The sequence below is a fragment of the Antechinus flavipes genome, chromosome 6 (assembly GCF_016432865.1).
Source record: "Antechinus flavipes isolate AdamAnt ecotype Samford, QLD, Australia chromosome 6, AdamAnt_v2, whole genome shotgun sequence".
Taxonomy (NCBI): Eukaryota; Metazoa; Chordata; class Mammalia; order Dasyuromorphia; family Dasyuridae; genus Antechinus; species Antechinus flavipes.
This window is the reverse complement of record NC_067403.1, coordinates 40,019,676-40,083,143: the sequence shown is the minus strand read 5'-3', so window position 1 is coordinate 40,083,143 and position 63,468 is coordinate 40,019,676. Positions and strand designations below refer to the sequence as shown.

The 63,468-nt window shown below is 34.9% G+C and overlaps 1 long non-coding RNA gene across 1 annotated transcript; it reads left to right on the top strand.

Moving 5' to 3' along the window:
- Positions 1-20,000: 20,000 nt before the first annotated feature.
- LOC127541748 (uncharacterized) lies at positions 20,001-53,685 on the top strand. Its single transcript, XR_007948463.1, has 3 exons — positions 20,001-20,094; positions 45,049-45,113; positions 53,536-53,685. It is a non-coding gene; the product is annotated as an uncharacterized LOC127541748 (long non-coding RNA).
- Positions 53,686-63,468: the final 9,783 nt, after the last annotated feature.

Sequence of the window (63,468 nt, the reverse complement as noted above, 5' to 3'; positions counted from 1 at the left end):
CCAATTCCCTTGTCTTTCCCCACTGAGGCCCTAGGGCAGGCCCGAGGGGCCGGGGACCGCTTCCGTAAGATGGCCAGGATCGTAGCGCACGTCTGCGGTCTGACCCTGACGCTGAAAAGGTAACAGGTCCGCACTCCTGCGTCACCCAGTCCCAGAGTCTGGGACCCGAGAGGCTGCACCTTTCCCCACCTCTTCACTCCTTCGGATTGAGCCCCAGGGGCACAAGTGTAATAGTGCGGTCCACTGCCCTCAGCGCTGATCTTCCAGAGCTCACATGTCCGGAGATCGAGCTAGGAAAGAGATAAGAACCCTTGGATGGTGCAAAGGGCTGCTAGCAAATGCATAGCTTGCAGATAACAGTTGGACAACTGCCTCACACAGAAAGCATGAACCTCTGGGCCATTTATCACTACCCCTTGCCACCGATCCTTCTCACTACGTGTGGAGTCAGACATTGGAACAATCCAACAACCCTCTCTTTTTCCCCCGTCTCCCCCAGCCCTTTTAGTTTCCTTAAAACTACTGACTGGTTTTTGATGTTTATTATGTCTAGAAATGCTCGAGAATCAGATTAAAGCGTGCTGCACGGTCCAAAATAAGTGATTCTAACGATCGGGTCCTGTATCCACTATAACTTAAAGATGTTTATCAGATTGTCTCAGCGAAGAATCCAGTGTCTTCTAAGGAAGTTGTGGGTCCATAGGGGTCACAGAGTAGAGTCAAGATAGAAAAAAATATTCAAGGCCACTAATCCACAGGCGAAAGAAAAACCAAATGAGGGCCAAAAAAATTTTTAAGTAACATTATTAATATTATTTCATCTAGACTTATGATTTTATCAATGAGGAAACTCCCTGGAGTATCTGTAGTGCATGAAGAGTTGACCTAAATCACTAAGAGGTTAAGCAACTGGTCCTCTTCACACAGCTAGAATGTACAACTTAGAAACAGGACTTGTCACCAGGTGTTTTCATCAAGGCTACATTTTTGTTTTTTTTCAATCTAGTCCATACTACTTTCTAACTTAATTTAGTTTTCTTTTTTCTTGCCAAGCAAAATTTAAAGAACAAAGCTAACATTTACGTAGTGCTTTAATGCTTGAAAAACATTTCACAAATATTATCTTTTGTCGACAGGTTTGGAGATACCCTGTTTTTCAGAGATAAGGTCCAGCAAGCAGGTTTTCCCTTGTGTTTGACATTACACCCTGAGTTTGACTTGGTACCCTGGAATGACTTTATTCTCTGGCAAAGTGTCACTACAGAATATAGCTCTCTTTATTCCCTAAGGCTATCCATCAAATGTTCACAGTTCTTGTTCCTTGTCACTGACAGGTACTGCGCTCCTGTTCCCATCACAGACTCTGGTTCTGTGCCTCCTAGGGTAGATATGACTCTTCAGAGTGGAGACAATGGATTTTCCTTTGGGACACAAGAACATCTGCATCATCCCAGGAAATGCTAACTATGAGAATTATCTCAAGATCTAAAAATGATTGTATTGTGAGCCAGCCCCTTTCATGTATACTAGTGAACAGTATACATTTTTGCAAATGTCATCTTCCCCACTCTGAAATTAATTAAACTTGTATTCGTGTCCTGACTCTCCTATTTCTGGCCTGTTTTGTGTGGCTCTGGCCACCCACAGGTTAGAGTCTGGTTCTGGTCCAGTTGATAGTTTCATTTGACAGGTTCTAGTCCATTTTACAGATGAGAAAATTGAGGCATAGAATAGTAAAGTGACTTGCCTAGGATCACATAGCTAGAAGTGTCTGAAGATGGTTTAAGTTCAGGAAGATCAGTCTATCACATAACTACTTCATAAGAATAATAATGTAAACAGAAATTTCTATGGCACTTCTATGTTTTACAAAGCACTTGACCTATAATATCATTTTTAAAAAATTTTATTAATAGTTATTTTATTTTTAATAGCTTTTTATTTACAAGTTATATGTATGGGTAATTTTACAGCATTGACAATTGCCAAACCTTTTGTTCCAATTTTTCCCCTCCTTCCCCCTACTCCCCTCCCCTTGATGGCAGGATGACCAGTAGATGTTAAATATATTAAAGTATAAATTAGATACACAATAAGTATATATGACCAATCCATTATTTTGCTGTACAAAAAGAATCAGACTCTGAAATATTGTACAATTACCTGTGAAGGAAATCCAAAATGCAGGCAGGCAAAAATATAGGGATTGGGAATTCAATGTAATGGTTCTTAGTCATCTCCCAGAGTTCTTTCACTGGGTGTAGCTGGTTCAGTTCATTACTGCTCCATTGGAACTGATTTGGTTCATCTCATTGCTGAAGATGACCAGGTCCATCAGAATTGGTCATCATATAGTATTGTTGTTGAAGTATATAATGATCTCCTGGCCCTGGTCGTTTCACTCAGCATCAGTTCGTGTAAGTCTCTCCAGGCCTTTCTGAAATCATCCTGTTGATCATTTCTTACCAAACAATAATATTCCATAATATTCACATACCACAATTTATCCAGCCATTCTCCAATTGATGGGCATCCACTCAGTTTCCAGTTTCTGGCCACTACAAACAGGGCTGCACAAACATTTTGACACATACAGGTCCCTTTCCCTTCTTTAGTATCTCTTTGGGATATAAGCCCAATAGAAACACGGCTGGATCAAAGGGTATGCACAGTTTGATAACTTTTTGAGCATAGTTCCAGATTGCTCTCCATAATGGCTGGATGTATTCACAATTCCACCAACAATGTATTAGAGTGTCCCGATTTTCCCACATCCCCTCCAATATTCCACATTATCTTTCCCTGTCATTCTAGCCAATCTGACAGGTGTGTAGTGGTATCTCAGAGTTGTCTTAATTTGCATTTCTCTGATAATGACTTGGAACATCTTTTTATATGGCTAGAAATAGTTTCAATTTCTTCATCTGAGAATTGTCTGTTCATATCCTTTGACCATTTATCAATTGGAGAATGTCATGATTTCTTATAAATTAGAGTCAATTCTTTATATATTTTGGAAATGAGGCCTTTATCAGAACCTTTGACTGTATAATACCATCTTTCAAAACCCTGTGAGATAGGCACATCAGGTATTATTAGCCCTATTTTACAGATGGGAAAAATGGAGCTGAGGAGATACATAGCCCGAGTAATACAGGCAATAACAGCCAGATGAATTCTTCATACCTAGATTTCATTGATTCTCAAATCCAGAACTCTTTTTTTCATTATATCACAGACATGGGGGGAAAGGAAAGAGAAGTAGCCAACTAATTTGAACAAGGTCTTCTCCACTTTAAGGTTATCCTATACACCAGGGGTCCTCAAACTACAACCCATGGGCCAGATGCAGCAGCTGAGGATGTTTATTCCCCTCACCCAGGGCTATGGAGTTTATTTAAAGGCCCACAAAACAAAGTTTTGTTTTTACTATAGTTCAGCCCTCCAACAGTCTGAAGGACAATGAACTGGCCCCCTATTTAAAAAAGTCTGAAGACCCCTGCCGAATATACACTATCCCTAGTTGACTCTCTAGCCTTTAGAAAGCTTAAATATAGTTAGGAGCATTTCCTCTTGCGCTTGTGAAAGAATACATGCATCTCCAGGGAGAAAGAATTTATCATGTACCCTCCAGCCTTCTGGTAATAAGTCTTTCAGTAGACTTGAGATAGATTGTCTCCATTGCAATTTGTGCAACTTTTCTAGCTTGATGAAGTTTGTGCTGTGCTTTGATAATCTTGGATAACCCAGAGTCATTTCAACACCACAATGAATTATGGTCACAATTCCAGGATTAGAAAGAATACATTCGCTCACAAGCCAGTACATAGTTCAGGAGAGTAGTAAACACACCTCTCCCTGGATTATACCACCTAAGAAGAGTTGAAAACTTACAGACCCCCGGAATGACCTTTGAAAACAGTTGCACAGAAAACCTGAAGCTTGGGACAGTGCTTCGCTCCAACTTGGGAAGCAGAGACCCACTTTAGCATAGAGTTAAAAGACAAAAAATAGGCTGGGAAATGAGCAAAGGACAGAAAAAAATTCTAACCATAGAAAGTTGCTATAGTGAAAATATCAGAATATAAACTCCAAAGAAAACAAAAAGGCAAAATTCCTATATCCAAAGCCTCAAAAAATATGAAGTGATTTTAGGCCATGAAAGAGTGCAGAAAGAATTTTGAAAATGAAGCAAGAGAGGTAGAGGAAAAATTGGGAAGAAAAATGAAAGTGATGTAGAAACATGAAAAACAAATTACCAGCTTAGTAAAAGAGGCATAAAAAATACTGAAGACCTGGGTCTGCACTATATATTAGGGTCCTTATAGGTAGGTTTTCTAGCTCTTTTTTTTAACCTATGGAACTATTTCTTTTTTTACCTTGATCTTAACTTTCAGCTCATAAAATGTCTTGCATATTGTTCAGCAAATTTTTTTTTGAGTTAAACTGGGTACCAGTGTAACATGGACTTGTCCCCTTGTTATTCCTTAATGTTACTATATGGCCTTACCTCCTTTTCTAGTTAGCTCTTAGATGAAAACTTTAAAATTACATATTTGTACAGGTCTATATTGGTAATATGCCACAACCCACTCATACACAACTGGAATCTCTCCATTTCTCCTTGGAAAATCTAAACTTTTCTTCTTTGGGGTTTATATTATTCTATTATTCAAAATCATATAGTATCATTGGAAGTAGATGTTAATGTGTTAGGATTTTGTTTCAGGAAAAAGTTTAGGAATCATTAAATCCACTGTGCAATTTCCCACTTGCAGTCAATCTCTCTTTGTTCCATTAAGTTTGGGCCAGGTTCTTCCATCTAAAGTATTTTTTCAAGATATCTGTGTGTGCATATATACATTCGTTATTATAGCTAGCTAGCTATCATTTATCTGTCTGTCTATTTACCTATCTACCAATGGGCCATCAACCTCTATAAGTCATCCATGCAACTACACATTATTGTTTGGCTCAGACGTTCTTTATCTACTTGTTTTTTTCCTACATGAATAAGTCTGAATGCTAATTCTCATTTGAGAGGCTTTGTAACATCCCAGGATTTTAAATAAATACTGAATTTTATGTTAACTTTTGCAGATATTATTAAATTCTCATATTTTTTTCACCTTGTTTTTCTCAATGGATATTGGCACATAAATTGTTTCTTTATAATAGTCCTTTATCTGTGTTTATTACGATTACTGGAGATGAGCAATTTCCCTTGAAAAAAATTATTCTTATTGCATAATGAAATTCACCTCTCTGAGGAGAAATTGTGAGCCAACCTTTCCATTTAACTGTACTTTCTTTATGTCTTTTGGCTTCATAGTTAAATTAAACATATCAAATCAGTTCTATAAAATTTTTGCATGGTATGGGAAGAGATATATTTACAAAACTAGATGATATAAAAACAAAAAAATCAATAAAAATTTAAAGCATAATTAATGTTTATAGATGGGCTAAAATTATATGATTTTAATGTTCTTTGTTACATTTACTTTTACTTATTTTGTTTTTCTTCTTTAGATATATTGGGAAAAGCCCAGCAGTACAGTGGGTGGTCTTCCATTTGAAGATGCAAAATAGAATTAAAAATGGAATGTTACTAAACATCTTAAGTGAAACTAAAATGAACATGGTTTGTACTTTTTTATGTTTGTATTATAATTAATATTATCTGATTTTAGAAGTAGCAGTCTTTAACTTTTTTTGGTGGAGGGATCTTTTTAAAGTCATAGAATGTTTTAATATTGTCAATTTTGTTGAAGATATTTTTACATAAGTTTCTTATATTGTGAATCATTTCAAAGTAATTATATCAATATATACCAGAATAAAACACAATTCAGAAAATTACAACTGAATCTGCTTAATATTAAGTAGTAGAAAAATTCTAGCTTTTGTTTTTTATATTGTTTTTTAGTGAATGTGTAGACATAAGAAAAAATTTCACATTGCTATGTTTTTCATGTAATGCAGTTTTATTTTCAATTTATATTTCTGGATCTTAGTGGTTCATTGGGCAGACCAATGGCATCAAACTCAAAGAGAAAGTGGGACATTAAACTATACATAAATGTTTTTATAGGCCACATATTTTACTTAGAAAATATTGTTTATTATATTTATATTTTTATTTATTTTGTTAGATACTTCTCAATTGTATTTTTATGTGGTTTCCACTTGATAATGTTATAGATAGCATAATTCATCTATAAAAAGAGGGCTGTTGACACACATTCCAATCTTCTTAATATTTGAAAGAGCATCCCTCAACCATTCATAATATCCTGGGTTATGTATTTGATATCTCTGATATAGAACACAATTGGAAAGAATTGGATTTTTCTTTAGCACATATGAAAAATGAATGAACACCATCAAACCATTTTAAACCAATTCAGACATTAATTTATTGACTTTATTGTGATCTAGCAAATTCCTAGTGTCTGTCAAGACAACTAGGTTTCATCTATGGGAAAACAGGTATCTTAAGGATTTTCCCTCCAAAAAGGTTTTAAAGAAATATTTTTAAAAATCAGAACATCTGTTCTACTATTGGCTATGATTTCTTTCTGGTTTAGAGCAAAGCTAGCGTTCGCAAATACAAATTAGTTGCAGTCTGTACAAACATACAACTTACATTTTTTGTATTACAGACCAAAGAGTCGGATATACTTAAGAGTCTGCTCTCTATTTGCCCACATCAAAGATGTACAGAAGATCTCAGACAGGCAAGAAAACTTTTTTTGAAAAAATATAATTTTAATAATATCAAGTCATACTTCTATTATTCTAAAACATAGTCTAAAATTGTATTTATTTATATTTAAAACGATATTTATACAGTACCTAATATGTTTACTTTGCTTGTTTTTTTTTAAAGAGATAATTAATGAAAATAAAATTATAGCACCTATATGAAAATATTTTTTAGAAAAATTTAGGTCACATATTGAAATAATGTCAGTCCTATTTTATAAACATGGAATTTTTTTCCCTAAGAGTTCAGATATATCTTTTCTACCCTTGTTTAAACTTGAATATACTTAGACAAATTAGCTTTATTTTTCTAATATGTTTTAATCTTATAAAAGCTTCAACTTATTTTATTTTATAATGAGCTATAAAGTAAAAAGGATCATTGATTTTTAGGCATTTTAGAGTATACTAAGAATATGCTCTATTGCTGAATATCTTTATCCTTTTCCTGATCCTACTTTTCAGATCCTACTTTTCAGTTTGACTGACCCCATTAGAATGTAAGCATCTTGAAGGTGGAGACTCTTCTGCTTGTTATTTTAATCCCAGCAGTTGGCATAGTTTCTGGCACATAGTAAGAATTTAAAAGAGATTCATTGACTTGACTGGCATACTTCCACCTCTTTTTTGTCCAATCTTGGTGCTACAGAATCACACTAGTAGCCTAACAAAAATCAACTCCTTCCCCTAATACTATTAGCCTTTCCCTCTTAACTTTGAACCTCAAACCTTCCCCTCCCACATCCCTGTAGAAGAGGACTACTCTCTTTTACATTTACTCAGAGTTCCTTCTCTGAAAGGCATGTTCTATCCTTAACAAATTTCCTTTTTCTCCGTTTCCTCCTGAATTTCCTCCTTTTTCCATCTTATGGCACTCATAAAGTTCTACCTCCCCTCAGAATCTGGCTGTATCCCCCAGTATCAGATGTATCTTCTCTCATGCCTATGGATACCAGGAGGAGGAAAAGATATATTCCTTTTCTCCAAATGGTAATTCCAGACATTTCCCCTGCCACTGTCACTCAGCAATTCTTCCTCTCCTGAAATATACTCCTACTCCATCCAGATCCTGATGGGAATTATCTACTAGCTCCTAAGACATTCTCCTTTGAGATACCCATAAAGCCCCAAGTTGTGTGCCTGACACATAGGAAGTACTATATAAATGCTTCTTTCTTTCCTTTCCTCCTTTCCTTGGACTTCAGGTTCTTCATCTGTAAAATAAGTAGATTGTTCTTGCTGACCTTTACAATCCTTCCCAGCTCTGAATCTGTGGTCCAGTATCTCACTTCTATTAAAACTATGACTTATCTTTTTGAAGTCTTATTTTCTCCAGCTCATCAACTTAGTTATGGCTTCAATCCCCTCCTCAGGCTTGAAAGTATAGTAATCAACATTGTTGTTTTCTGTTTAGGGCAATTTTTTGTCTTCTCTTTGTGGCAATTAAAGCTATATTGGTACCCCTGAGATATTAAAACACTCATAAGAACTTATTGAATCCTCTCTTGAGTACTTATGCATAAGAATTACTGTCTGCAAAAAAGGAGGGAGCAATTGTAATTACAGTAATAAAATACTGTAACCATCAAAATATTAAAATAATCACTGTGATGTCATAGAGTTCTGAAGAGATTCTGTATTATCAAAGAAAGATTAAATTGTGCTAAATATAATTTTAGTGTTGTATTTTTTCAGCTTTTATTTTTCTTTTAAAAATTCATTATCTATTTTTGATGTATGTTAACTATTAATGAGAATGTTTAATTAGCTAGAACAGTCCCTTCCCTTAACAGGCTGAAGTGTAGAGAGTTTGATGAAGTTATTAGATATGGAAGTTTTAATTATTTAATTTATCAGAAAAAATTAACTTTGAATGACACTTTTTTTGGTTTTAACTCACATTTTAAAATTAACTATCACTTTGCACTTTTAAAAATCCTTGGATAAGAGATTATGATATCATAAATAACTTTTAAGTGCTTGATAAAGTAGCAAGTACTCAGGTTGATATAATGGAAACAGTTAATTTGATGGGGTTAGAAAGAAGCATTATCACCTTGTCATTGTAAATGTATTAGAGACCTCCATTGATTCAGCTTTGATATTAGAATATTTCTTTATTTACAGAACTGGACCTATAACTTGAACCAATTAAACCATTACTAGGCTTATAACACAAAGTGACCAAAGAAAGAAGGGAAAGGACAACTATGTACAAAATATTTATAGTAATTCTTTTGTAAGGACAGACAACCATAAACTAAGAGGGTACTCATTAAATGGGGAATGACTGTATTATAATATACAAATATAATGCAATTGTGCTCTAAGAAATTATAAAAGAGACCATTTAGAAAAATCTGGGAAGACTTTTATGAACTGATACAAAGGGAAGTGGGTGGAACCAAAGAGCAATTTATACAGTTACAAATATATTGTTGAGTCAAACTATTTCAAAAAACTTAAGAATTCTGATCAAAATAATGGCTAATCACAATCGCAAAGGATCAGTAACAAAAAAAGTTGCCCATGACCTGACAGAGGTGATAGATTCAGCATGTAGAATATTGAAAACATATATTTTTGGGACACAGCCAATATGTGAGTTTGTTTAGTTTGACTGCATATCTAATACGAGGTGCTTTTTTTTTCTTTTTTTTCCTTTTTTCTTTTTTAGTGAGAGAATAGGTGGAAGGAAGGGAAAACAGATTTTTATTAGTTGAAAAATTAAATTAAAACAGACCATTTCTGCTTGTATTTCATATTTCTTCTTCTTCTATAACTCGGAATAATGCTTGTGAGACTTCTTTCTGAATTTTACATATTTTCATATCTTATGAGTCACATAGAGAAAAGAAAAATCCCTGGCTTCTCAGTTAGAACTAAGTTCCTATCTCATTTGTTTCTCTTACTAGCTCTGTTATCTTATTTTTCTAAATTAACAAGCATTTATTAAACCCTTCTATTTGTCAGACATCGTACTAAGTGCCAGGAATACAAAGAAGGGTAAGAGACAGTCCCTGCTCTCAAGGAGTTTACAATTGAATGGAGATAGCATATAAATAACTATACACGAGTAAGATTTGTACAAGATACATTAGAGGTAAACAACAGAGGGAAGGCACTGGCATTAAAGGAAGACTGGGATTTTGGCTGAGATTTGAAAGACTCCAGGATGTTAAGAGGCAGAGATGAGGAAGGAGGGAGTTCCAAGAATGAGAGACAGCGAGTAAAAATGCCTGGAGTTGGAAGATAGTGTGTCTGGTGCAATGGACAGCGAGGATGCTAATATCTCACTAGATCTCAGAGTATGTGTCTATTGGGTTTGGACATGAGGGAGATATAAGGAATAAGAAGACTGGAAAGGTCAGAAAGGGAGAAAAGAGTGGTCGACAAGATCGAAAATTGCAAAAAGATCACTGAGGATTGAGAAAAGACCATTAGAATTATAGGTAACTTTGAAGAGAACAATTTCATTTGAGTCATTAAATGGGGAGCCATTTCTAAGTCCTTTCTAAGAGTTTAGCCAGGAAAAGGATGATATATAGGATAATAACTTGCAGAGATAGATGAATCAGGTGAAAATTTTTTAGAATAGGGGGGAGATATCTAGTAATAGAGAACAACCAATAAAGGAAAAACTTGCAGATAAGTGACAATAAGAATAGATGATGTAGTTGCTAGAGGAGGTACAGGATGGAATTGGGATGACATGTACATGAAGAGGGAGTTTACCTTGGCAAGGAGAAGGGCCATCTTTTCACATCAAAAAGGAGTGAAGGAAAAAAGTGACAAAAGGCATCTTAGTGCCTTGAAGATAATGGGGAAGAGAGAACAAGAGCTCTCAGAAAATTCTATTTATTTTTAGTGAAATATGAAGCATTTTCTTTCTTATTCTGTTAAAATGGGGTCAAAATACTTGTATTTTATATTTCACAAGATTCCTGTTAATAACAAATAAAGCAATATGTGAATGTGTATTATTGCATTATTAATTGTAAAACACTTTGTAATAAGGTAAGCTATAATATCAATCCAGATATTGGCTTGTACTTTTTAAAAACATCCACCAAAGGACAGGAGGGCTCAACAAGTGCTGAATTTAGATTTTAGAGGTACCTTTGCCAAAACAGTAGGGCAAAGATTGAAACTGACTGCTAATAGTCCTTGTTTAAATTATATATATATATATATAACATATATTTTTTTTAAAGATTCAAGAACATCTACAGAAGAATAGCTCATTTGAGCATTTGCCAAATGAAGTCCAACTCCAGCTTTGCCAAATTGTAATCTATCAAGAGTAAGTAACACATGGGGCTTTTCCATTTGGGTTTCAGCTATTTATTTCCTATGAAAGAGGTTGCAGATGTTGGATACGGTTTAATAAAAATAGAACATTTTTCATGTGGCAAAGATAAAGAACATATTAAAAATAGAATAGATCAGAAGAATTGGATATTTTTCTGAGTATGCTTTGAACTCACTCCAGACCACCGAGAGGTAATAAAAGCTACAATTATATCTTAGGATAATTTCAGACAAAATAAAAAATCCATTGAAGTACCACAACATGTTGTACATGTCAAAAGTGCAGAAATGATTCATTTATTTTTCATTTCAAGGTCATGATATGCCATATTTAGATCAGAATTCCTGAATTTTTAAATAAAGATTGATAGTATAGAAGAGATTTCCATTTGAAAAAGTTCAAATAATAATAGACTTCAAACATGGAATGTGTTGGAGCACCTAGATGGTGCACTGAATAGAGTATTGGCTCTGGAGTCAGGAGGATCTGAGTTGAGATCCCACCTCAGACACTTAACACTTACCAGCTGTGTGATTCTGGACAAGTCACTTAACCCCAACTGACTTGTAAAAACCCCCAAACAAAAACATAATTCACATTTCTGGTTCTGGAAGGTTTGCAAAGAACTTTCCTTACAACTCAGTGAGATAAAAATCACAATTAAAAAATATTGATTTTTAGATTGGATAGAAACTAAAACTATATTAAAACCCAATTTAATTTAATGCAGAGCAACACTTATATTTATTATAAAATTGACCTTCTCCTAGGAAAACAGCACAAATTGAAAGTAAGCCCATCAACCAGAAAGCCTTACAGCCACATAGGTATTATTAGCTGTCAGAGCCAAGATTCAAGCCCAAATTCTCAATTCAGTCCACTATACTTTCAACTCTCCCCTTCTTCTTTTTATAATCAGACCTATGATTTTACTGATAGTAGAAGTTTCCCTGTGTATCAATGATGGAACTTCAACCTGAATAGTCCTGGCTCTATCTGCTATCCTATACTCCATGCTTCTAAGAGACCTTTATATATAATATACATTTATATATGTATAAGATAAATATAATCTACTATTAGGATACATTTTTATCTTTAACTGTAACATTTTCTGTTCCTGACAAAAGGGACAATAGTTTCTCCTGGCTTTATGTCAGAGTAGTTGAGTTCATGGTTGAGAAGAACAAAATTTTCAAATAAAAAGGAAGTCCCTATCAAAATGAATAAAGCAGATAGAGGGCCTACAGGAAGTCAGAAAGATCCCACTTAAGACATTTATGGCTTTTCTGCCAAGGGCTAGTCACTTAACCTCTCAGTGTCCCAATCAGATCCAAGACTCTTAAGATGATAGGGTCTGGAGCCTCATGTTCCTCTCTACAAAAATATATGTGAAAAATTCTGAAAATCTAAAATTAAAAATCTAGGCATGAAAAGTAGAATACTTAATATGTACATTCTTTCACATTACTTAAAGGGCTTCTGAAAAATAATCCTTGAGTTGCAACTCCAGGATAATATATAATTATTGCACATGAATATTTTAAGTATTCAATTCATAGATAGTATTTTCAATTTTAATGCTTTCAGAGAAATGGGTTGCTTTGGAAATATTGTGCCAAGAGGAGAAGTAGGCTATTGAGCAAGTGATGATGAACTTAGGGATGTGTAGAAACCATAATGGGCATCTGGCAGTCAACATGATGAGCTGGCTTAGAATGGCTGGCCCAGATTTATGATTAGCTGTGTAGAAGAGAGAAAATAGGATAACAGATCACTTGTGACCTTTCTGAGATGATAGATGTCTCTGTTATCAGAACATCAGACTTTCTCTCAGAGCACTTACCATCCATCTTCTTTGCTATCCATATGTGTGCAACTTAATGAAACACAGGAATCTTTTATTTGGATTTCTCAGTAAGCTGCTGCTTGAGGTGATTTCCAAGATAATTTATAGGCAATAACAAAATTAAGTCTTGTTTGTCCTGCTTTTGTCTGACGTTAGTACCTAGCACATAACCTATTCTGATGATGAGGTTGGGATGCAGTTAAAATCAAACCTTTATTTGCAGTTTGTTTACTGATTTCCAAAGTGTAAGTTAATAGTGAAAATTTAATAATTGGCTCTAGGGACCTGTTTGAGGCATTTCCAGCACACCCTGCCACAAATAGCATAACTCCACCCTCAAGACACCATCAAACTGATGAGGATAATTTTCACCAGGACCCAGACAGAATGCTGCTTTGGATGATGGCTTACTTTGTAGCAGAAAGTTTGATATTGGTCAGACAATTAACTCTGATACTCATTTTTACTCTGTGCCTTCATAACCCTTCCACCTTATCCTACTCCAAGTTATAAATGCTTACTCCCTTCTGAAATTACTTTTATTTATCTACTCTCTCTCTCTTTCTGTCTCTGTCTGTGTCTCTGTCTCTTTCTCTCTCTCTCTCTCTCTCTCTCTCTCTCTCTCTCTCTCTCTCTCTCTCTCCTCTCTCTGTTTATCTCTGTCTCTGTCTCTGTCTCTGTTTCTGTCTCTCTGTGTGTCTCTATGTCTTTCTCTCTTTCTTTCTCTCTCACTCTCTCCTCTCTCTGTTTCTCTCTGTCTCTCTGTGTGTCTCTACATCTTTCTCTTTTTCTTTCTCACTCTCTGTCTCTCTATCTATCTGTTATATTGCCTGAGGAAAATGTAAATTCCTCAAGACTAAGGACTGTGCTGTTTTTGATTTGCATCCAGATGCAGTAATAGTTGTGGTAGGAGTAGTAGTAGCAGCAGAATGTCTTGCAATAGCAAGTACTTAATGTTTGTTGAATTTTTACACAAAATTTGCTTCTCTCTTGAGGCAAACAACAGGAAGGTCTCTGGCTATAATGCTACTGGTTGTCCATGGGTCCTAAATTAAGACATCTTTCATTACTCCTTCCTTTACCAAAGACTAAAGAATTGGCTAAACTGAACTCCGTAGACTTGGGAGATGTTGCTGCCAGCAGAACTGCCAGCTACCAGCTGAGGTGTAACAGGAGTATTCCTAGGACCATACCCCCAAGGAGCCCCAGGCTACCAGCCTTGTCTACCAGCCATTGTCCAAGGAAACATCCCAGCGGGGACATTCCCCACTCCTTAGCAGTCACAGTACTGAAGATTTACACATGAGAGCTCTCCCACTGAAGTCCTTGGCACTGTTAAATGGTTCTGTATATAGTCTCATCAGTCACATTCTTAAAGTAAAGAATGATGTATACAGGACAGCCATCAAGACAAATAATCCATGGAAATATCTACATGGTTTAGATGAGGAGAAATTGCAAAGTTTGAGGTGATTGAATGAAAGAGGGCTATAAAAGGAGTTAATGTGACTATCCCAGTTAGAGTTCTAGTAGAAGACAGTTGCTATGCTATAAACTGGGTATTATCTCCAATATGGCCATTATAGCTAAGGGGTGGACCTTGTAATTTAACCATGGGTCTAGGGGAAAGAGGAAACGAGGAGGAAGAAGGGATTGAAAGCCATGAAGAATTCTATTCCCCACCTTGCTCAAGCTCATATTCTGCATACTTGCTTACCTCTTTGCCTCTTCTTTTAGAGAGAGGAGGAAACTTTTTAAATTTAAATTTTTATTTATTTATTTTGCTGAGGCAATTAGAGTTAAGTGAGTTGCCCAGGGTCACACAGCCAGGAAGTGTTAAGTGTCTGAGGTCAGATTTGAACTCAGGTCCTCCTGACTTCAGGGCTGGTGCTCTATCCACTGTGCCACCTAGCTGCCCCAGGAGACTTATTTTTAGACACATTATAACCTTCTATTCTTGTGTCTGAATAAAGCAAAGATTTTTTGGTTCATCCTATAAACATTCATCCCAACTGCATTTTAGTGTGTTGAATAAAATAGGTTTCCAGTTGTGTGCAGGCAATCCTGAGTTCTTCAAAGCTGTGGAAGGGAGCATGGACCCTGCAGAGTCCCATCTGCTCCAAAGATTTTGAGTATAGATCTGGTAATGACCTATAGATAAAAAAAAATGTCCAGACAGAGAGGTCTTGCCAATAAGTTCAGTGAGGGTCAGGAAATGCAGAGTTTACAATACATATAGATCAAATCAGACATACAAGCTTAGTTACATCACTGCTCTGGTTTCTGATTTAAGTCTGTCAAAGAGATCATGCAAAAAAGGCCATCTTATGGGAATATGCTATCCCATAGCCATCAAAATGAAGACCAGAAACTATCACAGTTATCTGGTTCCAGATGATCTTAATTATTCACATGACAGTAAAGTTCCAGGGTTTTAATATATACAGAGGAAAAAAAAAACAAGAAATTTTAGGATACCATAGTAACCCAACCATTCCAATAAACAGTTGCAGGTGCACAGTGAAAATTGTTCTGTTCCTCTGTGGAGGATAAATATTCAATACAGTCAGCTGTCATATTTTCCCACAAGGACCATTGCCATATTTGATGTCATTAAAACAACAATGATTATCTAGTGATCTTTCCAGAAGGTCTGAGATCTAAATGATAGAAAACCTTTGTTTGCATTTCAGTGCTATAGAGCAGCACAAAAGTCTCTTAGGAAAGACTGCATTATACTACTAGGAAAACACTTCCAAGGCATTCATAGAATTAACAGAGCTCAGCTACAGAGACTTGCCAGCAGATTTCTCAGTGGATTTCATAATTCATAAGCTCACAAATAGGTAGCAGTAATAGGAAAAAGCAGTAAGGCTGAAGCAATGAAGTTGTGATAAAAGAATACCATACAGGTGCAGCTTTAGAAAGTACTGTCCAGTGATCCTATGATTATGGGGCAGTAATAAAGAAAAGAGGGAAGGAGAGAAAGAAGGACACTAAGTAAGGGCCATGGTGCTAAGTGTTTTACAGATCTTGTCTCATTGATCCTTACCAGTCCTGGGAGGTAGGTGCTATTATTATTCCCATTTTATAGTTGAAAAAACTGAGGCAAACAGAAGTGACTTGTTTAGGGTCACCCAGCTAGTAAATTTCATAGACCAAATTTAAATTCAGATATTCCTGACTCCAGGCCCGGTGCTTTATCTACTCTGTATATGTACTTCTGTATATTCAATAACAGGAATCAATTTGGGGAATTGCAATGAAGGCATTTCTGAAGGTTCATCTCAAATTTCTGTATCCAGACTTTTAGGAAAACTTGAAACAAAAACTAGAAAATGTTGCACATGCTATTTTGTGTCTTAGCCCCCCCTTTTTATTGTGAATCATTCTGTGTGAGGTGCTAAGAAGCTGAAAGCTGTGGTCTTGAATTATGATTAAGTCATGGGAGGGGGACAATCTAATAAGGTCCTTAATGCACATGACCCACAAATCATTGCCATATTGATCAACTCTGAAAGCATTCATCCTAGCTTTATTTGATGACATCAAAACCATTAGAAGCATCCCCTGCAGAGCCATCCAAAGTTGATCTTTGGCTATTTTTCATAATGATTCATCAGCCACAAAATAGTTCAGAGGATCATAAGATTTAGACCCAGAGAAAATCAGATCTTCTGGTTAAATCCTCACAATATACAGATAAGGAGACCCAGAGAAAGTAACTTGTCCATTAGGTAGTCAAGTAGCCAAGGCAGGAAGAAGGAAGCAACATAAGTCTCCTCTGACCTTTGGAAACTGCTGAAGTAGGAACACCTACACTCAAAAAGGGTACTTGTTGGTTAAAACAACCGAAGGATATCATTTCCTCTGAATTCCTTAGTATTTTTTATAATTTTAAAATTTGTTTACTTGATAGTGCAGTGCTTCTTGAAATAAAGTTGTTCCACAGTGACGAGAATCTACCATGTGGACAAGGTTCTGATCATTCTGTGACTGATCTTTAAAAAAAATTAACAAAAATCATACTCTCTTCCTTGCTTTTTTAGCATCTCCTCCACCTGCCACTCAGGCCTGTATTTCATGCTCATATTTCCAAAGCAGAATCTATACCCTTTTCCCATTGCAGACAGACAATCTGCAACCATGATCATGGGATATTATTCTGAATTAGAAGAACTAATTAATCAATATTGTTTTGATGATAAGAATGAGTTAGATGATATTTAAGACTAAGTATTCCCATGGTTGTCTTGAAAATTGCTGTCTATTAATATAGATGATGAAAATTCCAGAATCATCACATTTTGATCCTGTGGTCTTTGTGGTCCATTCCCACAAAAGATAGTGAAAGTAAGATTGTAAAGGTTTCTTTCATCTTACATTGGCAAAGAGAATGACTGTACCTTGATAAACTACTTGAGGGCAGGAGCTGTTTTTATTTTGTCCTTTCATTTTGGGTGTCTGGCACATAGTAGGCTCTTAATAAATGTGTATTAATTTGTAGTCATATTATTTAGGATAAGGCATTCTTTGATCTATCAGTTTATCTTGTATAATACTTTCTATTTATATTTACTTAATGCAAATTCTGGGATTTCTTTCCCAACCCCTAGTAATGGAAGGCAGAGCAGGTCACCAGCTGTAGTTTTTATTGAACACTTCTCTTTGCCATCAACCATGGCAGCTAAAGAAGCATCTTTTGATTAGCTTGATTTTACTTGATTGTGACCAATCAAGACCACTCTTGAGGAGGTATTTGTAGCTTTATTACCACAAATCTGATAGACAAGATAATCATTAAGAGTTGCGTCTCAAGAGAATCCCCATCGATCACGATTTAGAGCTGTCAAAAAGATCTGTCAAGGAGCTTACTGAAGTACAGTCATTTTATTTGCCAGGTTAAAAGTAGAAAAATTTTTTGATAATATAATTTTGATCATCATCTGTAAAAATGATTCTGCCACTTGCTATCTCTTTGACTTTGGGCAAATTTCTCTGGGTCTGAGTTTCTCATTTGTCACATAGGATCTTTTATATCAATAAACCTATGAATCTGTGGTTTACAACTAGCTTCTAACTCTATCTGCTGTCTGTGTTCAATAGTGTGCTTGTGGCTCAGTTTCTGTATCTTCCTTCTCCTGTGCCTGTTGTGTAAGCATGTCATATGTGACATATGAGCTCTAGGATTGTCAGATCCAGGGACTGGAATATCTCATCACCTCTGGGTCTGTTTGTTGATTCTTCACAGCTCCTTCCTAATAGATCTGCCCTCCCCGCCAATTCATCATCTTGGACAAGATGATGACTACTACTGTCCTCTGTGTAAAATCTTCAAGGAAGGAAATATTTTTCATTTTGTCTCTGTATCATCAACACCTAGCATGATACTTCATACATAGAAAAGATTTAATAAATGATTTTTGGATTGAATAATAACAGCTTTTGCATTCTAACTTGAAATTTGCGATTTTACTATGGGATTCACTTTGATGTTTTTCTTCTTTTGGGAGACAGGTATGAAGCTAAAAGTGTAATTATAAAGAAAGGACACTGGCCAATGGAATGCTACTTAGTACTTTCTGGAAAATTAGCAGCTATATCAAGTTTAACAGCTGAAAATTCCAAGTCAGAAATTTTAAGTGAATTTGAAGAAGGAGATTTTGTAGGGGTAAATATATACCAAAAAATTTTTAAATTTAATTAATTTTAAGAATATTTTTGTGCTTATATTGAAATGATTAATAAGGAGAATTGTGGCATATTTTCCAAATATTGGAAAACTTTAAAACTGAAATGCTTTTTATTTTTAAATTTTATTATTTATTTTTCATGTATTTTTTAAAAATTTGAGTTCCAAATTCTCTCTCCTTTTAGCCCCTCTTTCATCTACTGAGAAGGCTAGAAATTGAAATGATGTTAAAAAACAACTAAAAGAGCTCTAAAATTTTAGGGGAGGATGTCAGAATAAAATGTATTTAATTATCTTTTTTATTATCAGTTGTCTGATCTTACTTTTTAAATTATCAAGCATTCATTTTTTTTCTCTTCCAAAACCTCCCCTCCCACTCATTGAAAAAATATCAAGAAATAGAGAAATAGAGTATAGTAAGCAAAACATTATTATATTGGCTAGATTTAAAAATTAATTTCTTGGTCAACATATCTCTGTCATGAAATGGGTTGCACTCTTTTTATTCATTATTTAGTTGATCAGAGTTCTTGAGTATTTTAATAATGTTCATTTTTATAATAATGTCATATATAATCATTCTGGTTTTACTCACTTCGCTCTGCATCAGTTCACACAATGTCTTTGAAATCATTTTTTCCTCATTTCTTACAGCACAATAGTATTTTATATATTACAGTTTTTTCAACTATTCTCCAATTGATGTGAATTTTCTGGGTCTTAGGTCTACTCCCACCCTCTTCAAATGAATCTGCCTCTGAAAATTGCTTGCCCCATGATGTACTCTGTAATGTTTGCCCTAGGTTATTTTTTGGTGCTTACTTACCCCAGACTCCAGAATTGTTAGTTATGTTTCTGGCTGCTCTGATTTTTAAATCCATAGGATATTGAAAGACCTCAGAGATTTATAGGAAAACATGAACAAGTGAACAGGATGAAAAAGCATGGTGGATTGCATTGTTTAAGTGTATACTCACATCACTAAGATAATGGAGTCTATGAATTGTGAAAACATACTCCAGTCTAAAGATTCCTAAAAATTAATACTTCTGTTTCTATAAAATAAGTTAATGCTAATCAGGACATTTGATGGATTGACAAAGGGAACTGGGCCCGTGACATAAATCACTTGCTTCATCAATTGTTTAACTTCATAATTCTATTAAAATTACTTAAAAATTAGTTCCCCAGATGAGAGTGATTTAAGTTTTATGTCCAATAGAATCATGGGATTTTGGAGCTAGATAAAACCTAAGAGACCATCTTTGCCAATTCTTTTATTTTGTAGATGAGAAAATCAAGATTCAAAGCTTCCATTGTAAAAGTAAAATAATAACTGGAAAATAGGTTCTAAAAGAATGTGTGGTGTTTTTTTTTTTTTTTTTTTAGGAAACTTGTCTATTGACTAACACCCATCGACCTACTACAATTGTATGCAAATCAGATGTAGAACTTCTCATGATAAGCAAGAAGGTAAGTACAGTGAGAAAATTGAAGTTCATAAATATTTTTTTAAAATACTGTCCATTTACTCTTTAAATTAAAGATTGTAGAAAGTCAAATGGAGAACAAACCTTAATTAAAATATCCCCCACCAGGGTCACTACATTATCAATCTTGAGGATGGGGTCAGATAATATCAATAAGGAGTCAATTAAGAGTGAAGCAACAAGCCATTGATTTTGGCTGGCCTAAATGACCAATCCTGATGAGCTCTTGCCAATTAGTGGCACTCAAATTTTTATTTTCTGGGGGTATAAAGATAGCATATATAGGCTGACTCTTCATTGCTCCAGCTCACTATTACTTCTGGTATCCTGTGGAGTGGAAGGTATCCCAAGTAAGGACAGCATTCTCCTTAAACTCTTAACACCATAGCTTGTCATGAAAATTACCATGCACTCCTAATAGGATACAAACAATAATTTAAGAATAAAGCATTTGGCCAAGTTCTAATAAAAAAAAGAAGTAAAATGGCAAAAAAAGTTTTGAAAAGTATTTTGAAATAATTTTTCAAATTACTAACAAATCAAAGGATATGAGATTTAAAAAGTATACCTGCTAGCTGATTTTGATACATTCATATTACAACTAGGTGTTTCTCAAACTCTGCATCTCCTACATCCCTCATTCACAGTAAGCCTGAGCAAACTTTCTCATCATCTGTTTCAAAACCCTTAGTATCCTTTAAGATTGTGCTCAGATATAACACTAGCTTCCCAGAAGCCTTCAGTCTTTCCATTTCCTCTTTCTGTTGTCCAATTTCCTTGAATTTACTTATCTGTGTTTATTTTGTATTCTCTAGCACACTGCAAGATCCTCAAATGCTGTGCTAGCACAGTGTCTTGCATCTACAGCAAATGGCTAATAAATGTTGAGTTAAATGGAATCTGTCCACATCAATCCACTCCACTTTCCCCTCTCTCAAGATTGCAAGCTCTTTGAGAGCAGGGACTATTTTCAATTTGCATTCTCAGTGTTTGCACAGTTTGCATGGAGTAAAATGCTTAATGAATATCTGTTGACTTAAATTTAGTTGAATTAAGCTAAACTTTAAATATACAAAACATTGTCTTAATTACTGGTTTTTGTCTACTCCCAACTGAAAATAATTGTTGGTGGTCAGTAAAAGAGTAAGAGATTTTGGAACAAATTCAAGAAAAGGGAAATTTGCTTTAAAACTTGTCTCTCTCTCTCTCTCTCTCTCTCTCTCTCTCTCTCTCTCTCTCTCTCTCTCTCTCTGTCTCTCTCTTTCTCTCTGTCTCTGTCTGTTTCTCTCTCTCTGTCTCCCAGCCTCTCTTTGTCTCTCTGTCTCTGTCTCTTTCTCTGTCTCTGTCTCTTTCTCTCTCTGTCTCTGTCTCTGTCTCTCTCTTTATTGTGGTTATCAGCCTATTCAAAATGGCAGCAGTTATGATAGTGCTAATTTTGATAAGTTTTCAGGTACACATATCTAAGGATTAATGTAGACAGATTCAATTTAACTCAGAATTTATTAGGCATTTACTGTAGATGCAAGGCAGTGTGCTAATACAGCTCTTGAAGATCTTATAGTCTGCTAGAAAATACAAAATGTGCACAGATAAGTAAGTACAAGGTAATTTGACAACAGAAAGAGTAAATGGAAAGACTAAAGGCTTCTTGGAAGATAGTGATAATATTAGAACTTTGACAAAGTTATTGTATATATTGACTAGAAAACTAAGACTGTGGAAAGATGCCATAATAATCATCCTTGGATATCAACTTTAATTGGTTAATATGATCTTTTGGGTGCAGCAGCAAGTCGGATTGTGTTTTTAATGTTTTCATTAATAAAACCATATGAGTTTCATTTGTTGAATCATTTGACAACGCCAAAGATGCCCCCCAGGTCTTCAGTCCTGCAAAAAAAAATTGTCACATCTCCTTCCCAGGATTGCCTATCTGGACTGTGGCTGTGGAGGACCAGGCTAACCCTATGCATTTAATAGCCAGATCTGTGGTCAATCAGATGATGGTGCTGTTTCCCTTAAGTCAAGAGATTAGTATGGTCTCAGGGGAGTCCTGTCCCCAAATTCACAAGAGTACTGTTCAGTTCCTTATCCTAATTCCAATTATTCATCCCAGAATATTATTCAATTTGGCCCCTCAAAGCCTTCGCGAAGGCCAGATCTACCCATAAATCATGACTTCCCATAAATCATCAGCTGAATGCACCAGGCCATCAATCTGTTTACCACAATGTTTCCTTTTATGCCTGACAAGACACTTCAACCTATCCATCTCCATCCCAGCAATATTAGAGTTGCTTTTTCTTAGCCTCTCTCCAGCAAATTTCATGCCAGCATAGCAATTTTCTTAAGAAACTTCTACTTAATTTACAACTGTGTGACCTGTTCCAACTTTCATTACACCAAAAAGGTAAGCATAAAATCAGGATTTGAATCAGATTTAGCCTTTCACTATCATTTTCTTTATATGTTCCACTCACAAATGTTAAGATACATCAATTGCTTTTCTCATCAACTATCCAACAATATCTATAGGTTATTTCTGTAGACTGCTCACCAGTATTTTATTAACTATTTAGATGAACATACAATTTTATTTTTGGTGTCCTTGGAGCAGAGTATAAATTTTATTATGTCTTTCCAGATCATATGCAATCTGACCCATATCATTCCATAAATGTATCATCAAGCATCCATCCAATGTTCTGGATGCCTTTTTTCTGCTTCTTTTTATATCTCGGGGTTATCAGCATTTTTTGGGTTGTCCACATATTTTCTCTCATTCTTAGTACATAACTGGTTGATCTTACTTCCCGGCTATCATCTTTATGTTATCAACTTTGGTTTTATATACATAAGAGCAGACATTTTTCTAGTGCTTTAAGATTTGCCAAATGTTGCATGGATTATCACCAAGAATATCCTTCTCTCTCTTCTTCTCCTCCCATATCTCTTATTTTTTTGTCTCTGTCTTTCTATCTCCAATATAACTATATCTGGGCCTGATGTTTTAAGCTTAATCTTTTTTAAAAATCGTTTTTCTGAGAAAACAGTCGTCATAATTTTCCATCATTCTCCATAATATTTTGAAATTGAACCTGTGTTTAAAATACATCTTAACTTCTATGTCTCTCTTTATAACCAAGCTGATGCAGAAACTTTCTGGGCTCTTTGAGGTTTTTCATTATGACAAACATTGGTTGAACTTCTCTAAGAAAGATGAAATGGTAAATCTTTACTTTTGTCCATTTCCCACTTTTTATAGACAACAGCTTATTTTAAAAGGTCAGATTAATACTATTATAATTTTAAACATTATAGACTTTAAGAGTCAGAAAAATATGTATTTTCAAATCCTGCTTCTGACACTTGCTAACTCTGAGATTGGAGGCAAGTCACATGGTCTCTCTTTATCTCAGTTTCTTGATCTATAAAACAAGAATAATAATATAATACCTATAGGACTTAGCTCTTAAGGTTGTTGTGAGGCATAAATGAAATAATAAATGTAAAGCACTTTGCAAAATTTAAAGCACTGTATGTCAGTTATTATTATTTATTTATACTAATCTGATATTTATTTAACCAGGACATTTATGCCTATCTATAGTTGTTTCCTGCCTGTTAGATACATATTTTAGCATCATTCAGTATTCATTCTGCCCAGAACCTTCTGATTTTCTTCCTGAAGAAAGTATGTTGTTAAGATTTTTGTTTTCCAAACCATTTTTTAAATCTTTGGCTTCCTTCCTTTCTTGATTCCAAACCATATTTTCCAATGTAATTTTCACCAGTTTTCTTGTGCCCACTTTCATACCAAAGGCACTAAAATAGCAAGATATATATTGATTTCTTTTGAATGATCTTGTTATTCCTCATAGAATTTCTCTATTCTTCATCCTCTATAAAGGATGTTAGTACCAAACCTGCACTAATTTTGTGGTTTGGTTATATTCATTGTGAGTTCCCAAAGTCAAGTTTACCCCCAAAATATTTCTTACCATCTTTAAGTACATGAGGAAATTAGTTTCAATTTCTTTATCCCCTTTTCCAATGAGAACTCCTTTGCTGCTATTCCTCCCCATCTTCCTAATTTAACTGACACCTTCTGTCTTCAGGTTTCATTTATAGCAAGAATTTTTATGTTCTTCAGTTCTTCCAATAATATGTCACCATTGATGCTGGATGAAGGTGACATATTAGTCAATCATTAACTATTAAGTTATGGTTCATGGACAATATGTCTCTCCATCATAACCATTGCATTAATAGGAAAGGGGCTGCACAGGTTTGGAGCTGTTTGGTTCATTTCATGTCACCATAGTCCAAATTACTCACCATACAATGGCCTACCTTCAGTTGTAGTATTTTCTATATTTAGCTAAGGTGATTCTTGGACAATAGGTAGAATTTGTCCCCAGGATCACATTTGAAGCTTGATATAAGTTGCCATATTTTATATTCTCATGGCCTTTAAGACCTCAGGGTCAGCTCCATATTATGATAAGGTATTGAAATAAGATTTTTATAAATAAACATTTTGTTATTGGAATTTAAAAAAATTAAAGTGGTACAAACCAAACAACCTATTTATAGTACTTGTAGAGATTTAGCAGCTGTTTTGTAATTATATATGTATCATTTTAAATTGAGAATTATGTATATTTAACATATTTAACATCTAATGGTCATCCTGCCATCTAGGGGAGGGGGTGGGGGGAAGGAGGGGAAAAACTGGAACAAAAGGTTTGGCAATTGTCAATGCTGTAAAATTACCCATACATATAACTTGTAAATAAAAGGCTATTTAAAAAAAATTATGTATAGATAGAATCATAGAATTTCGAACTCAATGGAATTTTAGAGATCTCAGTAAGTACATCATCCTTATATATCTCTGGGCTAACTGAGACCCGGAAAGATAAATTGTGAAGTCACAAGATCACATAAAGAATAAATTTCTTTATTTTTATCAATATAAGCTGAGATTCCAACTGATGCTGCTGATAAATACGATTCTTTATATTTTTGTTAAGGCATTTGCATCATGTCTGACTTTTCCTGACCCCATTTTGGGGTTTTCTTGGCAAAGATACCAGTGGTTCTTCATTTTGTTCTCCGATTCATTTTCCAGATGAGAAAACTGAGGTAAACACGGTTAAGTGACTTGCCCAGGATCACAGGTAGTAAGGGTCTGGGGTCGGATTTGAACTCAGGAAGATGAGTTTTCCATTCTATGCACTATGGCCCCACCTAGCTGCCCTCTTATACTACCCTCATTAAATTAAAATTGTTCATGCTAAGGAAGATTGGATTATACTCCATCTGGCAGTCAGCGGTACGCACTTAGGCTATGGGCAAAGTTTTTCCTTGCTTTTAAGAAGTGATGATAAGTGCCTTCGGTTAAGTCCCAGTCAGTCAACTAATTGTTGTGGGACAAACGTGACTCTGCGATCCTGAAGGCTGCCCTAGTCAAGTTTGGGCTCTGGCGCATCTTGCCATGTTGGAATGTCTCAGAGCGCTGATCCACCGCACATTTGTCCAATTTGTTACAGCCACTTAGACAATTTAAGCAGGAGCTCTTAGCTTTTTTGTGCCATGGATGCTTTATGGAGTCTGGTGTAGACCCTTCTTCAGAAGAATGTTTTAATTACATAAAATAAAATAATAGGATTACACAAGAAAGCAAGTCATTGATCTACTGTAACCAAACTTTAAAAAAATTAATGGTCCCCAGGGTAAGAACTGCCATCTAAGGTGTGGAGGAGTTGCAGTCTCCATTGAGTACCCGTCTTGATGAAACCATAGATTTTCTGGATCACTGAAGAAGATTATAGATGCACGAGAATTTTTGTATTAGTTCTAAAGAGAATACTATAATCTCCTTTTTATTTCAAAAAATATTTGTCAGCTAAATCTCACGAGACTGCAAGCCTTAGATTAAGGGTGACAGAACAGTAAGTAATCTAAGTTGGCTTTTTTCATTAACTCAAGATAAATGGCCTTCCCAAGCTATTTAGGCCATGCATTCCTACTTGAGACTTATAAATCTTGATGTGCCAGGTCCTAGAGCTATTGCTTAGTTGATCCCTTGGGAAGACTGAAGTGAAAGCATCACTTAGTCTCTTTTGAGCTGGCAGTCCTAGCCAGTGCCTGAGCTGGCAGGACGACTGTGTCTACATATCGATATATCTACATCTATATCTCTCTATATACATACATCTATATATATATATATATATAGATATATATATATATACACATAGATATATATATACTGGCTATGGAAGCTTATCTAGAGGTACTTATACTTGATGTAATTACAATTATATGTTAGAAAATAGACAAAAAAAGACATTTTGTCAGCCACTTTGAAGGAAAGGTTTGTATTTATCCATCTATCTATATATCCATCTTCCTTCCTTTATTCATTTTTTCTTCTTTCTATGCTTCTAAATATCATCTATCTGATGTATGTATCTAGATAGATAGATAGAATTAGATAAATAGATAGAAAGATAGATCAATATAGACATATCTTTAAACAGTTTTTTGAGGACATCTTGTCAGTATTTATCAGATGAAAATCATGAGAATGATGTTTATTTCTTAAGATATTTCATTCTGTGACTTTCCCTCCCTATTCAGAAAAATTATTGGGTAATTTGGTTTGAAAAACGTCATGGGACATTTCTTGAATGTTTTAACATTGATGTATGTCAACTTAATAGGCTAATGTTGTCTCTTCTTCTTCTTCTTCTTCTTTTTTTTTAAACTGAAACAATGCTCCAGGAGTTGGATTGATTGCAATAATTGTGGGCATTGTAAGCACCATATAATCATATATCCTATGAAAAAAGCATTATAAATACAATCATGTGCAGGATGTGGTTTTCTTTTTAAATATTATATTTGATTTATTATTGATGGTATAAAAAAGGGAAGGTGAGCTCCATTAACCTGGTGACCTTTATTTTTTCCCAGGCAAGATAATTGCATTCTAATGGAAGTATATGAACTATAGGTATTGTAAATATAACTCTCTAAAGAGTGTGACTACTTGCTTCTGTCATTGAAATCCTCTAGTGAGTTTTAAGCAGCAATTTACAGGCACATTGAATATACTTCCCAAACAAAATAACAGATCTACTGGCCCATATTTTTGCAACTGGAAATTTTTTATGGTATTCTTATTGTTAATATTTTATTTTCTTTATGTATATCAGTTTCTTTTACTAGAATGTTTTATTACATTCATGAATGAAATTGCAGCATCATAGGAAATGATATTGTTATTTCTTCAGTAGAATAATTCATCAATTAAAGTAATGTCGTTATCATGTAAGGTACTTTTAGCCTCTTGCCTGAAAAATACCAAATGATATGTTGCCCCTAATGGATAAGGTTCAAGCCACTTGTGTTTCCTCACACACTAGAACTTTCCTTTTCCAATGGGATCATGCCATCCTATAGCTGTGTACAAGGTTGGGTCCAGCCTACATTCTCAGTTCTGGCAAAGAGTGCTTTGAAAGCCCTGCTTTCATAGTGAAGCAAAATAAAGTAGAGAATGTCATAACATAATCCTCCTTTCCATCTGGCTAAATCCTATACATCCCAGATAAATCCATGAATCTTACAGGTATTTCACTACTTTAGAGTAAATTTCAATAAAATTTAATCCAACCATTAAGATCCAAGATTTTAAACAACAAAAAATGCTTGTAGGCTATTTAAATTAAATTAAATTTAAATTTATAGTTTAATTTCCATTACATTAAAGATTTAATTTAAATTAATTTAATTTAATTTAAAAATAATTTTTCCTAATTAGGAATTAAAAGAACATACTTTTAAAGAATATACAACTAATATAGCTAAGTAGTATAGTGTAAATTGAGGATAATAATAGCATCTACCTTCCAGGATTATTATGAGGATCAAATGAGATGACCTTTATGAAGTGCTTAACTCTTTGCCTAGCTCATGGTAATGGATATAATTTTGTTGTTGTTGAATCATTTTTCAGTCATAACTTGAGTTTTCTTGATCCCATTTGGGGCTTTCTTGGCAGAGAGAATGGAGTGGTTTGCCATTTCCTTCTCCAGCTCATTTAACAGATGAAGAACAGAGGCAAACAGGGTTATGTGACTTGCCCAATATCACACAGCCAGTAAGTGTCTGAGTAAGAGTCAAATTTGAACTCCGGACAATGAGTCTTTCATCTGTGCTCTGTACTCCGTGCACTATGGCGCCAGCTTGCTGCCCAAGTGCTATATAATTGTTAACTATTGCATTTTTATTATTATAGCAATTCTTAGCTCCTTCTGTATTGTTAACACAACAAATAAGGAGGAAAACACTGCTAGGAAGGCAGAAGAGGCGAGGGGAATCAAACACACCCTGCATTCGCCTTTTCTACCTGAGTTAGTAAGGAGTCAAAATACTCCTTTGCCCTCTAAAATGATTAGCCTGGTCTGCATAAATACACTCTTCCTACCACACTCATCTTCTGAACTGATCTATACCATTGATTGGCAATTAATTAGTTCCGTGCTACATTATGACATCACATATGTTGCTGTCCTCTTACTATTGGACTTGTCAGGAGTTTATATTTTATTTATCTGATTAGATTATAAATCCTATGTTGTCAGTCTGCAGTAGAATAGCATAAATATGATGATGATGACTCAGTTTTATGTAGCGTTTTTCACACATCCCTCCTAGTCCATTCTCTCTTTCCTGCAATTTTAGCTTCGTGCACATGGAAGCGTTCAATGACTGTTTGATTGATTTTTGGAAGGAATGCATCTGTACATTAGTGTGCTTCATCGCATACAAGTGTGGTGAGCAAGAGCCAAAATAAAATATCCCCAAAGAAACAGCTTTGTGTAAGCTCTGTGTAAGACCTGCACCTAAAACTCTCTCCCTCCTTCCATCCTTGGTTGTGCTGATCATCTCACATCTCTCTTTTGACTCAGCCCTCTGCAGCCTACATGAACGTGGCCAGTTTGGATATTTCATGCTCTTGGATTTTTTGGTTGTTAGTGGTCACCATTCAGACTTTGAGATATATGAATTAACTTTTCAGATGAATTTGTTTCCACATATAACAGATCATTTGCCAGTTTCATTCTTTTTCTTTCAATTTTCTAGCCTTTCACACCACTGTCATGTCTTTTGTGCTTTCTTCCTGACCAGCATCATCCTAGCACTTAGAGATTAAAGATCACTTGTGCTTGACCTTTCTATGACATGTAAAGGAGTAAAATCTAACTTTTCCCTGATACCTCATCTACCTCGATGTTAGCCATTACCTGTTCTAATGCTAAGTATAAATATTATTATTGTCACTTAGCTCTGTCAAGAATATTTTTCTTTATTTAGTATTTTCCTCCAGTTATATGTAGAAATGACTTTTAACTGTTGTTTTAAAAACTTTTGAGTTCCAGATTCTGTCCTTTCCTCCTTCCCTAACCCTCATTATTGAGAATGCAATCAATTTGCTATAGCTTATATATGTGTAGTCAGGCAAAACATTTTCATAATTGTCATGGTTCAAAAGAAAACATGGGCCAAAAAAAAAACCTCAAGAAAAATACAGTTTAAAAAGTATGCTTTAATCTATATTCAGATATCATCAATTCTTTCTTTGGAGATGGATAGCATTTTTCATCACAAATCTTTCAGAGTTGATTTAGATCACTGTACTGCTGAGAACAGTTATGTCATTCACAGATGATCACCTTATAATGTTGCTTTTATTTTTGTATACAGTACATGTCTCTCTGTGTCAGCTCATGGAAGTCTTTCCAAGTTGTTCCGAGAGCATCATGTTCATCATAAGAATATTTTTTTTTTCTGACTCCAACTTAGGAAACACTAGAGACTTGATTTCACAAGAGAAAAATAAAAGTGTTTTTGAAAGTAATTTTTTTTGCTTCTGTCCCTATCACCTAGCATGGTGACTTTTTTTTTCTTGTTTTACCTGTTTATTTTAGAGATATTAATGCTGAGGTCTAGTATATTAAGTGATTTATCAAGGTCACACAGGTAAAAAGGATTCTATTAACATGTAAATTTAGCAATACAGTTTATAGCTATACATCCCCAATTTTTTTTCACTTTTTTGTTGCTTTTTAAAAAATTTTATAATAACTTTTTATTGACAGAACCCATGTCAGGGTAATTTTTTACCACATAATCACTTGTACTCACTTCTGTTCTGATTTTTCCCCTCCCTCCTTCCACTCCCTCCCTAGATGGCAAGCAGTCCTATATATGTTAGATATGTTGCAGTATATCCTAGATACATATATGTGTGCAGAACTGAACAGTTTTCTTGTTGCACAGGGAGAATTGGATTCAGAAGGTAAAAATAACCCAGGAAGAAAAACAAAAATGCAAATAGTTTACATTCATTTCCCAGTGTTCTTTTTTTGGGTGTAGCTGCTTCTGTCCATCATTTAGCAATTGAAACTGAGTTAGATCTTCTCTTTGTTGAAGAAATCCACTTCCATCAGAATACATCCTCATACAATATCATTGTTGAAGTGTATAATGATCTCCTGGTTCTGCTCATTTCACTTAGCATCAGTTCATGTAAGTCACTCCAGGCCTCTCTGTATTCATCCTGCTGGTCATTTCTTACAGAAAAATAATATTCCATAACATTCACGTACCACAATTTACCTAGCCATTCTCCAATTGATAGGCATCCATTCATTTTCCAGTTTCTAGTCACTACAAACAGGACCTTAGCATGGTGACTTAATGCTTGTTGATTAGTTGATTGAAAGCAGGTAGAATGACTTTCCAGAGCAGAGCTGAGTAACCCTATACATTTAAAATACAGATTGACATTTGCGTCTGTTTTCTTTGACACGCTGGTTGGCTGCTGCCAAACCATGATAACTGTCTGGATATACAAGTATGGCTGAAGAGATGAGAATATGACCAACAGTCTTTGCTCTATAGCTTATACGTTCATGTCCATTTTCTGTGTCTTTCTCTCTTCCCTCTTTCCAAACCTTCCCCTTTCTCCTTTACCATAGTTATCAACCCTTTCATTATAATTCATTTTATCTTTTCTCCTTCTGGTTGAAACAAAAGAAATGTGTTATGATCGTAGTCATCTCAATGGAATGGAAATTCTGGCAAATGTTGGCACAGGGTGGGGTCAAATTTGGACGTAAGTATGATGTGGTTGGCCTTTAATCAAAGGACCTGGAAAGTCATGGGATGGGCAAATTTATATTACTGGTATGATGGGATTTGTACAACCATGCAATATTAAAGCTAAGAAGTGCCTTTTATCTACTGCAGGGATTCTTAATGTGGAATCCACGATCTTATTTTTTAAATTTTTTTCCAATAAATTTGGTTTCCATTGTAATTTTATGTTAAAAAACATTACTCTTAGAAGGAGTCCATGGGTTTCATCAGATGGATTCATGATATAAAATAAGATTAAGAAACCCTCACTTAGCCCAACTACAGTATACTGGGAAAAACACTTGGAAAGGAGTCAGGGTGTGGTATTCCAATTTATGGTACTTATTATCCATGTGATTTTAGTCAGATCACTTTTTCAGTTTGCGCCTTGGTTTCCCCATATCTAAACTGAGGTAGTTATACTAGGTGAGTTCTAAAGTCCCTTTTTTCTATAAAAATCTAATATTCTCTTTTGAAAGATGGAAAAAAAAATCAACAAAACCCACAAAGGACTTGTCCATGCTTATGTAACTAGTTGGTGGCGGAGCTTCTGGGAATGTTCTAAATACAACAGACATGGAAAAAATTACCACATTGCATCAGCAACTTTAAAGCTAAAAGCTTAAACCTAAAGATTAATTATTGATTCATATAATCTACCAGTACTTACCCCTCTAAGTGTAGTGATTATGGTATTAAATCATCATATCACATCCCCTTAGTCACATCCCCTTAGTTTTAAAATCAATTTATTCTTCACCTATCCGGAAAGAGGGACCTTTCTAGTTCTCTTTAACACAGGCAAAAAATTCACTAGATAATTCTATTTTAATTATTAGTTCTAGTTTGCCTCATCAATTTTTTTTCCATTCTTGAGAAAATTAGGCATTAGACCATTAAATGTTTACTTTTTAGATATCACTAACAACTCCTCTCACCAATTCTACTCTTCTTTCTGATTAATTCCACAGTTGAATTCTGTTTCCCTGGATTTTGACCATTTGACTCTGCTGTAAGACACTATTGCTGGGGCACTTAGGTGGTATAGTATATAGAGTACCAGCCCTGAAGTCAAATCTGGCCTAAAACACTTAACACTTCCTGGCTGAGTGACCCTGGGCAAGTCACTTAACCCCAATTGCCTCAGGGGGGGAAAAAGACACTATTGCTGTTGGATTAGGAAGTGGAGTTTCTCCATCACTATATTTTATTATATTAGAATATAATTACTGTATTCCATCAGACACATTTTTGGCCCGACTCTACAACTTGATTGCTCTACTTTTAGTCTTTCACAGAAACTATCCTCAATCAAGCATAAATCCATTGCCTTTCCCAGTCTGCAGCCAGCTTGCTGCATCCTTCACATGTTAATTAATCAAGCAAAGTTTGAAAAGCGCACACCTTTTACAAATTAAATTTGGTGAATTTTTATATCTCATTGTCTCTGTTACCTTCTCCTTATGTATTGTCATTTCCATCACAAATCCTGGATTTGTGAGGATGGTGGGGAAGAAGGAAGGATTTCATTCACCGAGAGACCACTGATCAATCAGTCCTTAGTTACACTTTGAAATCACCACCAGCGTCTTTCTCTTTGATTTCTATGGCACTACCATTTGTAACCATTTTCCCTCACCCCCATTCATCTTGCTAAATGAAGCAGGACCAGATTTCAGGAAAAATTTGAAATAGAAAATCATGTACCCAAGATCACCTTTCTAAGCCATTTGATTATCTTCATTCTTCACAGTGTTCTATTTTTTTCATCCTCTCCCTGCCCTAAGTCAGAACTTGCTGTTAAGAACAGATTTGACACTGGATATTTATACCTGAGAGTTAAGTTCAGTCAATAGTCTATCTTTCCCTGGAGATATTTTTATTTCAAGTTTATTTTTAACTGGGTAATGAACAGTTTTGTTATCTGTCAAAAGGATTTCAGATAGCCGGATCATTTGAGATAAGTATTTTGGAAGGAGGAAGAGGAATAAGAACTCTTGATGCCCCTCCCAGAATTCTTCCTTCTGCTCAGGTTAATCCTATGCAGAAATAGTGCTCTTATCTTCGCTCCATACTTTGAAGTTTTAGATCAATGATATATGTATAGAATTTTATTTCTTTTATTCAGTAACTAGAATTCTCTAGAAGGGCTCTATCATCACTTCCTAAGTTAGCAAGTTCACTAAAGTCCTATGCAAAGTAGTTACACAAACTATTTCCTTCCTAGAAATACAGAGCCTTGGCACTAACAAAATTCTACTTGTTATGATTCTAGTCATTGTCATAATACGACAGATCATGAAATCACTTATTTTTTAATATGATATTTTATTTTCCCCCAACATATTAAAACAATTTTTAAACACTTAGTTTTTTTTAAGTTTTGAGCTCTAAATTCAGTCTTATTCTCCCTCTCTTCCCTTCCCTCTCCCTGAGAAAGTAAGTAATCAGAAGTAGGTTATATATGTGCAATCAAATAAAAGATTTTCATATTAGCCGTTTTGTACAAGAAGACTTGAATTTTTAAAAAAAGAATGAAAGAAAGAATGTGAAACATAGAATGCTTCAGTCTGTATTCAGTCAATATCAGTTCTTTCTCTGGAGGCAGGTAACACACTTCACCTTGGATCATTGTATTGCTGAGAATAGCTAAGCCATCCACAATTTTTCATCGGACAACATTGCTGTTACTGTATGCGACATTCTTCTGGTTCTGCTCATTTCATTTTGCATCAGTTCATATAATTTCTCCAGGTTTTTCTGAAACCATTTTGCTTGTCATTATAGAATCATTTATTCAGAATTGGATCTCAGAGGTCACCAACTCTAATATTCTCATTTTACATATGAGAAAACATGCTCAGTTGTACATCTAAGTGTCTGATGCAAGACTGAACGATGATCATCCTCACTCCAAATCTGTGTCCTAGCCACCATATTATACTACTTCTCTACAACTCAGATATTCCAATGAGTTCTCTCAGCAAAGGAGACTATAACTCATCCATGCTTACTCAATTGGTATAACTCTTACACATCTTTCTGCAAAAGTTCACTCTGGGGGTCCACTCAGTTCCAGTGAAGCCCTCTAATTACCTCATTCTGGCCATGTAACCAGTCTATATTCTCTTATTCAATTTTATAGTCTCTTATTCAATTTCTTTATTATATCCTCGCCTTCTATTTTTTAGACTGCTCACACTCATTATTTACTTTTCCATGATTAACTTCCATTATTCCCTAGGGGATACACATCTTTAATAACTCCAAGGAAGTGGTGTTACAGATCTCACTGCCATATAGCAATATGGGTAAAATATTTTTATTTAAAATATGGGCCTTTACTTTCATGGAAGCTTGAGGTTAGTGGAGAAGCTTTACCATTTCCCCAAAGCAGTCCAGAATGTTGTTGTTCTTTATTATTCTGGACCAAGCTAATTGTCCATTTGTGCTTTTTGTTCCAGACAGGGCAAGCTCTACAGAGTTTCCATTCAGATGCATGTTGAAGTTTGGGCTATGGACATTCTTCAGTTTTTGTTCACTTGGTCTTTTCCATGTAGATCCATGAACCAAACTCTTTGAATGTTTACAGCTCTTTTCTAGGTCTTTTCTGAAATGTCTTGAGGCTTGATTGACAAACTAGAGCATTTGTAGGGCTGTGCCATCCATGGGGAATCCTTTCAGACTTAGACTCTGCACTGCATTTACTCCATCAAAATGGGGACTACCTGTTCTGTTTTATGCCTGCCCTGATGTTTATTATCAGAGAGTCATTGAGTAAGATGTTATTTCCATTATTGCATCTTCCAAGGAATATTGAACAATTTTACACCTTGATATAAAAGCTTATAAAGCATGAATTAAATGCATGATCATAATCAAAAGAAAAGTACAGTGGAAACCCAATTGCTAGATCATTTAGTAAATTGTCAGATTGTAAAGATGTAGTATTTTGTTGAATAACTCTTGGGAAAGTTTGTTTTTTTTCCTACCAGTACCTTCATTAAAGTGTCAACCTGCTGATTCTCATAAATTGATTTTTTAAATTTAAGCCTAATCATATAGGTCTATAATTACTAGTATCCTACTGTTACAGGTGTTTTATCATCTAAAAGGGACTGATCTACAAGCTATCTGAAGGAGCAGAATATACCAAAGGCATGGAGAAAATAATGAATCTCATTAATTTTGAAAAAGACAACTAAGAAAACATTGACATATTTGGACTCAATGCTATATGAGCTTATTTTAGGGAAATTAATGTGCTTGTTATCACCTCAATCCACTGTTTTAGAGCTTTGGGATGTGACTTCTTTTTAAACTATCTACCATATCAATAATGAACAAGAGATGATGACATCAAGTACACTGAATCTTTAAGACGGAAGTCTTTGGGGATTCAGAAAAGCAAATATTATGGTGAGTGCATTTTATACCTTGGAAAAAGAACAACCCCTATAATGAATTTTTAAGATAGCAATTTGTTTAGTCTCCCGAGGATCCAGGCAGCAGCGTGCTGAGGGCATGAGGGCAAAAGGTACCTTCAAAAAAGAATCTCAGTCCACCGTCACCTCAGGCAGAATGAACATTTAAAGTAGCAGTGTGTTAATACTTAAAAAGGAATTTTCCATGCATTTTTAATAACTTCTAGCTTTTGCAGATGAATTTAATGAATGATGTTACAAGAGGCCGAGTCAGCTTGCCATTTTCCAGGCACCAGCTTTCATTATTTATGCTTCTTCTAATAGCTGCTGTGGCACATTCTTTCAATTAAAGACTTAGTCTGGCTAAAAGCATGTTTCAAGGCTAATAAAAGTCATGTTGTGGATGTTAGCAAGTCTCCAGGTCACTTCCCCTTTGCTCCCAACCCTTATACAAGAATATGCAAGGGCTTCTTTTAGAAGTTCATCAAGGGCTCTTTGCACATGGACTCATTTTTTTTTTGGGGGGGGGCGGCTTAAAAGAAGTAGGATTTGTTTAAATCCTCATGGAACACATACTTCTGCTCTTCTATTTAAGAGTTGCTTTAATTTTTATTTCTGTAAATATTAAAGAATTTTGTAGAATTTTTCATATGGCTATTGAGAGCTTGGAGTTCTCCAATTGCTTGTTCCTCTGCTTTGACCATTTATTCAGATGTTTGCATGCAAGACACTATGCTGGGAGCTTGAGATTCAGAGAAGGAATCAACTCCCTTCCTACTAGGTTCTTACAGTCTGATAGTGGGCAGGGGAATTAGATGGCTCAGTAGATAGAACTGGGCTGGGAAGCAGAAGACTCATCTCCATGAGTCTAAATCCAGCCCCAGACACTTATTAGCTGAGTGATGTTCGGCAAGTCCCATAACTCTGTTTGCCTCGGTTCCTCATCTATGAAATGAGCTGGAGAAGGAAATGGCAAACTGTTCCAGTATCTTTGCTAAGGAAATCCTAAATAGGCTCACAAAGAGTTGGGTACCGCTGAAACAATTCAACAATGAAAAGTGGCCGTGGGTTAAAGCGTTCACACAGATAACTGTGAGCAAAAGTAGACGTAGAAGTGGAAAGGGGAAGACTGAACAAAGAGGAATTTGGGGAGGAAGCGAATCTTTTTCATTTGGAAAATTTAGGAAAGAGACTTGATTTGAGCCTTGAAGGAAAGAAGCAGAGATGAAAGTTCATTTAAGAAATGGGGAACAGCATGGACAAAGTCATGGGCTCAGAATTGGGTAGAAAAAGAACCTAGCAGGCAGTGAATGGTATGATTTGGCTGAAATACAGACAGCTAAAGTGAAGTGGGTACAGATAAAGATGGAAACAGAGGCTGGCGCCAGATGTGGAAGCTCTTAAATACTAGAACAAGAAGTAAAAAGTTAATTTTTTAAATTAAATATTTTTTTCAGTGAAGAATTCATTTTCTTTTTCTCTACCCTTCATTCAAAGGATTTGTATAATTAAAACAAATTCCCGTGCTGTCTATGTAAAATGTATATTAATCCATCACCTATCTGTCAAGAGAAGCACTGTGCTCTTCATCATTGGTCTCCTAGAATAGTCCTAGAATAGTCTCCTGGAATTAGTTTTTAAATTAAGTCTTCCCAAATAATTTGTCTTTCTATTATTGTATAACTTATATTCCTGGTTCTGCTCACTTCACTATACATCAGTTTATACACATCTTGTCAAGTTTCTCTGACACCATTCCTCTCGATATTTTCTTATTATGGTATAATGATGTTCCATTACATTTATACAAAATAATTTGTTCAGCCAATCCCCAACCTTCTTAGTTTCTTGTCATTGCAAAAAATGTTGCTACTAATATTTTTGCATAAATGGGGTCCTTTTCTTCTTTCTTTGATCTTTTGGGGTCTAGGCCTAATAGTGGTATTGCTGAGCTCAATGGACCTGTACAATATAGTAATTTTTTAGGCATATTTCCAAAATGTTTTCCAAAATATCTGAACTAATTCATAATTCTTCCAATATAGTAGCAATGGGTCTGTTTTTCAGCATGTCCTTAATATCTGTTATTTTAATTTTTTGCTAACTTTATCAGGCTGGGAAGTGAAAAGTGGAATCTCAGAGTTACTTTAATTTTTATTTCTATAAATATTAAAGAATTTGTAGAATTTTTCATATGGCTGTTGAGAGCTTGAATTTCTCCAACTGCTTGTTCCTCTGCTTTGACCTTTTATCATCTGGGAATGGCTATTGGTCTTAAAATTTTGAATCACTTCCATATATAAACTAGAAATAAGACCTTTATCAGAGCATCGTGTTGCACAGATTTTTCCCAGTCAACAGCTTTCCCTCTAATTTTAGCTGCATCTATTCCTGCTCCTTCAAAAGTCAAGCCCTCTTGCTCTGGATCCACAATCTCTTCTTTTCCTCTTCTACCACAAGCCAGCTTTCACAAGCTACTCTGCTTTAGGATCAGATAACCAATAACCAAAAGGTTATTGGTTGGGGCTTAGAAGGCTACTCTATCTCCTACTAAGCAAAAGTTAGGGAGAGAATGGAAGGCTTCCCTTAAGATTACTCACCTATGGCAAAGCAACTTGACTCTAACACAGTGATCTCATTTTGGTCACCTTCAAGAATGAAGAACAGCAACCAACCAACATGAACAAACTATCTCTTTGAACCTGCCTTAGCACTTGAGTTAGCTCTTGATCTCAACCCAGACTTCCAGCACGTTTAGCCTCTTAGCCACTGTTCTAAGTTATTCATATGTTTAAATTTTGAGTTCCAAGCTGAATTTTACATGGAGCTAGATGCTTCCTGTATGTTATCTTACCCCTTTAAAATAGTATTTCAAAATAGATGGACATCAGACTCCAAAGATTAAAAATGGACTCATTTAAGGAAAAATATGGGAAGCTATAGATGAAATTATTTGTATAATCCTTATTTGTATAAGAAATTATAGAGAAGAACATGGCATATTGTGACCTGAATAAGAGAAACCTGGACTCCTAATTCTACCTCTTCCCTCTCCCTAGCCATTATTTGTGTGACTCCAAGCAAATCATTTAGGTTTTCTCAACCTCATCTGTAAAAAGAAAAGGTTAGACTAGATAGCCTATGAGGTTTCTTCCAGTACTAAATATGATCTATTATTGTATGATCCAGAAACACATCCAATATCTGTATGACCCTGGACAAGTCAATTTAGCCTGAGTATCCTGGACCCTCTCTCAGATTATATTTTATAGAACAGCTGATCATCTACATTGGAAGAAACAGTTTCTTCATTGGGAGATCACAATATCCTTTTCTTTTTTCTTTCTGCACTCAGCCTCCAAAACCAAACTCTTAAATTTCCCATTTATCCTTGCTTTGCCTGTATTTGTTTCATGTTGTCTTTCCCATTAGATTGTGAAATCCTTGAGGGTGGGGATTGCCTTTCGCCTCTTTTTGATGACCCATTATCATAGTACCTTACAAATAAACACCTTTTTAATAAATGCTTATTGATTTAAAAGTATCCTGAGTTTGATCCTAATGCACTTTTGGTTGACTTCATTTCTAGCTGCACCACATACTATATTCCTTCATATACTTGGCTCCAGCTAAATTGAATTGTTCATTTTCCTCTGTTCACTTTATACCTTCTCCAATGCCCATGCCTTTATGCCATCCAAGCAACCTAAAATGAACCCTGTTCTCAACCCCAGCATCACTTAAAAAATTATTCCTATCCTTCAAGGACTTTCTCCATCATCCTTCTCTTAACACTCATCCTATCTTCCCACCTGAAAGTGATTCCCTCCCTGCTCAGATATACCCCACTTATCACTTATCTCAGTCTCTCTGGTATCAGTCACTGTGAAGATGACTTCTAACTCGTAATGAAGTGTAAGCTCCGTTAGAACTGGAGTGGGTCATAATAGATTTAGTGGTTGATTGGTCAGTTAACATACTCATTTAGCACTTACTTTTAAAAATATCTTATTGGGTTCTTTTGGGGGGGGGGCAAGGAGGGATGTAGTGTTTTATTTTGTTTTAGTCTGAACCAGTGATACAGGAATTCCTGACACAGTAACTCTTTTCAGAAAAGCAGATCAATTTATTTCTAACACAAAGTCTTTGCAAATTATTCGCCATTCGGCCACTTAGCAGCCCACAAAGGAACTAGTTATAGTTGTTCCTTGGTTCTAGTCCTGTGTTCAGAGAGGTAGGCAAGCAAATTTTCTAACAGTTCTTGTAGTCCTTTGTAGATTGTTGTGAGATCCAAAATGTGGTGATTTAAATTGCTCTGTATATTAGTTATTAGTCTATGGAAGGGAAGCTGAGGAAAGACTCATATACATGAAAATTATTTCAAAGACTTTGTCTCTTGTATACCCTTTAGAAAGAATCAGTTGTGGACATGGGTATAAAATCTGTTTCACTTCATTTGTCCATTATCCTTATATGATTATGACTAAAAGTGCTAGAGAATGAAGGGAAATAGATTTTAAAAGTATTAAGGAAGAAAAAAAGTTTAAATGACCTAATTTGGAATTTTTAACCACCCAAACATAGTACTTAGAATCAATTTAAGATTTATTTTATTTTTAAAGTAAGTAGTATTCATTAAAAATTTTAATTAGTAAAATTTTAAAAATAATTTAAACTAAAATAAAATCTAAATGATAATTTAATAGTATGAGCACTAATGTTTATTTTGCAGGAGTATACGTTTATTAATTTTGTTATATGGAAGCAACTTTTCTCATTGGGTTATTTTTCAGCCCTTTCGTTTTACTTCGTTTGACAATCTGTAGCCATAGAACCTTCATTGACTTGAGAATACATCTAAAAGCTTTTCAGACTTACAATCTAATCAATAAAACACTTTTATTTTCCTTAGTGCTTTGAAACTTGATGGAAGATTTAAAAAAAACAAATTAATTTGTTCTTTATTTTGTTCAATGGGAATTGAACATACCAAATAGAAGAATATTATGATGAAAAACAAATTTAATGAGAGCTTAAAAATAACTATTAAAATGATTAGAGTTCTTTGGGTATTTAAGTTTATTTTTTTCTTTTTAAAAATGACCCCCAAGGGTTTTTAAATCTCTCTCTCTCTCTCTCTCTCTCTCTCTCTCTCTCTCTCTCTCTCTCTCTCTCTCTCTTTCTTTCTCTCTCTCTCTCACACACATACACATACACACATATTATTTATTTATTTTTAACTTAAAAAGATTCTTGAGTTCCAAATTCTCTCCCTCTATCTTGCTCTTCTTCCACTCACTGAGTAGGTAAATAATGTGATATCAATTACACATGTGAAATCATGCTAAACATATTTCCACATTAGCCAAATAATGCCAATAAAAATACCATTTCTACTCAAGAGTTCATCAATTCTTTCTCTAGAGATAGATAACATTTTCCAGCATGAGTCCTTTGGGATTTTCTTTGATCGTGTATTGATCAGAGTAGCTAAGTCTTTCACAGTTGATCTTCATTACAATATTGTTGTTTCTGTGTACCATAATCTCCTTGGACTGTTTACTTCATACGGTCATCTTGTATTTTTATAAAAGCACTCTCCTCTTGTCATTTCTTATAGCACAATAGTGCTCCATCAAAATCATATATCAAACTTGTTTGGCCACTTCGCAAGTGATGGGCATTCCCTCAATTTCCAATCCAAAAACTCCAATTTTTCCCTCCACAAAAAGTACATATAGGTCCTGTTCCTTTTTCTTCGATCTCTTTGGGGGTAAAGATTTAATAAGGTTTTTTCTGGGTCAAAGAGTATACATAGTTTTATAATCCTTTAGGTTTAGTTCCAAATTGTTCTCTAGAATAGTTGGACCAGTTCACAGCTTCACCAACAAATGTTAGTACCTTTTCCCCCCTCACCCTTTCCAGCATTTGTCATTTCTGATAGGTACAAAATGGTACTTAGAGTTTTTTTTTAATTTGCATTTTACTAATCAATAGTGATTGAGAGCATTTTTTCATAAATCTAGATAGCCTATTCTGATTTTTAAGGAATTCTTTTCCTCAATGAATTTTGTTGCCTCTTCTATCAGTAGACCAATTCTGTTTTTTAGTGTTAATTTCTTCAATATTTTTGTGCCTCTTTTTACCAAGCTGTTAATTTTCTTTTCATAATTTTCTTGAATCCTTTTCATTTATTTTCCCATTTTTTCCTGTACCATTCTTATTTCTTTTTTTAAACATTTCCAGAAATTCTTGTTGGGCTTGTGTCTAATTAGCATTTTGATTTGAGGCTTTGCTTTTAGTTGTTTTGATATTATTTTTTCCTTCTGAATTTATGTTTTTGTCTTTTGTACTCACAAGTGTTAGGTTCTTCTTGGAGCTGGGACTGTGACCAGGGTCTCTGATCTACTGCAAGCACAAGTACTAGCAGTCTTGTTGCTCATGGAATTATGACCACATCCTCTCTTCTCTTACATCAGCAAATACTAGTGCTCCTTTCTACCTGGGAACGTTCACCAGGATTCCTGTGATCCACCAGTAGCACTAGGATTTCCGTCTGGGAACCGCATGAGTGCCAGTTATACCCAGTGCCAGCGAAAGATCCCCTGTAATCTCTTTCTGATTAGTTGTCTGATTCCCTTAGCAAATCTGGCCTGAAAGCTCCTTAAGATACTGCCATTCTGCTGCTTTGGCTGCCTCCAAAGTTATATCACAGATTTCTCTTGCTGACCTCCTAGGTTGTCTGAAATTTTAAAAAAAAGTATCATCCTATTTTTCTTTTACTTTTGTTGTTGACTTTGCCAGTCCAAAATTCAACTTGAGTAGCTATTTTAAAGTTGTTTGAAGGGAACATTGGGGGAGTTTGGTTGGGTTACCACCTCTGATCTGCCATCTTGGTTCCACCTAGAGTAGTTTTCTAATCCTTAACAACCAATTGCATTTTATTTCATCCAAATTATTGACTTCATCAACTATCAGATATATCTTCAATTCAAAATTCCATAAAGTATTGTATATCTCAACATATTAAAAGTCACACATACTATTTAAACCAAGAACCATGCTTTTTGATGGTTAAGGTGTTAGGAAAAAAGCAGTTACAATACTTGACATATTTATTCTCAGATTAAGTTGTAGCTAAACACTTTGAGATGTGGAGGGAGCAATGGGTGGGAGCAGTTTTTTCATAATGTATACGATTAGCAATCTTATATTGCTTAATATATAAATTCTGAAAAAAGTATGTAAATATCAGGGTTTTGTAAACCAAGTGATAATTGTAACTATAGGAGCTTGCTTTCTAAAAGGTATTTCTATAATATAAATAATTTCCTAATTATTTATGTTTTACAAATTTAGGTTGCCCGCATTTTCCCTCAAAGTAGCATAAAATAGCAAATTCAATTCCATGAATACTTATTAAATTCCTGCCCTCTGTCATAAATTGCGAAATGAAATTGTCCAGGCCCCAGTTTTCCTATCATAGCAGTTAAGAAAGGTTATGAATAATTTAGAGAGGCTTATTATCTAAAGTCACAACAACTCATGGCCATCTATCTACTGAGGCAAGGAAGAGTGATAAACTGGAAGAATCAAAGCGTCATGCCAAATTGATTTGTCCTTTGGTAGAATTGTAAGATTGGTCCTATTTCATAAGATGAAGTCCTAATTAATTAGCTTAAAATTATGACTTTAATTTCCTATTCAAGGAAACATAAAAATAAGGTCTGCTAATCCTTGAATCATTGTTGTAATCGAGGTGTTTGTGGAGTAATGAAAAGATCATTGAACTTACAGATAGAAATCATGTGCTTTCCATCTAAAGCTATGTGATCTTGAGAGAAGTTGACTTCTCTCAACCTCAGATGGTACATCTGTTAAAAAAAAAAAGAAAGATTTAAAGAAATGTATTCCCTGCCTACTAACAGAATTACTGTGATGACCAAATGAGATTGAATTAATCAGATTGAGTCTGTCTTCTTTAAATTGATTCAGCTTACATTTAATTGATTTTTTTTCTTATAACTGTCTAATTCATGATTCTTTGATTATGAACTTAGTTCAAAACCCAACAATGAATTAGCTTAGAAATATAGTTCCATTAATCACTGTTCTACTCCTGAGTCAAGAAAATCTGCTGCCTTTGAAGGATGCAGGGGGACATAGGGAATCTGGTCTAGCATCTTCACCCCCATTATTCTTCTTATATGTCTGGCTTGTTATTCAAAGATGTCTGATTTGCTAACTCTGTCCTCGCAGCTGCAACTATGAATATTTCTTAGTCACAAGGAGGAAGGAGAGTATTATTGCTAGTCCTTATTCCCAATTTCCACCCAATCAATTTTTTCCATCTAAGATGCTAGAATTCCTATTTTCTGTACTCCCCAAAACTATAAAGGAGAACTGAGCCCCTCATGCAGGGTCTTACCTTTGTTGAGGAAGATGAGATCCTATTTATGGTAAATTCATACTTTACCAACAAATTGAATGTGCTTGGGCCTTTATGCCTCAATTTACCTCATTAAATTTTATGACAAGATAATTCAAATAAAGTACTTTATAAACTCTAAAGTGGCACCTAAATATTACTTGGCAAAGTGGAAAGGGCATAAGGAATCTGGGTTTGAATCTGTGGTTAGTGACTTATTATCTGTTACCTTCAGAAACTCATTTAGTCTCTATGAAGATTAATTTCTTCATCTGTAAAATGAGGCAATTGAACTAGTTCAATAGTTCCCAACATTGTTTTATTCTCCTTTCAATGACAACAAAAAGATTGTGAAGCTCATTAATATACTATGCATAATATTATGTGTAATTGGTCTCAAACCACTAAAGGTAAGCCACTGGGAATAAATAATGTTCAAAGTCCTTTTAAGCTCTAAATCTGTGATCCTATAATTCTTACTCTTGGATCTACTCTGGCAGCCCACAATTCCTCAGGAGATGGCTTCTGAGACTTGCTGTGACCAAAATCTTCATTATCCTAAGGCTGGTCTGATGATGAGTTTATCTGAATTTATCTAGGCTTGGTCCTTTGACAATAGATACACAGACTATCAGGCTGTACTTGAAGACTTGTCAGGAAGCAGGACTTAGCTCTGCTAGAATTATTCTTATTCTTAAATAGATGCAATATATTCGTTGAATCACTGAAGTGTTCTGTGTCTAGACCATCCTGTCCCCAAGAGATATCATTATTTTTCCTGCTTGTATAACATAAATTTGGGTAAGTGATTGCTTTCAAAATGATCATGCTTATAATATTATCTTTGTATGTTCTCTGCTTTGTCTTTCAGGATTTTGATTGTATACTCTCAGATACGATACAAGACCAATTTCAAGGAACACGCAACTTTTTAAGGTATAGTCTAAGGGTAGCATTTCAAAACTTCAAAAATATACATTATTTTGATGGAATAAGCCCCCTTTCCCAATGCTCTCTGCTTCAGCAGATTATCTGCAAAAGCTGCTGAGATGGAAGAAATTCACCATTCAGTGTTCATTTTTCTTGTGACAAATGTCTCAAAGTTAGCTAAACTAATCTTGAGAGGACAAATATAGAGACAATATGACACAATGGAAAGAGTAATGGATTTGGACTCAGAGGACATGGGGTTTTGGTCCTTCCTTTTACCAACTACTACTTGTTCAACCTTGGAAAAGTTACTTTTTTATGCCTATTTATACACTGGAAAAAGGAGTAGGTTGTTATAGATGACCTTAAAGACTTTCCACATAGAAGGCCATTTCCTGTGCTGTATGGAAACTCTTCAAGATTTTTGAGACCTGCCAGAACTGGAAAGTTAAGGCTAACTTTGAGAATCTATGCCAGGAAGAGACAATGAAATACAGAGAAACATTATTTTAAAATTTTTATCTTAAGTTTTTAATTTAAAAATAAGTTAAAATTATTATTTAAATAAATAAAAATTGTAATAAAATATAAATAATAAAATAATAAAAAATAAAAAATTTAAATTTTAAAAAAGAATTTAATTATTTTTAAAATTTTAAAAATAATATTTTATTTTTCCAAATATATACAAAGATTGTTTTCAAATTCACCTTTGCTAAACCTTGTGCTACATATTGTGCCCCCCCCCAAAAAAATCAGATCAACATAAGAAAGGGAAAAAAACCAAACAAACAAATAACTGCAGCAACAAAGTGAAAATACTGTGCTTTGATCTACATTTAGTCTCCATAGTCCTCTCTCTGGATATGGATGGCACGTTCCATCACAAATCTTTTGGAATTGTCTTGATTCACCTTATTGTTGAAAAGAGCCAATTCCATCACAGTTGATCATCACATAATCTTGTTGTTGCTGTGTACAACATGTGGTTCTGCTCACTTTACCCAGCATAGTTCTATAAGAAACAACTCTCTCTCTCCGTCTCTCTGTCTTTGTCTCTGATTCTGTCTGTCTCTGTGTGTCTCTCTGTCTCTCTCTCTCTCTCTGTGTTTCTCTCTCTCTCTCTCTCTCTCTGTTTCTCTCTCTCTCTCTCTCTCTCTCTCTCTCTCTCTCTCTCTCTCTCTCTCTCTCACACACACACACACACTTATTTATATATTTCTGAACTTTAAGATCAAAAGGGAGTTTTTCTTCCTATACAGCAAAATGTAAAGAGGAGATTCTCTAAGACACTGTGAATCGCGATTTCCTACTTCTTGCTTTTAAAACAAGTATATAATAAAGTCTATATGTTATTTCTAAGGTTGTCCTGCTTATGGGTGTTCCTCCTGAAGTTCTGTCTTTTCTGTGCATTAAAAAAAGTTTCAGTGGCCTTCTTTTTTGATCTAACAAACTACTCCCTCCAATTAAGAGGGGGAAAAATCTGACGAATAAATCCATACACTAAACTCCAGACCCAGAGTAATGACAGTAGTACAGCTACCTATAAAAGGTCAGAGCAATGAGAGGTGGGCAATCAGCTTTCTGAGAGCCAGAGAAAGCTCAGAATGACCTCAAAGCATATGGCTAAATGTGTCACTTTATGGTTCTTGGGTGTTTCTGTTAAATTCAAGCATTTGGTCAGCTGTGCCCTCTGGTGGTAAAATGGAGAATCTTTATTTCAGGGCTGATTCAACTTTTCTTTCAAAAAGAAAATTTGAAATTAAACTTCAGCAAACATTTGTTAAACACCTCCTGTTTCCCTGCATCAACTTTCCCTTAAGAAACTTATGATTCTGCTGTATAATGTGTACCTAACTTTGTGATGTTGCGAAAGGGCAAAGGAGAGCTCAAGAAAAAGTATTTTAAAGTTTTTGAGGTTGGAGAAATATTTATATATTTATAAATATATATATGTATATATTGTAAAGGAAGAGCTGTCTATGAACCCATTATAAAGTATAACAAATTACTAAGAAATATATCATAACTCTCTTTAAATATTTTGAAAGGCTGTTATAGAAAAGAGAAACTTAAAATAATTTGGCTGAGATTCCACAGATGGACTACTTTCATCCCCAGTGGCTTCCCATTACTAGAAGTCTCTGATGAGAGACCAATGATTTCTCATATCAAATCCTGTGGAAATTATTGCTGTCCAGAAATAGATTGTGCTAGATTGTCTCTGAGATCCCTTCTAACTCTTAAGATCTTAAGGTTCTGTGAAATAATCTTCCATGTACTTGTTATCAGAACACTAGTCTAGGTTTATAAGAGTATGATTTGAAGTAGTCTGGTGGAGTCTTATAGTCTCACATCAGAACAGAGATGATGAGAAGAGAGGTGTGTTTTGTGAAGAATGATGAGGTCAGATGTCTCACACATTAGCCTGGTTCTGAACAGCGACTGGGAAAAAATGTCCACCAGGTGGAGCTCCAAAAATACCTTATGAATTTCAGTGCTCTTTAAAAAAGTAGAATTCAAGGAATTTGTTTCCTTCTAGATTGAATAAACCTTCCCTTAAATACTATAACAAGCAATTGAAGTATATATACAACGAATAATCTAGTTTTTTTAAAATAGCTGCAAGAAAATAGCATTTTGCATCTGAACATGAATAAAATTAATTTTTTAAAAAAATAGTTCATTTCCCCCCAATTACTGCAAAAACAATTTTTAACACGCTTAAAAAAATTTTTTTGAGTTTCAATTTTTATTGTTTCCTCCCTAAGATGGTAAGAAATCTGATATGAGTTATACATGTGCAGTCATGTAAAATATTTCCATAGTAGTCATTTTGTGCAAGAAAACTCAAAAGAAAAAGAAGGAAAGAAGGAAGGAAGGAAAGAAAGAGAGAGAGAAAGAAAGAAAGAAAGAAAGAAAGAAAGAAAGAAAGAAAGAAAGAAAGAAAGAAAGAAAGAAAGAAAGAAAGAAAGAAAGAAAGAAAGAAAGAAAGAAAGAAGGAAGGAAGGAAAGAAAGAAAGAAGGAAGGAAGGAAAGAAGGAAGGAAGGAGGGAAAGAGGGAGGGAGAGAGGGAGGAAGGAAGGAGGAAGGAAAGAGGGAAGGAAGGAGAGAAGGAAGGAGGGAAGGAAGGAGGAAATGAAGGAAGGAAGGAACAGAGGGAGGGAGAGAGGAAGGGAGAAAGGAAAAAAGGAAGAAAGAAAGGAAGGAAGGAAAAGAAAGAGAGAAAGAGAGTGAGAACAAGAGAAAGAGAGAGAGAGGGATAGAAAGAATTGTATATTTTGGTCTGTAATGAATGAATTTTAAAAAGGACAACTTAGGGACTATTTCCTTAATTATTATTCTCCTATTATTTTTATAATAAAATATAATTTAAAAAAAAGAAAATTCTAAATAGTGCTAAAATAAATAGCCATTTGTATTATAGTAAGGTTTTCATTATTAATTAATAATTTTTCATTATTAAAAGCAGAACAAGCTTGGGCCATCTGACACTCCACCCCCAGCTCTAGTCTGCACTCTCCATAGCACACACAAATTTGGGGCTTTGCTATAATTTACTCCAGATCTATGAGCCCATTTGCTTTTCATCACGGAGGCCAGTTACAAACATTAAGTAAGCTACAATTTAGGTTCTTACACTGTAATATTACGCTAACATTTTCTTCCAATGGTATGGCATAATTTAGGGCTTTGTAGAAGTTAATTCAGCTTTGATGTCCGTGGCTTTATAACTATGTTCCATTTGTTGCTATTTTGGGGTCATTTGAGTCATATCTGACTTTTTATGTTTCTATTTAGGGTTTTCTTGGCAAAGACACTGGAGCCATTTGCCATGTCATTCTCTAGCTCATTTTACAGATGAGGAAACTGAGGCAAATAAGGTTAAATGACTTGCCCAGGGTCACACAGCTAAGAAGTATCTGAGGCTAGATTTTAATTCGGGTCTCCTGGCTTCCAGGCCTATTGCTCTGTGTAATGCACCATTTCAGCTGCCCATATTCTTATTTTAATTCTTATATAGTCAGACTATGAAAGTAGGAGACAGAAGATCTGAATTTGAAATGATTCTATGTGACTTTGAGTTAATTACTAAAAATCCCTCTGAGCCACTTGTAAGGAGAATATACATGTGAAAGTACTTTGTAAAAGATTCATCAGCATCAATATTTTTCAAGAGCCTATTATATGCCACACACTGTGCTAAGTGCTAAGGATCAAAGAAATGAAAAAAAAAATCCTCCAAAGAGTTTACCACTATAGTGGTAAACTTCAAGCAGCTCACTTTCTTATTCGGAAAAATCTGCAGACAACTAGGAGTATACAAGGTATAGTGTAAATGGGAGGTATTCTATACAATGCACTTCAATGTGCCAGTGGATCTGGGATCTCATCACCGCAGATACTCCATCCAACAATGCAGATCCCAATGCATCCATGATTATCATTTGGTCATATTATTACTTGTCAAAGAGACCACAGGGAAGCAATTGCCCATGGGACCCGTTTAGAAAGACATTTCTATTTTTATTTCTATCCAAAAAATCAGTTCTAAGTTGCCTTTGTACTAAAAATAATCCTTTAGTTAAAAACTACTTTTTGAATTATTAACTAACTCCAAAGCCTGTATTACTACGAATACTCCCCCCCCTCCTCCCCTGGCTCTGAAGAATTGATTCGGGATTCAGTTGTCTAGGTTTTAGCCTACATAAGCAGGTTTCTTCAGATAAATGCTCAAGCTCCCCAAATCTGAAACTCATTACAGCAATTGTGAAAGGTTTTTTTAGGCAAAGTATTAACAAATGTTCCATTTTATTAAAGTGTACACCCTAGTGCATAGACTGGGATGGGTAATGGAAATATTGTGAGATTACTTTTCGTTGATGAGGTTTTTTCTAATTACAGGCACAGTGAAGCTGTATAGTTATATTCCCTTGATTGAATTCTGGACTGCTTTGGAGTCAGTTTGGAAAACATATGTGTTAATTCAAACCATTTCTACAAAACAATTCACCACTGGTTTGTTGAATGATTCAAAATTCTTTAATACTAACAAAGTCATTCAACTTTTGGATATTTCTATTTATTAGAAAACTCTCCCTTTCATTGACTTCCACCCATTGGTTCTCCAAACTGGGTCCAAATAGAATAAATATATCTCATACATTTCCCTCATGACTTCCATTTCAAATGAAAGAGCTGGACTAGATGACTTCTAAGGTCCTTTCCAACTCTAAATGCATGCATTTATCACTTGGGATCTTGGAAAACTACTATTCTCTGTAAACCTTGATTTTCTTTTTTTAATTTGGAAAATGAGAGGTTGGAAGAAATTATTTTATAGAGCTAGAAAAAATTATAACAAAATTCATCTGGAAGAACAAAAGGTCAAGAATTTCAAAGGAATTGAGGGGAAAATGCAAATAAAGATGGTCCAGCTGTACCAGATCTAAAACTACATTATAAAAGAGCAATCATCAAAATCATTTGGTACTGGCTAAGAAATAAAGTAGTTGATGAGTGGAATAGGTTAGGTTCACAAGACACAATAGTGAATGACTACAGTAATCTAGTGTTTGATAAACCACTCCAGCTTCTGGGATAAGAACTCAATTGTTTATCAGAAATTGCTAGGAAAACTGGAAAATAGAGTGGCAGAAACTAGGCACTGACCAATAACTAACACTCTATACCAAGGTAAGATTGAAATGGGTCCGTGATTTAAACATAAAAGACGATACTATGAAAAAATCAGGAGAACAAAAGATAATCTACCTCTCAAATCTGTGGAAAAGAAATGAATTTATGGCCAAAGAAGAATAGAGTTCATTATGAAATGCAAAGTGGATAGTTTCAAACATAAAAAAAGTTTTTGTACAAACAAAACCAATGCTGCCAAAATTAAAAGGGAAGCAGAAAACTAGGAAAAAAATTTTACATTCAATTTTTTTTGATATAAATGATTCTAAAATATAAAGAATTAACTCAAATTTATAAAAATACAAGCCATTCCCCAATTGATAGTCAAAAGATGTGAACAATGTTCAGATGAAGAAATTAAAGCTATTTCTACTCATATGAAAAAAGTGCTCTAAATCACTATTGATTAGAGAAATGCAAATTTAAACAACTGATACACACACACACATATACACACATACACTTTATACCTCTCAGATTGGCTAAGATGACAAAAAAAGATAAATTTTGGAGAGGATGTGGGAAAACTGAGACACTAATATTTTGTTGGTGGAGTTGTAAACTGATTCAATCATTTTGGAGAGCAATTTGGAACTATGCCCAAAAGGGCATATGCCCTTCGATCATCCAGCAGTGTCTCTATTTGTGTCCCAAAGAATCATAAAAAAGGAAAGGAACCCACATGTGCAAAAATGTAGTAGCCTTTTTGTAGTGGCAGGAAACTGAAAACTGAGTGAATGTCCATCATTTGGGGAATGGCTGAATAAATTGTAATAAATGTTGTGGAATATTATTATTATTATATAAGAAATGATGAGCAGGCTGATTTCAGAAAATGCTGGAAAGATGATGCTAAGTGAAGCGAGTAGAACCAAAAGATCATTGCACACAGCAACAACGAGATTATGTGATGATCAACTGTAATGGACGTGGCTCTTCTCAACAATGAAGTGGTTCAAGGCCATTCCAATAGTCGTGATGGAAAGAGCCATTTGCATCCAGGGAGAGGATTATGGAGACCGAGTATGGATCACAGCATAATATTTTTTGTTTGTTGTTTTTCTTTTCTGTTCTTTTCTCATTTTTCCCCTTTTGATTTGATTTTTCTTGTGCAATATGATAAATATGGAAATATGTTTAGAATAATTGTACATGTTTAACCTATATGGGATTGCTGTCTAAGGGAGGGGGGAAGGGGAAAGGGGAAAGAGAAGGGGGGAAGGGAGAAAAATTTGGAACACAAGATTTTGCAAGGGTGAATATTGGAAACTATTTTTACATATATTTTGAAAATAAAAAACTATCTTATTTAAAATAATAAAATTGTTCAAAGAAGAGAAGAAAAGAAAATGAGAGGTTGGACCAGACATCTCTAAGATCTCTTTCAACTCTAATTATATAATATCAAAATTGCACAAAATCTCAAAACAAGTACCATTCATTGTTAATGTATACATATGTACATACATACACACACACACATATACGCACATATATAATATTGAGTGGTCAAAAAGTTACTTGTTGATAGATTAGGAAAAGAAAGCTGTTACCAACTACGGCTCACTGGCCAGATGCAGCAGCTGAGGACGATTATCCCCCTCACCCAGGGCTATGAAGTTTCTTTATTTAAAGGTCCACAAAGCAAAGTTTTTGTTTTTACTATAGTCTGGCCCTCCAACAATCTGAGGGACAGTGAACTGGCCCCCTGTTTTAAAAGTTTGAGGATCCCTGCACAATGTCAGGACCAAGACCTGCTTATTCAAAATCCTAAGGACTTCATAGGCCAACAAAGAACTGTTTTGGAACCCACTGTTTTTACTTCTATGTAAGTAGCCTATGTGAAATGGGGACTGTGACCTCATATCTGAAACACATTAGCAGTCAATTTTAGCATCTTTTATCATATAGCAATGTCTCATTAAGATTAAATTCAGAAGGTATTTATCAAAGTCTTTTAAATAACAGCCTATAGTTTAATTTGAATTAAGAAAAAAGTGTTACTTGCTAGTTTCATAGCACAGAGACCTTGAAAAGTTGAATGCTGATGATCTGGACATATTTTCTAATTGATTCGGTACTCTGATAAGAATATTAATTCTTCCTCTATGTCTCCATTTTTCACTTTATCTTGAAGTTTGATTTTCTTGACCAAGTCTAACAATTTCGTCTCATATTTTACAATTTCATTAATAATTTGATAGAGGGGAAATTAATTCAAAGACCTACTTTTTTTTTTTTTTTTTTTTTTTTTTGCTGAGGCAATTGGAATTAAGTGACTTACCCAGGGTCACACAGCCAGGAAGTGTTAAGTGTCTTAGGCCAGATGAGAACTCAGGCCCTCCTGACTTCAGCTATCCTGTTTCCACTCTCTTAAAATTTTTTTTGATATATCTACTCTTTATCACTTCCTTCCTCCCTGCCTTCATTTTTAAGGGAAAGATATGTACATACTTCTGGAAAAGGGATACAAATTACTACCCTCAAAGATTCTTCAGTTTGTTTGGACTGGGATATCCCTGGGATAATGAGGGAATAGATGAATATGTTTGCTATACTGAACATACAGGAGACTGAGAAATAAAGACCTACTTAACAGGCATTACTGTGTCAATAGCAAGAATTAACAGGTTGAAAAGTCATCAAATTGGATTTTTCATTATAAAATTCACTGGTGAGCTGGTCCATCTTTCTACATTCTAACATCCGTCTTCTCCTTTCTCAACAGGAATCTTCCAATATTCTCTTCCTGGCCAAAGGAGAAGATTGATTTTCTTATCCACTGTTCCTTGCTTAGACGCTACAGGTTGTCAATCGTAAAGTTCTGTAGTCTTCAATAAACTGCAGAACTTATGAGGCTATTAATGATCTCTGTTAGCTATAGAGAAAAGTATGAGCTTAAGCAGGAGTTATTGTTTCTTAATTATCTAATCCCTAAATTCCAGATATGAACACACACAAATTATCTCAGAAAGAGGCAAATCACACACATTACCAAAAAAAAGTTTGTAGACAGATATTTTCCAACTCTTACTGGTGGCTATTTAAACCTTTGAGTCAAGGGGATTTTGATAGAAGTTGTGTGATATATACAAATCCCTTAAGCTCTTTGTGGCTCAATTTTCTCATTTGTAAAATGATTTGGTCAGAGAAAGACTGATCCCTTCCAATACTTAATCTAGTTATATGATTTCCCTGATCCATTTTCCTTTCTTCCTCAATGCATTTGGAAAACAACTAATTGTAAAAAACTGTTTCTAGATGCTCTTCATATTCTAAGACTGGTACAACTCACTTGTTTTTCTTCCCTCCAGGATAAAACAGGGTAAGCCAAGTTACTTTATCCCTCTACTGAAACAAATTTTGAATTTCCTACCTTTTCACCCTGGACCCCTTTCTCCCTTATGGAAAGTCCACTTGGGTGATAAGAGAGGATAGTGGTAATTATAACTCCCCCTGCTGAGGGATGTGTAAACTATTATGATTAAAGTAGAACAGAATCTAGACATATCAACCAATCAACAAACATTTATTTTTGTGATTCCTTAGATGTCTACTTTTTTTTTCTCCTGTATGAACTTCCTTTCCACCTGGGAGTCACCTTTGTGGCTGTGCTCTGAGCTTTTAAGTTTGGATTGTTTTCCCTCCAGGATCAAGTCAAGTCAACAAGCATTCCACTATTGAGACTAATTTTAAATTTAAAATTCGAGTCAACAAGCATGACATTTAAAGGATTATTCATATGTGTTAAATACCTTATTCATCATTGGAACTGCAAAGACAATAACCAAGTCATGATTTAACTCTAACTGGTAAAAATTGATTTTTGTGGTAAAAATTGATTTTTGTGGTAAAAATGAGCGGCCACAGCTTTTCTTGAGGTTCTAGTTACTCTTTGTAAAAAGGAAGTGTGTGTATGTGTATTGTTGTTGTTGTTATTGTTATTTCCTAGGAAACATGGAAAGCAGAAAGAGAGAAAAGGAAATCATAACCATTTCCCAAATGTTATAAAAAGAGTTGGTGAGAACAACATTGTCATTATGGCATATTATTACTGTGATACTTTAAAAGTTCTAAAATTCTTCTAGTCCCTTGCACTGTGCACTAATTTGTGCATATTGCTTGAAACAATCATGAGGGGTGTTTCCTAGTGTTCTGATCATATAAATATGGGTTGTATTTATTATTTATATTCATCTTTATGCACAAAAAAGACTTATATAATCAGTTCAAACAGAAGGGTTTGTGAGAAATCTCGACAGATTACATTATCATTTTCATTTGATTTAGGTCCAGAGAGCTATCTTTAAGTGTTTGAAGATATGTTTTATGGAAGATAGATTATACAACTTTTCCTTGACCCTTGAAAGTGGTACTAAAGTGGCAGAGAAGCAGATTCAGGTTCAATTTAAGGAAAAACTTGCTAATGGAGCTCTCCAAAAATGGGAACGGGTGACTATCTCAGCAGTAGTGGGTTCCCTCCTCTCCTGACTGAAAGGTTTTAAACAATTACTGGATAATGACATGTTGGATACTTCTCTTTCAGCTACAGATCACTCAGAGGAGTTCTGAGGTGTCTCATTTTCTGAGGTGTTTTATTTTCTTGAGACATTCCTGTCTTTAAATATGCCAGCCTCTTGTTGCTGTGTTTTCAGAATTTAGTTAGTTATTAAATTAGGATTGAAGAGCTAAGTACTCTGGCATGAATTAGTTTTTTGTTCCCAGGAAGCTCTGAGGAGCTAATTTCCTGAGTCTTTTTTTTTTTTTCCTCATTGTAGAACAATTTAAGTTAATGGGTACTGAAAATGTTTTTAACATATAAAGAAAATCAAATGAAGATTGGTTTTTATATTTTTCCTAATTATTTAGTTTTTAAAATTCTACTATTTGTCTATGCTCTTTGAGCATTTACTTGAAGTAAATCACTATATTTTGTATTGTGGAGGCAGTACAAACGAAATAGGAGACTTGGGACCTAACATCCTGCAAAGATGTTATAATTTAATTGGAAAAACAGGACACTTTTGCAGAATGGGAACTTTGTTTTGTGTCTTTCTATTGCATTTATTTTGCAAGCTTCAAATTGCAATTCCTCTCAGTAAGTCATGTAGGATATCTCCAGTTGGATTTCTCATAGGCAAATAAAATCAAATGCTCCAAAACAGAATTCACTATTTTTCTCCTCAGATCCAATCCTGCTTCAAACATCCTTGTAATTTTTCCATATAGCTTTATATATTTACTTTTATCAGTTTTGTGGTACCATAATATTCTATTCTACTAATATACCATAATTTAGTTATCCATTCTCTAATTGTAGAACATGTAAAATATTTTTTCTTTACAAATAGAACACCTATGAATATTTTATACAGATAGAACTCCGATAATTTTTATGATATTTTGAGAATAGCATTCTAGAAATTATATTTCTTAGTCCAAAGGTATGACGAGTTTTGTGACTCATCACATATTGCTAATACAGTTGTCAAGTGTTTATGACAGTCTGTAGTTCCATCAATGTCTCTTTCCCTATGATTCCCTAATGGTTTTCTTTCTTTTTTTTCTTTCTTTTTGGCCATTCTAGTGGATGTAAATTAGTCTTTCAAGGCTTTCTTGACATGAGCCCTTTTTTCTAATGCCTTCTAATTGCCAGGATATTGCAGCCTCAATTATTCCTTCTCCAAGTCCTCAACCTCTGCTTCTTTCCTTCAATCAGGCTCATTTCTCCATTCTCCAGAAATCTTCACTATGTCCTACCAAACCTTCAGGTTATTTTCCTGCTTCTCCTCCCTTCTCAGTCAAGCTTCAAAAAAAAAATCCATATTTACTGTTTGCATTTCTTCTTCTATCAGTCCTCAACCCTTTTCAGTCTGGCTTCTTACCTCATTACGCAATTGAAACTTCTCTCTTCAGTTGCCAACAATATTTTAATGATCAAATGGGATATTTTTTTCAGTCCTATTTCATCTGGCTCTATCTGCTGCATTTGACCCTGTTACCACCATTTTCTCCTAGATAACCTCATTAGGTTTTTAATGATCATACTCTCTCCTGGTTTACCTCCTACTTATCTGACAACTTCTTTGTCTCCTTGTTGACTCACCAACCATATCATGCCTCTTAAATGTGGATGTTCCCCAAGGTTATGTCATAGGTCCTCTCTTCTTTTTCCTCTGCAACCCTTTTCTGGTAATCTCATCATTTCCCATGGATTAAGTTATCATTGTTTTGCAAGGGACTCATAAATCCCATCCCAGTCTGTCCTTGAGCTTCAATCATGCAACACCAATTGGCTACTGAACATTAAAATTTAGATGTCCCAGAGACATATCAAACTCACCACGTCCAAAGCTAAACTCATCATCTTTCTCCTCAAAACCACCCCTCTTCCAAATTTCCTAGGTTTTGTCAAAAGTGCCACCATTCTTCCAGTCCCCCAAGTTCATAACCTCAGTTATTATCCCGAGTTCATCATTCTTTCATATCCAAACTGTCGCATTTCTATCTACCACTTCTCTCACATCCAATCCCTTCTTTATGCTCACACAGATACCTTAGATACCTTAAGGGTCAAGATCTCATCTTCCCAGTTGGTCTTCCAAGCTCAAATCTCTCACCACTCCAGGCCAATCTACTGCCAAAATTATTTTCCCCAGGCACAGATTTGATCATGGTACTCTCCTACTCAACCAACTTTAATGGCTTTCCATTGGTTCCAGGATAAAATAATAACTACTCAGTTTAGCTTTTAAAGCTAGCATTGTCTCAATTTGTATTTCTAGTCTCATTGAACATTAATCTCCTTTTCATATTTTGTGATCCAGATCTTTTCTCTATTTCTTACATGTGATAGTAAATATCCTGTCTCAGTACTTTTGTCCTGCCCAACCTCCAACTCTGAAATGCATTTTTCACCATCAAATCCCTCTCTTCCATCAGGATAGTGTTTAAATATCTTCTTTCCCAAACCCACAGATACTAATATTCTCTCTTCCAAACTATTTCATATTTAACTTACTTGTCTCTAGTTGTAATGATTTCTCTTTATTTTAACTCTGAATATACTTATCTCTGTTTAGAATGTATGCTCCTTGCAAGTAGGGATTGTTTTATTTGTATTCATATTCAAGTGCCTGGCACAGTGTGGGCATTTAATAAGTACTTGTTTATTCATTGATTGCACTTTTCTGTTAATTAGAAAGTTTGTGCATCTTTTCATATGGCTATTATTCCATATAGCATTTGAGGAATGGTCTGTTCATGTCTTTTGACCATTGTTCCATTGGGAATGATTCTTTAGGCAAAAAGTTAGAATTTCAGTATCATATATCCATGCTAGTCTGACTTGTATAGGGAATTCCAGATGCTCAATAGTACTTATCGGTGGTTCTGCTTACATGCAGACCTCAGATGCTATCAGTTTTGCCTCCCTTGTTCATGCATAAATGCACTAGCTTATAAAATATCATATTTTTACCTAGTTGCTTCATGTATTTTCAGCAGTCTTTCTTATAAGCTCTCTGAGGGCAGATGTTGCTTTTTGCCTGTTTTTTTAAATTCTTTTATAACCTCATTATAATGCTAGCCACACCATGTGTTTGTTAAATGAATAGATGAAGTGAGTGAATGGATATTTTTAATATTCACTATTTTTCTGTTCTGTTTAAGGGCTGGGACTCTTGTCTGTGAAAATTTAGATTCCAACAACCTCATCATCATCCGAACAGTAAGCATAAAATGGGAGGGATGCTTTTTCCAGTCAGAATTCAAGTAGGAAAGTCACTACGAACAACAACATAGAATTGAACCCATCTCGAATGTTGCAATTCCCCCAAATGACTGAATTAAGGGTGACTTTATGGTGCAGAAGTAGATAAGATTAAGAATAATTTTAAGTCACTTTTTTATTTTACATTTTGAATCCATTGAATCATAGACGTCAACACATAAAATGAGTGTAATTCAAATCCTAATGTCACTGAATGCCATGGGTACCTAGCCATATCTTCTCAATTTTTTTTTTTTAGGGTCGGTGCTTCGTATTGGCTCAGATAGGAGAGAGTATATCTACCAAAAGTGCTTTGACCACAGCGAAGTCAGGTACCCCCACTATTCTTTTTCTAAAAGGAAAATCTAGACATTTGAAATGATCTTTAAGCTCTTCTAGGAGGTTATATCACCAACTATTCTTTCCCAGTTTCCTTTTCCTCTCATTTCCCATCATTGGTTTCTCCCTATCATTGGCTTTATATTTTTACAACATATCCAGAACCATCCAATTCTTTTTTTCCTGAGGCAATTGGGGTTAAGTGACTTGCCCAGGGTCACACAGGTAGGAAGTGTTAAGTGTCTGAGGCCAGATTTGAACTCCTGTCCTCCTAACTTCAGGGATGGTGTTTTATCCACTGAGCCACCTCGCTGGTCCCGGACCATCCAATTCTTTAAAAACAAACAAACAAAAAAAAACAAAAAAAAACCAGTGGCTCGATCCTGCAATCCTCTCAAACAATCATTCTGCATTTCTCCTCCATTCCCTATCAGAATCCTCAAAAGAGCCTGCTCTTTCCACTTCCTCACCAACTTCTCTAACCTTTGTAAATCTGGCTTCCAAGCTCTCCACTCAAATGAAACTGCCCCTCCATTGTTACCCCCACTCTCTGAATTACTAAACCTGATGTCTTCTTCTCAGTCCTCATTTTCTTCAGTGTCTGTCTCTGCAGCTGCTAATTTCTCTCCGATCCCTTCCTCCCTTGGCTTTTGCTGTCTTTCTCTCTTTGCTGGTTTTTATCTTATCTGATTGCTGCTTTTCTGCCTCCTTTTCTATGTTATAATTCACCTTCCACTTTCTTGGTTCTATCTGGGGGGGGTCTCCTTTTTTTCCTCTGTACTAAATCTTATCTTTTCCAAGTACTTTTGAATGTTATTTTATTGGAGATTTTGACATTAGGTCATCATCTTTAAAATGACACCCTCAACAATAAAATGTCTTCCCTCCTTTAAGCACCTACAAGTTTTTCCAAGAAATGTCATTCGATTCCTCAGATAACATCGTTTGCCTCATTGTCACCACAATACTGGGTAAGATCAGAATTTAAATCTGTGAGAGGGTTACAAGTATTAAAATTATGTCCTAGTTGTTTTTTCCTTTCTTGGCACCATTGAGGGAAACCCGAGATTCCCTCTTAAAGAAGAAGATTGTTCTCAACTTGATAGTTCAATATTCTGCTTTCTCCTGTGGAAACTTTCTGGGATGCTGAAGATGTTCTTTTCTATGATATAAGTTGGAGTAGCAAGCTGGCTAACCCAAAAAACAAAACCCTATTAAGATTTCCCAAATACATCTTTTACATGTGGTTAAAATAGGCCATTGCTTTTTCCATGTTGACAAAATAGGGCATATAATAGAGAAAAAGAGATTTCAAACTCAGGTAGCTGTGGGATCTTGAGCATGTATTGGAACTCAGTTTCCTAACCTGTAAAAAGAAGGGGTTAGACTAGATATTCCAGCTCTGAATCCCAAAATCCAATCTATTACCACTTCAAAGACTATAAAAGTTTAGATAATTTTCAAAAATAAGGGTGAATGCCTTTGTTTTAAAAGCATAGCCATTGTTTCAGAAAAAGTATTTTTAAAGATCTTTAAAGAGAGATTTCTCCAGTATCTATGTTGGTTCTTGCCTATATCTACTGCTCATCAAATGGAACCTTCAAATTACTCTTTGGTTATTATCAGCACTTTTCAAAAAAAAAAGTCTTCCTGACTAGAAGGATTATTGGACAATGAACTGAGTAGCCACGGAAAATGGAGAAATCTCTCCTTAAAGATCATTAAAAATACAAACGATATCTATGTGCAAGGAATCCCTCTAATGAGGACTTTATACAAGTTTTAAGAGTGTCCTATCTGAAAACAGGGGTATGGACCAGATGACCTTTAACCAGCTGTTTCTACTGATTTAATACTCTAGTTCTAGAAGTTCATCCCAATCCATTTTTTTTAAATGAGACCCTGACCTTTTCCTTGTACTTGGCCTGACAGAGAAATAAAGCAATTTCCCTTTCATTGTATTAGGTATGTCATACTTAATTCCATCAATAGCATAATCTATTTATTTGTGGATCACTTTCATATGAATCAAAATAAGAATTATTTCCTAAATTAATAAATCACTTAATCAACTGCCACTAAACCTTTGTTAATTAAATCAAAGTGGCAAAGTAAATCAAGGAAATGGATGCGTTTATGAAACAAGATGAACTTGTGGTTTAAGCTATTTGTTTCTCCAACATTTCTCTTTAATTGGCTTAATAGACATTTTCAACATCTTATTACTCAGGGCCAGAAGGAGCTTCAGTGACTTAAAATTAAGGCTAATGAAGTTCTCTATGTGATTATTTTGATGTATTGTAGGAAAAGAAAACCATGAGAGTGATTTTCTGGGAAATGGTTAGATTCTAACCACACACCATTTGGAGTTAGTCAAGCAAAGCATGACTTCTTTGCCCTTAACTGGTCAATGTACTTCTCTGGGTCATTTCTGTCAGTGACTTCTGCTTCAGTGAGACCTGAAAACATACCACATTAATATCTGCCAGAATACGCCAAAAGATAATTTGTGATACCAGATGATCTTACTGCTTCTTTCTAACTCTAATATTCTATTATTTAAAAAAAAATTTGAACAGAGTAAGGTAAAAGCTTTTTTTTTTTCCTTAATAATTCCAGAAAAGACTCCCAGGAGCCATAGTTGCTTCATTTTTGGTCGAGATTAACATTTACTGACAATTTGAAATGACTATATAAGGCAGTTAGGTGGAGCAGTGGATAGGGTGTTGGAGTTAAAAGGGCCTGAGTTCAAATGCAGATTCAGATGCTTACCAGCTGTATATCTTTGGGTAAGTCACTTAAGTGTTTTTGCTTCAGTTTCTTCATCTATAAAATGGCAATAATATTAATACTTGTCTCCCAGGGAATGTTGTAATAATAAAATAAGATATTTGTATAACACCTTGCAAACCTTAAAGCACCACATAAATGATAGCTGTTATTATTATTATTATTATTATGCACATTTGGAAAACATAAAGGTAATAATAAAAGAAGGCAAGGCTTTGGATCTTGAGACATAAATTATTTGAGAGATAATCCACAATAAATAAAGATACACAGAAAAAAAGTGACAAAGTGAGAGACTGTCGTATAAAGGTGGTGTCAGAAAATAGGATCTAAGTTCTGGTTTAGACATTTTAAAGCTTTATAGCCATGGGTAAGACATTTCTCTTTTATGAGTCTTGGCTTCTTTATGTGTAAAATGGGAATAATAATACTTGTGCTACCTGCTCACAAAGTTGATGGGCCAACAAATTTTACAAACTGCAAAATCATATCAGTGTAAGGTATTTATAATTGTAGGATGTTACAAGAAAATAATTTCAAGATATCTTGAAACGATAGAAAAGAATATTTAATAATGCTATTATGTTATGTGTAGCCTGTATGTCTCTGAGAATCCTTATCCCAACTCGTACTCTCACTGATGAATCAATTCCCCCACATACAGGCTACATCTCCTACTCTGAGAACCCTTGATAATGCTATCAGCTTGAACCCCTATTCCAATGTATTCTGCTCATCGATTGTCAGTATCATTTTATGAATTAATATTAACTAATATAATAATTATTAATTAACTAATTTATTTTGCTAATATATTAAATATTTCACATTATATTAACTAATATACTGTATTAATATACTACTATTCTATATTATTGATATATTTATGTAAACTAATTTATATTAGTTGATATTCTATTATGCTATATTATACTAATTAATATCAAGTAGCTTTTACAAAAAGACATTTTCTTTTTTTTTCTCCAAATCTAGATTCTTTTTTTTTTTAATTTTATTTTATTTAATAATAACTTTGTATTGACAGAATCCATGCCAGGATAATTTTTATACAACATTATCCCTTGCAATCGCTTATGTTTCGTTTTTTCCCCTCCCTCCCTCCACCCCCACCCAAGATGGCAAGCAGTCCTATATATGTTAAATATGTTGCAGTATATCCTAGATATAATACATATTTGTAGAACCGAACAGTTCTCCCACTGCACAGGGAGAATTGGATTCAGAAGGTAAAAATAACTCGGGAAGAAAATCAAAAATGCAAATAGTTCACATTCATTTCCCAATATTCTTTCTTTGGGTGTAGCTGTTTCTGTCCATCATTTATCCATTGAAACTCAGTTAAGTCTCTTTGTCATAGAAATCCACTTCCATCAGAATACATCCTCATACAATATCGTTGTCGAAGTGTATAATGATCTCCTGGTTCTGCTCATCTCACTTAGCATCAGTCCATGTAGGTCTCTCCAAGCCTCTCTGTATTCATCCTGCTGGTCATTCCTTACAGAGCAATAATATTCCATAACGTTCATATACCACAATTTACCCAGCCATTCTCCAATTGATGGGCATCCATTCATTTTCCACAAAAAGACATTTTCTGAGAAAATGTAGAAAGAACAGAAATATTGTGTCCTTCCAATCCCTGTGATTACTTTCCCTTATACCACTTTGGTCCCTGGGGAGAATAGACTCTATCTTACATAGATTTCTCCCCACCAATTGTCTGAATTTTTCAGAGCC